We start from the raw sequence: 72089 nt of genomic DNA, 5'->3' as shown, positions 1-72089 counted from the left end.
GGCTGACTTGGCATGATAGGAGTGTGATTGCTAACAGCAACCACAGCAAGCACAGTCCCATCATGCCTAGGTACCAGCATTTACTGGTTGCCTGGGTATGATAGGAGTGTGATTGCAGTGTGGACGCCAGGGCTGGCTTTGGGGTATGCAACCTGTGATCCATGCGTGTAATTTAGGGGGTTTTAAAAATACCTTTTAATGACGTGTTTTTTTGTGAATTCCAATTGATCTATACCTGCAAAGCTGGGGTTGTGTGTTATTCTGTAGATCCATATCTGCTATGCTATGTTTCCATACATTATTTATGTATACCTGCAAATACAGGGTTAATATGTCTTATTCAGTTGATTAATACCTGCAATGCTGTTTCCATGTATTTATTTGATCTATACCTGCAATGCTACGTTTCATATACTATTGTATACCTGCAAATACAGGATTTGTATGTCTGATTCTGTTTATTTGAGATCACAAGTGAATTTCAGTTGATCTATACATGCAAAGCTTGGTTTGTGTGTTAATCTGTTGATCTATACCTGCTATCGGCAACTGGGGCTAATGTTAATATATATGGGCAGCAGGGGCATCAATACACAAGGGGCAAAAACACTAAGGGGGGTATAAACGACAATGTAGTGTGGAAAATCCATCCTGATGTAGACGTCTGTGACGTAGATTGTGTCCTGCTGTTTGTGTGTTTTTGGTTATCAGTGTAGCAGAGCCTGTCCTCGGTGTGTGTGTATAGGTGTTGGTGTGGCAGAGCCTGTCCTGGTGTGTATTCGGTTTTCAGTGTGTCAGAGCCTGTCCTGGTGTGTGTGTGTTTGGATGTGGGTGTGGCAGAGCCTGTCCTGATGTGTGTGGGTGTCTGTGTGGCAGAGCCTGTCCTGGTGTGTGTGTGTTTGGTTGTTGGTGTGGCAGAGCCTGTTCTGGTCTGGGTGTCGGTGTGACAGAGCCTGTCCTGGTGTGTGTGTCTGGGTGTCTGTGTGACAGAGCCTGTCCTGGTGTGTGTGTCTGGGTGTCTGTGTGACAGAGCCTGTCCTGGTGTGTGTGTCTGGGTGTCGGTGTGGCAGAGCCTGTCCTGGTGTGTGTGTTTGGTTGTCGGTGTGGCAGAGCCTGTCCTGGTGTGTGTGTCTGGGTGTCGGTGTGACAGAGCCTGTGTTGGTGTGTGTGTTTGGTCATCTGTTTCCTGGCACTTAACTTACAGTAGGAATTATTTCATTTATATTTATCCAGAGATAAAATGCCCTCCTGAAGTTGTAGTGACTTCAGGGGACAAAACGTTCAAGGCCCTGAAATCATTTAGTTATTTATTGTGTTATAATATTTATTTCAGGGATTAGTCGCACTCAATTGTGGCTTCAGGCTTCCGATGTTGAATGATCAAGTATTATTTTAGCCCAATAACAAAAGTATAATTCCATAGCACATTACTTTTGGAAATTATTAATGCCCCCCCAGTTTGACTGTGGTATCTTGTGTGCCCCCCCCATATATTGTTTCTAGAGTCGCCACTGGTGAGAGATAGTAAGAAAATTGAGAAATAAAGAAAAAGATGTAGAGGGAGATACTGAGGAGAAAGAAAGAGGAGAGATGGTGAGAAGGGGGGGTAATGAGGAAGAAGAGAGATGGGAAGAAAAGGAGAGAAAACAAGAAACACAATGAATAAAGTGAGCCATAATGAGCCATAATGAGAAGGAAGAGAGATGTGGACAAAAGGCACCGATAAAGTAACAGGAGATAGAAGAGAAGAAGAAAGGAAAAATACAGTAAATAGAAAAAGGAGATATGAGATAATGACAGATGGGGAGAAGGGATTAATGAGAAAAAGTGAGATAAAGAGAGATGGGAGGAAAGATAAAAAGACACGGGAGAGATCAGATAAAGAAAAAGAGGAGCACTAATGAGAAAGGTAAATGTGTCAGCAAGGGTGTGTAGGAAGCACAGTTGGGTACTGGTGGGAGATGTGTTATGGTGTTGCAGCACCTAGTAAAATATATATTTAAAAACTGTATTAGCAATCCTCCGGTTTATCTCTCTTGTTTTAGATTGCTAACCTTAGACCTCTCTACAATAATGATCCATGAGGTACTTAGATGGCACCTTTAGACTTGAGCACCCTTGTAGTTATGTTTACATATTTTGGTGTGTAATTCTGACTTTTTATTTTTGAAACTTCCAGTTTACCCGCAAACTTCTGTTTTAGTAACTCAAACACAAAGAGTTAAAATGTTCTTCTATGAATACCTTAGAAGTATTGGAATATTTAAAACACAATTAGAAACGTATTTTTCAACATATTTAATAATAACTAAAGCTTTAAAATTGTTTTGTGCTTACTTTGCTATCGCGATAAATCAGTCTGATAAAGGTCTATGTGGGGCCTAAAACATTGGTGATATTCCTTTTTTCTTATTTATTGATGCCTCTAAGCAAGCATGCACAGGCCTTGAGTAAATTGTCTAAAAACAGCTTTCTACAGATTAACCAAGTTACCTGTACTTAGCCTGTTGTATGCTGCCACCTCCAGGATAGAAAGTAGAACTTTTTTGTCACTCCATTGGACAAAAAGGGAGGAGTTTATCTGCAGTTATGTCCATGGCTACTTAATGTTGCAACTGTTTAGTGTGTGCTACGTTCTTCTACACACATTAACATATTGCATCCTAATTAAAAGGTTAAAAAAATCTTTATGTTATCTTTTGAGGCACTATGCGCTTGAAGCCCTGCAATTATTTAATAATGGAAGCTATGTAGGTGGAAGCACTAGAAGGCAGCTACAGACTTTGTGAAGGACATTTGTGTAAGTAATCACTAAGTACCAATGACTTGCACAAATCTTTACAAATACGCTGATGATCAAGGTCCCTGATAATTTGCATACCTCAGAACCATTCAATTGTGGGGCAATACTAATTTTTAGATCATAGTGCACATAGCCACAGGACCTGAACCGGCAACCTTCTGCTTGCAAGATCCTCCACCAGGTTGAATGGCTCTTGGTCTTCTTTTGACAACTTGGCTAGGCTCCATCTTACCTCTGGCCAATTAGAAGTTAGGAACATGTCATGATTGACATTGTTTTATGCTCCTGGATTATCCTTTGTTTTTGTGTTTTGGATTGGATTGATTCTTGGCTGACCTAATATGTTATGTTTGGCTGGTTGTAGTTTTTCTCTCAGCCTTGGTGTTTTTGATTGATGTACGGCTTGATTGTTCCTGACCCACGATCCTGTCTGCTCTGACATCCTCAAGTTCTACCCAAGACTTACACATACCACATGTTGACACTCACACTAACACCCACACACACACACGCTAACATCGAATGCTAACACACACTAATGCTAACACCATACAGTAACATATGTACCCACATGTGAACACACTAATGCTAACACCATATTCGCTCACAGCATACCTAGTGTGGAAAGTGTCTTCACTTCTATGCGAGCTGCTGCCGCCCTTCTACTGCAGGGTTACATAATAGGGAATGATTTCGAACAGATAGGACCCTGTGCCAACCCAGTTAAGGGATTTTGATTGCATTTTTAAAAATACACGTTGGCACCCTTGCCGTCCTCAGAATCAGCTTTAGGGGTCTATTTACTAAAGAGGGAGTTTTCAATAGAGTTGATCATTTTAACTCACTGATATCACTATGCATTATGAGGGCTAACCATAGTGAGCATCTCTTGCAAAAAGGGCTGAGTGACGGCCCATAAAGATATTGGAGCTCTGGTACAACTACTTGTTTTACCCTGTTCATAAATTCCCCAGCTTTACAGGCTCACTGTTGGGAGGTGTTGGTAACAACTCTTCGTGTTCGTCTTAGTGGGGGGAAACATCTTCATGTTCCACGAATATTCGCCTGTTCCTGTGTTCGGTTTGGGCAAATATTAGTGTACATCCTTTGTGCTTGTTTGTTTTCTTTGGTTTTTGTAGAAGGGGTTAATACGGGGTTAACGTGGTATGCACTATGCAGCAGCTTTGGCGCCAGGGTTTTAAATGTCCGTACGAGCAACTCTATTGGCCGCCGGCAGGGGCCTCCTCTGCCATCAACCAATGAAGTACACCTACATGTATTCCTGTTTATTAGGTAAAATACTGTTTTACCATTCCACTAATGTGTATTTTTTCTTTAAAAATAAATTTTTCTTTAAAAATAGCACCAAACTTTTAGGGTGCAGCCTATATTCAAGCAATACGGTATTTTCCAAAATGGAAAAGCCAAAATAAGTACACTTATAATTAGGGCTGCAACAACTAATCGATAAAATCGATAATAATCGATAATGAAAATCGTTGCCAACGAATTTCATTATCGATTAGTTTTATCAATTTTTATTGATTATAAAATGAGGGTTTTTTCAGAGCAAACGCTCTGAAAAATCCCCCTCATTATATAATCCGTTTTAGTGACTCACAGCAGCAGCTCCTACTTACCAGCCCCTCCCTGTAATCACTGTGACAACTGGCCCCGCCCCCTTCCTTCTCCCAGAAGGCCAGAACCACATGGCTGTGACTCATCTAACTAAGTATAAAATTAATATTTGGGCTTCTGAAAGTTAGGGGAGGTGGGGGTTAATTTAGGGGAAGTTATGGTTAATGGGGTGTTTAGGGGCAGCTATGGTTAATGGGGTGTTTAGGGGCAGCTATGGTTAATAGGGTGTTTAGGGTTAATATAGGAGCAGCTGTGGTTAATGGGGTGTTTGGGGTTAATTTGAGGCAGTTGTGGTTAATAGGGTGTTTAGGGTTAATTTAGGGGCTGTTGTGGTTGATGGTGGTCTTTAGGGTTAATTTAGGGGATGCTGTGGTTAATGGGGTGTTTAGGGTTAATTTAGGGTAGTTGTGTTTGATGGGGTATTTAGAGTTAATTTAGGGGTAGTTATGGTTAATGGGGTGTTTAGTGTTAATTTAATGATGAGGACTGAGGGTTAATTTAATAAAGTTAACTTAAGGCGCAGTTAGAGGTAAAGGGGGGCAGACTAAGGGGAATCTAAATCCTGGGGGCAGTGAAGATTAACCCAGTACTTATTTATAAAAGTACGGTGTCTGTGTGCTGTGAACAGGTCTGTGACGCTGAGGGGACTATGAGATATCTGGGGGTATACGGCATATCTGGGGAGGATGGAGAGACATATCTGGGGGTATAAGGCATATACAGTATATAAGGCATATGTGGGGAGGGCAGCGTGGCATGTCTGGGGAGGATGGAGTGGTGTATCAGGGGGTATAAGGCGTATCAGGCACAGTGGCATATGTGAGGGTAGAGTGGAGTGGAATATGTGGGAGGCAGCGTGGAGTGGCATATGTGGGAGGCAGCGTGGAGTGGCAAATGTGGGAGGCAGCGTGGAGTGGCAAATGTGGGAGGCAGCGTGGAGTGGCAAATGTGGGAGGCAGCGTGGAGTGGCAAATGTGGGAGGCAGCGTGGAGTGGCAAATGTGGGAGGCAGCGTGGAGTGGCAAATGTGGGAGGCAGCGTGGAGTGGCAAATGTGGGAGGCAGCGTGGAGTGGCATATGTGGGAGGCAGCGTGGAGTGGCATATGTGGGAGGCAGCGTGGAGTGGCATATGTGGGAGGCAGCGTGGAGTGGCATATGTGGGAGGCAGCGTGGAGTGGCATATGTGGGAGGCAGCGTGGCATATGTGGGAGGCAGCGTGGCATATGTGGGAGGCAGCGTGGCATGTCTGGGAGGCAGCGTGGCATGTCTGGGAGGCAGCGTGGCATGTCTGGGAGGCAGCGTGGCATGTCTGGGAGGCAGCGTGGCATGTCTGGGAGGCAGCGTGGCATGTCTGGGAGGCAGCGTGGCATGTCTGGGAGGCAGCGTGGCAAGCCTGTGCTCAAATGTGCATAAATTGGGGGGGCTGGTTGGGAAATAAAGACAAGAAATGCATTTTATCAGTTTTTTTTTATTCTGCGTTTGTATTTAACATCATTTGTTTATTAAATTATTTTACAGAAATGAAAAATGTACATTCATTTTTTTATCCGATTAATCGAAAAAATAATCGGACAACTAATCGATTATGAAAATAATCGTTAGTTGCAGCCCTACTTATAATTCAATCCACCTTTAGCACCTTTATATTTGCTTGAATATAAGACAAAGTTTTTTTCAGAGCTCTGAAAAATACTCCTTGTCTTATATTTGAGGTCATCATATAATCAGACCTCAAATCGAGGTCTTACTATAAGACTAAGATCCAGATCCCCCGCAGCGCTGCAGGGGACCTGGTTCCTCCTCTCTGGCAGCCAGTGAACGTCTATGTGATGCGCGCAGACAACCTCCGCTGCTATAGGCACTTCTGCCTGGGCTTCTATGGTGGGAGTGTTGGGTATCAGCAGAGGTTGTCGTCTATGTAAAATCATAGAATTCATACTTTCTTTTTCACACAATTGTATACGCATGCCTGGGAATTCTCTCTGGATTTCAGTAGACCTCTTTCCCAGGGTATGTGCAAGTACAGAAACAACTCTTATATAATTTATATTAAGCAACACCCTCCAAGTATTGCAATACCCCACATGTGTGGGAATGTCATGTTTTACGGACATTACAGGACCAAAGTTGGAATTTTTAAATTGAGCACAGGGAATCTGATTTGGGGCTTATTAGCATGCAACTGATTCCACACCTGCAACTTACAAAGTTGGACTACCATACATAGGTGTAGACTTATGCATAGCTGAGGAACACATACGTAACAAACGCAAAGGGTTCTTATCACAAAAAATTTTACTACCAAAAGGTCTTAGCGGTGATTTTAAATTACATAATTTCTTCTAATAAAGTCCTGACTACAAGACTAAGATCCAGATCCCCCGCAGTGCTGGCAGTGGAAGTGCTGGCAGCAGCGGAGATTGTCTGTGCGCATCGCACAGACCGTCACCGGCTGCCACCTGTACACACCAAGGAGTCTGAAGCAAGGGAGAAGTCTACGGAAGCACTGGTAACTCGGGGGAGGGTAAGAGTGGCATATAGGGGGTATAAGGGCTTTCTGGAGGCAGAGTGGCAAATAGTGGGTTAAAAAGAATATCAGGGAGGCAGAGTGGCATATAGGGAGTTAAAATGAATATCAGGGAGGCAGAGTGGCATATAGTGGGTATAAGGCATATCAGGGAGGCAGAGTGGCATATAGGGGGTATAAGGTATTTCTGGGGGCAAAGTGACATATAGGTGGTATAAGGCATTTCTGGGGGTTCAGAGTGGCATATAAAGGGGTATAAGGCATAACTGGGGGCAGGTTGGCAAATATAAGGAAATAAAAACAAAAAATGAATTTTTCATAGTGTTTATTAAATATGAAAAATAGTTTACACGTGAATTAATATTTAGTAGTAAAACTTTTTTCTTATAGGGTAGTCTTACATTTAGGCGTTTTCTTTTTTCCATAAATTAATATTCAAATTTTGGGGGGTCATCTTATAATCGGACCCCTCTGTGGACTCAGAACCTCTGTGTAAGATCAGTTATTTTATTGTTTTATTGCTTACGTTAAAGCTATACATTGTATCCATTATCTCGCTTCTGTTCTTCTCTATCTACACAGAAAGGAATAGCTGCCTATATCACTGGAGTATCCGAAGTTCTCACATTCAGCCACCAGAGGGTGTGTTTGAGCCTATTTTACAGAGCAGGGCCTGCTCTGCAAAGTGTAAGAACCTCTCCTATAGTGACTTGCATTGTTTAGCTTATACTTACTAAAGATGCGCATGGCGAGCAAAATCACTTTGGACAAAATGTTCGTTTAGTTTTTGCCACGTTCATTTTCGTCTAAATGAATTTAGTTTCCCAGCCTTTCATGCTTCCGCCGTGAGCGTGCTGTGTCGACGCGCACGTCCCTCTGTGTAAGTCTCGCATGCACGGTACACTGAGAGGACGTGTGTGCGTCACTGCGCGAGCACCGCCCGCCAGTGGCTGACCGGCGAGGGACCGCGGCAGACACGGTAGGTATCACAGTAGCATAAATGGGCAACTGTCTTCATCAACTAAACTCTACTCAGTAACAGGGAACAAAATGTCTGCTGCAGTCCCTGAAATACACTACAGTAATCACTATAGCTTGTTCAATTCACCCAACAGTAAATTAATAAACTAGATTAATTAACTTGCATTATGATAGGTGAGTAATGAGCATCAATCTCATTTTCACACTCCAACTCCCATCACACTGACAAATTTAAATGGCATCAGGACACTTATCATATATATCTACTGCTTGTCCCCTCCTCTTGTAAATGCTGATTGGCCAGAGTGAAAAAAGTAAGGAAAAAACTCCCACAGCGTATTGGATTTATCAGTCACAGCCATAAAAATCAGTGAGACCACTTCCATTTTTTCGGCTACTTCTACCTATTAGTTATTGATATATACCCTCCAACACACAGTCCCTCCCACTTTACCTCTTCAAGAAGTGCCAAAAGGCTTATAATGGTGCCAAAATGCCTTGTAGAGCCCTGCGCGGAACTGCTTTTTCAATCCCGCTCCCGCTGATTTTTTGCCCAATCCCGCCTGCTCCCGCAATGTGGGTGTTCTGCTCCCACCCACTTCCGCCACATTTGTGGCCAATCCCGCCCGCTCCCGACACATTTGTGGCCAATCAAGCCCACCTCCTTACCTGAACTGTAGATTTCCCACGCAGTCCCGAAAGGCTGCCCTCGAGTTGCTCCCTCACAGGGTCTCTTCTCTTGCTCCACCCAGGAACAAGGCGGAGTCACGGGAAGTGACGTCACATCACGTGACTCCGTTTTGTTCCTGGGCAGAGCAAGAGAAGAGACCCTGTGAGGGAGCAACTCGAGGGCAGCCTTGCGGGACTGCGCAGGATTACCGGGACCCGCAGGTACTGTGCCTGACTGTCTGCTCCCGCCCACAACCCCAGCAAGACTGCCCGCGTCTGCAAATTTTTTGGCGGGTCCTGCGGGACCCACCTCCCGATGCAGTCCTCCAATGCCTTGTAATAGCGGCTACACGTGGCACTTTTGCAATTTGTTTTCATTAGTTTTGTTGCACCACACAGGAAATTTCCGTTAAAAATAAGGTTTTACAAAAACGAATGCACAGGTCTAATACTACGCTATGTATTGTTTCTATTTGTATTTTCTTTCTTCGAGGAATATGTATTTGAACATCTGAATATTTTAAAGGGAGGTATTTATATCTTTTCCCTTTTTTATACAAACAATGTATTCTCTAAAAGCACATTGCCCGACAACCTAAAAAACACCTCACTTTCTAGGTCAGGGGCGTCCAACATGCGGCCTGCGGGCCAAATGCGGCCCGCAGGACCTCGAGATGCGGCCCGCGTGAGATCGGCAGCCAGGATCACAAGAGCCCTGCTGCTTACTTGTGGGAGGGTCTATTGTCCTGCACAGAGGAAGCGGGAGGCCATGCCAAGTCAGCCAGTACATGCTGAAACCTGGCTAGCTGCCCCCCTTGTGTATTGATGCTGCCAGCAGTATGGGGTCTGCACTTACAGCCACCCTTTACCAGCATGTACTGGCTGACTTGGGATGATAGGAGTGTGATTGCTAACAGCTAACAGCAGTCACAGTTCCATCATGCCTAGGTTCCAGCATTTACTGGTTGCCTGGGTATAAAAAGACTGTGTTTGCTGTTAGCAATCACACTCCTATCATGCCAAGTCATATTGTTGATTTTTTTTTGTCCAATTGTGGTGTGTTAACGCACTAAAATTGGACAAAAAATACAATAACTATTAATTTATATATAATTGTTGACAGCACTCCTATCATGCCCAGCCAACCAGTACATGCTGGAATCTGGGTATTGCTGTTAACAATCATAATATATAATTTTTTTGTACAATTTTGGTGTGTAACTTACTTTTATTAAAAGTGTGGGATTTTGTTAATTATTTTTAAAGGTGAGGGGGGGGGGGTCATTTTCGGTTTCGTTTAAGTGAACCCTGAATTTTCGGTTTTGGTCCAGAATGTTCATTTTAGTGCTGTCACATACCTGGCTGCCGGTGCCTCTGGGTCCTCGGACCGGCAGCCGCCACGGAGAAGAGGGAGACCCCCCGCCTTGGCACAGCAGCCTCAGCCGCCACGGAGAAGGGGGACACCTCCCGCCAGCCGGTACTACCGCTCCTTTTAGAAATTTACGTTCTCGCCAATCCCAAGATGGCCGTGGACCGGAAGTGACGTAACGGCACTTTGAATTTTTGGCGGGAAAACGTTAATTGGTGCCTAAACTTCCTCTGCCTATTTAAGAGCCTCAGAAACCTTCCAGCCTTGCCTTCTGATGGTCGTACCTATCTTGTATAGTGTCTACTCCTCAGTAAGCGTTCCTGTGTGATTTCCTGTTACCGACTTGGCTTGTTCCTGTTCCTGTTTTCCTGGCGTTTGACTATGGCTTCCCTCACGACGATTCTGACTTCTGGCTTCCTGACCTCGGCTTATCCTGCAACGATCCTGACTTCCGGCTTCCTGACCTTGGCTTGCTCATCGGCTATTCTGTACTGGACTCTTGTGATCTGTCTATTGGACTTGCACACGCTGTTCTACCTGACTACAGGTCCTATTATACGCTGTGCGTGACAAGTGCATCCCTAAAATAAATAGAACTATTTCATTTTTATTTATCCAGAATCCTGAATTTGTAGTCACAAAACTTTCTAGGCCCAGAAATCAGTGAGAGGAAAAGTAAAGATTTTGTGTCATTTACTTTATTTTAATCTGCATATCTTATTAAATGCCATATTTTCTCACAGTGAAAAATTAGTGCGGCCCTCACACGTATACAATTCTGATTAAGTGGCCCACTGCAGAAAAAAACTTGGACACCCCTGTTCTAGGTGGACCACCGCAACCACTAATGCAACAGGAACACAGGATATTGAGGTTTTTTTTCTTCCTCCCTTTCACATTTTTATTTTCATGGAAATTAATGCGAATCATTGCAGTCTTTCCTTTTTTGCTTCATACATAGCATGATTTTTGCCAAAGTTCCTTCCCTGGGTTTGGGTCAATTTTGTTTTTGTTTCAAGTTAGTGAATATATCTAGAGGTTAGGGGATATCTTAAGGGGGTAGGGTTGGGTGGCTAGTGTGAGGTACAATTAGATGTTAGGGTTCAATTACAGTTTATGTAGCGTGTTAGTAATATGGATGGACAGATTAGGTCACTGGCAATTGATCGGTGAAATCAATGAAAAGGGTCACTAATCTGTGATAGCATAGTATTTTATTAGTTTAAGCTTTAATGAAATTCAATATTGTAAAATTTGTTAAAAATTAGATCACTTCTGCATGAAAAGTTGAGGCCTTTGACAGACTCTGAGTCTGAACAATAATCAGTGACCAATTAGTAATAGCTAAAGAAAATGCATTAAAAATAAAATATTTATTAATAATTTGTGTGTTTATGTGCTTTTTTTTTCCCCATATGACCTTGGATGACCCCCTTTCTATGTCTCTCCCTCTGGCATATGTTACCATTGGTCAGGAGTCATCTGATCATCTCAGAACAGCTCACTCCTGATTGGCTCTGCAAGAGTACCTGGAGGCATGTTTGACTTTCTCGTACATGCTGTTTTAAGAATTTCTTTGTATATTATTATACTTATTAACTCTTCTATGGAGCACCAACATTGATTGTGACTTGGTGGGGACTAAAGATGCAATACCTGATCCATGAGAACCTGATCTTTCTCATGGAGCGATCATGCAGCAGGGAAGGTTGGTCCACCTGTTGTGTGGGGACTGAAGATTTTATTGTTAAGGTCCTTAAAGCTGTCAACGGCAGCAGGGATGTGATTGCTGGTATACTGGTGATAGTTAATTAATAGCAGTAAGGATTCATGTCATGATTATTGTAACTTTATAGACAAAACAAACTGTGAAGAAATAGAGAAGGGAATGATCCAGGAACGTTGCAATTGGGTGATCTATGTACCGTAAGTAAATATAAGGTTACAGGACCCAAGGTTCCCTTGTCCTTGTGGCGGATCTGTATATTATTGAGAGTGGGATGCAGTGTTCCCTCTAAGCTGTGCGCTTGTGCGCGCGCACATAGCTTTTTTAGAGAGCGCACACATCCAAAACTTGTGTGCACAACAGTTTTTCCCCAAAAAAAGAAAAAAAAAAATAATTTTTTGAACGTTTATGCGGCGCGGATATTGTGCGCACAAAATTTTTGCTCTGTGAAACTTTTTGCACAAGAGAAATTTTCTGCGCACGCCAACTAAGAAAAATTAGATGGAACATTGGTGGGATGTATCAATGATGTTCTGGGAACACAGCTAACTTAACTTTGTATTGCCGTGCGACATGTATAAATGTATATCTATCGTAGTTGAGTACATTAACATTATGTAGAGTTTGGAAAGTGACTCTCTAAGTTTTTTGCCAGTGTGTGGATAAGCCTATCAGTAACCAGGGGTGTGGCTATGCCTTCCAATAATGCTACAGCGTGACCTGTTTAAATCTGCCCCACAGGTCTCTGCACTTCAAGTATATTCCCCAGAGGAGACTGTAGGGATGGCTATGGGGAAACACGTCTGGTATATTTTAATTCTTTATTTAGGAGGATTCTGCAGGATTCTTTAGTTCAGCTTTTTTTTTCAGCTGCAAGGGAGTACTGATTGACGCAGCGGAGAGAGGGGGCGCCAAGTGGTCGCTCAAGAATAAGTTTTAAGCAACCGATCGGCGACCCTCACTCTCCTTTGTGAGGCCTCTGTCTTGGTGCCGGCGTTTCACGCAGAGGCCTTGCACTCCCACTACAAAGGGGGGGGGGTAGATAGAGAGAAGGGGGGGGTAGATAATGAGAAGGGGAGAGGGGGTAGATAGTGAGAAAAGGGGGGAGAGGGTAGATTGAAATTAAGATATTGAAATAAAGAGTGAGAATGAGTGAGAGAATGAATGAATTCATGTGTGGATGAATTGTTTTAATGATTTGTGATTAATTAATATGTGTAAATGATTTGTGTGACAAAGTTGACTAATGCTGGGCTATTTGGGGACAAAGGGGGCACTATGTGTGTAATTTGGGTGCTGGTCAGGTTCTATGTTGACAATGTGGACCCAAGGGCTGGCTTTGGGTTGTGCAACCTGTGATATATGTCTGTAATTTAGGGGGTTTTATCTATACCTTTAATGCTGAGTTCACATGTGATTTTTAATTGATCTATACATGCAAAGCTGGGTTTGTGTGTTGATCTGCTATGCTATGTTTCCATACATTATTTATGTATACCTGCAAATACAGGGTTTTTATTCAGTTGATCTATACATGCACGTTCTGTTTACATGTGTTGTTTAGTTGAGCTATACCTGGACTACAGGGAGTAAATAAAAGAGGTGTGGCTTAGTGAATGAAGGGACAAAAGGGCCCCTGGGGTGGATTTTGGGGGAGAGGACCTCTGAGGGTCATGGTAGGGAAATATTTTTTTTGGTGCAGGAACGGAGGGAGTTATTCCATGCTAGGGAGCTTGGAGGGGGCCCAAGAAAGTGCTTGCATAGGGTCCAATCTTTTCAGTATAAAATATATTGGCAGCAGGGTCTAATATTTATATATACTGTTACCATGGTCTGAGATATATATATTATATATATTGTCACCAGGGTCTAATAATATATATTGGCAGCAGGGTATAATAATAAAGAATGAAAAATAACTGTCAGTTCAGCTGTTATTTTGAAATCATATTTCAATTACTTCAAAGAGATAAGTACATATTATGTAGTTAAAAATGCATGTCTAATGTATATATACAGTGGACATAAAAGTCGACACACCCCTGGTAAAATACCGGGGTTTTGTGATGTTAAAGAATGAGAAAGATAAATCATGTCAGAACTATTTCCACCTTTAATGTGACCTATAATGTGAACAATTCAATTGCAAAACACACTGAAATCTTTGAGGGGGAACCCCCCCCCAAAAAAAAAAACTTACATAAGTGCGCACACCCTTAAACTAATACTTTGTTGAAGCACCTTTTGATTTTATTACAGCAATCAGTCTATTTGTGTAGGAGTCTGTAACGGAGCTGGCTAGTCCGACCGACTACCTCCGCTTACTTTTGCTCCCTTAGCCTGGGACAACACACTTTCCCTGGTCCCCCAGTCACTAGCCGAGACTCGGAGTATGGTAAAACTAAACGATATAGCCAATATATCCAGCAAAATGCACGTTTACATAAAACACGATATTGGGATACAAACCGCCCCCTTAATCTGCCTCCCAGAGACAACAGGGGCAGTAACGGGATTAACAATACAACAGGGGGGGAGAGACTGATTTATACAACATAATAATGCACCATGGGGTGGAGGGGGTCTGATATTAAATTAAAACAATGGCGGTCACTCCCTGCTTGCAGATCCTGACTGTCTGACAGAGATAATCCCCTCAACCAGCGATGACATGATATACTGCTGGGGGTAGCCACAGAAGTCTTTACAAACCCAGGGCCCATAGTCAGTAGGGAGGAGGCTGGCAGTCAGGCCTCGCCAGTGGTCCCAGTGATGGAGGGTTCCGTCACAATTCTCCCCCTTCCGAATGGGACTGACCCAGGAGGACACCCCAAAACGGGTTGACTCCGTAATCAGTCAGTTCATTTGGCCCATCAATGCCCTCCCAAAATTGGTGCTCCTGCTGCTGGGGAGATGGGCCGACTGCGTCATCTCCCCGTTACCACTGGGGAATGATGCCGCCTGCATTCCCTCCCTGGTGCTCCTGCTGCCGTTGCGGCCCTCCTCAGCTGTGCTGCGTACCACCACAAAGCCCGATAGCCATCGTCCAACCTCACCTCTTTCTGAACCAGCACCTCCAGCTCAGACACCCACTCCTCTTTGGGCTGCTTCCCCAAAAACTGCATCAACATCCTCCGCTGGAGCCAGAACCTTTCCTCAAAAGTTAGGCGGTTCTTACCCTGGTAGTCCTGTTCCCATTGAACAGCCTCCAACCAGAGATGCTGACCAATACAATCCCTCCACAGCAGCTCATCCTCTGCCGATACAGGTCCACCGAGTTTTGTACATGCCTCCTGCACACGCCATCTGAACTCCTCTTCCAGAGCTGAGAATCCTGGCATCGCTCCTTCTCTTCCCGCAGAGTGATCAATCCCGGTGGTGGTTTGGATGTCCCGCTTACAAGGACGCATCCCGCCGCTTGCCCCCAATGTCACGGAGCCGGCTAGTCTGACCGACTACCTCCGCTTACTTGTGCTCCCTTAGCCTGGGACAACACACTTTCCCCGGTCTCCAAGTCACTAGCCGAGACTCAGTGTAGGGTAAAACCACACACACAGGGCTGGATATATCCAGCAAAACACACATTTCCATAAAACAAGATATTGGGATACAAACCGCCCCCTTAATCTGCCTCCCAGAGACAACAGGGACAGTAACGGAATTAACAATACAAAGGGGGGGGGGGGGAGACTGATTTATACAACATAATAATGCACCATGGGGTGGAGGGGTCTGATATTAAATTAAAACAATGGCGGAGATAATCTCCTCAGCCAGTGATGACATGATATACTGCTGAAGCTAGCCACAGAAGTCTTTACAAACCCAGGGCCCATAGTCAGTAGGGAGGAGGCTGGCAGTCAGGCCTCTCCAGTGATCCCAGCGATGGAGGGTTCTGTCACAGAGTCTATTAGCATGGTATTTCTTGACGTGGCAATATTTGCCCACTCTTCTTTGCAAAAGCGCTACTAATCTGTCAGATCTCCTGTGCACAGCCCTCTTCAAATCACCCCACAGATGTTCAATTGGATTCAGGTCTGGGATCTGGCTGGGTCATTCCAAAATCTTCTTCTGTTAAAGCCGTGCTTTTGTGGATTTGGATGTGTGCTTTGGGTCGTTGAAAGGTAAACTTCCTCTTCATCTTCCTAAATGGACCCCTGAAGGTTTTGTGCCAAAATTGCCTGATATTTGGAACTGTTCATAATTCCCTCAAAACTAAGGCCCCGGTTTCAGCTGAAAAAAAAACAGCCCCGAAGCATGATGCTGCCACCACGCTTCACTGTGGGTATGGTGTTCTTTGGGTGCTGTGCAGTGTTTTTGCACCAAACATACCTTTTGGAATTATGGCCAAAAAGTTCAACCTCGGTTTCATCAGAACATAACACATGGTTCCCCAAGTGCATTTGGGGAAATTGATGTTTGTTTTTGCAATCTTCAGCCGGGCTTGGATGTTTTTCTTTGTAAGAAAAGGCTTCCATCTTGCCACCCTACCCCATAGCCCATTCATATGAAGAATACAGGAGATTGTTGTCACATGTAGCACACAGCCAGTACGTGCCAGAAATTCCTGCAGTTCCTTTAATGTTGTAATCCTCCAGTCCAGTAAAACCATTTTTTTTTTCTCGTCTTTTCAATTTTGGAGGGATTTACAATTCTTGGTAATGTCTCTGTTGTGCGATATTTTCTCGACTTGATGACTGTCTTCACTGTGTTCCATGCTATATCTAATGCTTTGGAAATTCTTTTGTACCCTTCTCCTCACTGATATCTTTCAACAATAAGATCCCTCTGATGCTTTGGAAGCTCTACTAGAACAGCTGAACTTTATTTGTGATTAATCAGAGTCACTTTAAATGATGGCAGGTGTGTAATGACTTCTATTTAACATGAGTGTAAGGACTTACCTGCCTCTCCGGTCCCGCTCCATGGCTGATCCTGCGACGCTTCCTCCTCAGGCGGCTTCCTGGGCAGCGAGTACCACCGCTACCTGGTCGGCATCTTCACCGCATGGCCGACCACGTGGCAAACGAGGTTGAATTGTTCACGTTATAGGTCACATTAAATGTGGAAAAAGTTCTGGCATTATTTACAAAGAACCTGGCATTTTAACAGGGGTGTGTAGACTTCTTATATGAATCAATAAATCATATTAATATTTGGTGGATAAGGCATGACTTCAGCACCATGTCTGTGCATTTCATACAGACTAAGATCTCAATGTAACCAAATGGGAGAGGTAGCAGTTCAGCATGAAATAAAAATTTCAATTATTAAAAAATAGTGATGACTCATAGTTAACTTGATCCCAGAAAGTCATAAAATATGATGAAGTAAAGCTAATGAATAATTAAAAAATAATAGTTTATAGCATTTTGATTGACAAAAACATTCATGTTACTATGAAATCAAACTTTCTTAACACAGGGAGGTTACATTTGGCTGGCTGTATAATACCTACATCCTAAATTACACAGCTGAAATTTACCAGGAAAACACTTTATGCAATACTAACTGACTCAGCGCCAATTTACTGTACTATGGTCAAACAGTTTGCACTCAGAATGTTTGATTATGGGAAGCAGTATTACATCACCCAGGAATTTAAAGGGCTGAGTAACTCGGTCACTGTAAACCTCCCATGCATTTTTAAACAGACAACATAGCCTAAAAAGTAATTTCTTTAATTTAACCTTCTCACTGCTGCATACATTTTATAACACTTTATTCAAAAGAGGATGTTGCACACAGAAATTACAAAACACAAATAGAGATAACGGCAAACCAAATCAGAGCATACAGAAACAATAAGTATGCAAAATTAACATATGAGTCCTGAGATGTACATACCGATAATCAGGATGGCAGAAGAAACAGAAATAATAAGAAAAAACCATGTGAGAGGAGTCAAAATAAAAGGCACGGAATATCAGTAGTCCTTATGACTGCAAGTGAGCAGAAGTTAGAATCGCAGCACGCCACCACTGACTCTCACACAACCGACGCGCGAATACAAGGAAACCCTGGAATCGGAGAGGACCCCTTTAGCGTTTGAAGGCAGAACCAACTGGTGGAGCGAAATGTGTTATGCAGGGACATTTTAATAGAGTCATCCATAACCGCAATAAAGGAAGACCATTTCTGGAAGAAAGACAGCCTTGACCTCTCTATGCAGAGCGGCTTCCAGCCAGTCTAATCGGAAAATGCAATGCAGGCGGCCTACAGCCATGTCAAGAAGTGGCGGGGAAGGTAATATCCATTGGGCCAGTATGTCTCTTACTAACAGCTGACATAGTGATAAGAATGGTCCTGTCCCTAGCCGAAAAAGGTCTAGCGTCGGAAGGCGGCAAGATACAAAAAAGGGCCCATTCCGCTGTCAAATGAAAAGTAATTTTTAAAACGGTAACTATATATTTATGAATGTCATTCCAGAAAGTCACAATGTGAGGGCAGGTCCAAAGGTTATGATAAAGATCAGCATCAGGTGCCGCACATTTAAAACAGTTAGAGCTATCACCCAACCGGGCCATTACATAAAGCTTCGGGGTCATATATGCTCGGTGGAGAAGTTAATTAATTAAGAACCCGGAAGCCCGATGAAACAAAGCAAAAAGGTCCATTAGATGGGGAATAGACTGCTTGGGGTCAGAAAGAAATAAAAGTAGGTCATCAGCAAAGGCTACAACTCTCGCCTCAGATTCACCCACTGGGATACCCTTCAACTGAGGTGAGCTAAGAATCAAACGGATCAACGGTTCAATAGCTAGGTTAAATAACAACGGAGAAAGGGGACAGCCCTGATGGGTGCCACGACCTAACGGAAAGCGAGGGGAATTAAGTCCGTTGATAAGTTGGGTAAGGGGAGAATTGTAAAGAGACTGAAATAAGTGGGTAAAGCGCATGCCGAAATGATGGAATTTGAAAAAAGATGTCAAATAATGCCATGAAATACGATCAAACGCCTTATCCGCGTCACAACTAAGAACAATAGCAGACTTGTTTTTCAACAACTTTGTGGATACAATAGCCGAAATCAAACTTCGAACATTTTGGGTAGAGTGTCTCCCACGAATGAAACCAGTCTGAGAGGGTCCTATCAATCTAGCGAGAATGGGTTGAAGGCGAGAAGCCATGATAGCAGTTAGGATTTTAAAATCCTGGTTAAGGAGAGAAATTGGGCGGTAGAAAGACAGTAATTCCGGGTCACGATTAGGTTTAACAATAAGAACGGTTTTAGAAAGATTAAAGTCTCTCGGAGGAAGTTCCCCTGCCAGGAGACGATTATATAACTCCTGGAGGTGAGGCAACAGGTGGGGCGTCAAAATCTTATAGTATTCTGCACTGAAGCCATCAGGCCCCGGCGTTTTATGAGTCAGTAAAGATTTTATTACAGTTCTAATCTCGTGCAGAGAAACAGGCGCCTCCAAGAGATCCCTATCTTGTTGGGAGAGTTTAGGAATCTGAGCCCGACGGAAAGTTTCAAGTACTGCATCAAGAGCCATAGGTTCCGCAGTATAAAAATCACGGAAATAGTCGACAAAGAGCTGGGTTATTTTGTCAGGGGAAGATATACGAGTCTGATTGCGATCCCTCAAGTGGGTAATAAACTGCCTCTTATGCTTAGAGCGAGTGACCAAATTGGCTAAAAGTTTCCCAGCTCTATTGCCCCAGCGAAAATAGCTATTGCGCACATAAGCACAAGAAACCTGGGACTGTTCCGTGGCCCAAGCGTCATACAACGCCTTAGCCTCCTTATAGACTCTCGCAGATTCAACAGAGCGGGACAGTAGATGTTTAGAGTAAGCTTGAGATAAATCATGGCCTAAACGCAAAAGTTTCTCAGTAGGACTTCCTCCTACGACCCGCTACGTAGCTAATAATGTGCCCGCGCAACACAGGCTTAGACGCCTCCCAGAACAGGTTCACATCATCAATATGAGCGATATTATCGTCAACATAATTGAGCCATTCCCGTTCCAAAAAGGACCGAAAATTGTCGGAGCGGTAGAGATTGGAGGGGAATCTCCAATTATTGGAGAATGAGCGAGGGGAAGCAAGTGTAAGATCCAACCCTATTGGAGCGTGGTCAGAGATAGCTATAGGAAAAATGTGGACATCTTTAATCCTATGCAGCAGAGGTTCAGGGAGAAAAAAATAATCCAATCTAGAAAATGAGTCGTGGGGATGTGAGTAAAATGTAAATTGTCTATCTACTGGGTGACAATGCCGCCAGGTATCCACAAGATGGAAGTGATCCAACAGGGGTACCGAAAGGAGTCTTGTAGAGCGGGAGTCCGAACGCGACGTGTCCAGGACAGGGTCAGCGGTAAGATTAAAGTCACCCCCTAGAATGATATTAGTAGCTGACAATTCCGATAAAACAGAATATATTTGAGCAAGGAATGAGAATTGGCCCGAGTTTGGGGCATATACATTGACTAGCGTGAAAAGATTAGGGGACGACTCTAATTTCAGGATAGTATATCTCCCCTCAGAATCATACCTTTCCGCCTCCACAGAAAATTGCTACCGTGTCGTGAGGATAATGGAAGTGCCCCTGGATTTTTTACAATAGAATGAAGAGTAGCAATCAGCGATCCAAAGGGGCCGCAAGTTTATTAGTGCCCGGATCATTCCAATGGGTTTCTTGTAAATAAATTATATCAGGACGTAGTTGATTAAGGCGAGTGAGAATTTTTTTACGTTTAAACAGGGGTATTAAGCCCCTCTACGTTCCAGGAAGTTAGGCGAAATGAATTGACGGTAAGTACCTTGTCCGTGGAAGCGTGTAAGGCAGGAGGATCAGAAGCCATCTGCCCAGACCCACACTGGGGAACAGAACTCGAGAAAAATAAACAGTAAGCAGTTGCCCCAGGGAGTCCCAGCGAGCTCCCAACAAGACATACGTAGTAAGGCACGAACAAATGCAACAGACAGTTCGCCCATAAAGTGAACAAGACCTCTTAAGTTTTTTCCATAGTTTAACCCAACCCATGATGCGAGAACATACGCACCAAAAAACCCAAATAAAACAAAAAACAGTTAGATAACAGAACAAAAAACATGGCGGTTTCCAAGAAATAAGCGAGATGTAGCAGGCGTTACTTGGAAGTAACTGAAACAGAAGGAGGGGGAGCAGGGAGAGGTAGGAGCAGAAGGGAGAGACCCGGCGCCCCCCTGGGAAGGTCGTATGGTAGGCGACAGGCCCAGATCATTAGCCAAGAAACGCCTAGCATCCTCCGGGGATTCGAAGAAGAAGGACGTACCAGTATGATGCACTCTCAACTTTGCCAGATATAATAAAGCAAACTTTATCCTCTTGGCATACAACTCTGTGCAGACTTGGGAAAACTGTCGTCGCTTAGCCGCAACCGCAGCAGAGAAGTCTTGGAAGAGCAACAGTCGATGCCCCTGATAGCGAAGGTCCCGAATCTTACGGTATGCGTCAAACAGCCTGGTTTTGCCCTGGTAATTCAGAACACGAAAAATGAGCGCGCGAGGCCGTCCCAACAGCCCAACGTTGTTGCGTCGGCTACGGTTCTCCAAATCCTCTAGACGGTCCTGCAACAGAAGAATAACGGCCGCTTGATCCTGTACAGTAGTTGTTAAAGACGTGCGGTCATCCTCCAGATCGGAGACCCGCGACTGCAATTCGCCAATTCTCTGACTCTGTGAAGTAAGTTCAGCCAACGTACGTCTATTGAAATTGCCAGTTTGTCGAGCTTCGCATCCAAAAGAGGAGAGATCAAATTAACGATATCCTGCGCCGTAAGTGGAGGATGCGGCGTACAGTCAGCAATGGAGTCGGTGAGAAGAGTCTGTTTCGGAGAAAGAGGAGCAGGTTTGGAGACTCCGTGCGACTTATCTCTGGCTTTACCCTGTCGAGTAGAGGATCCATGTATTTTTCCATGAGATCCGGAAGGCACCGGGCACTCCACGTCAGAAAAGAAGGGGGAGAGGAAAAAAAGAGGAGGGGAGGAAGATAAAGTAAAGAAGACAAGGCCCCAAAGGGTTAAAAGGGGCTAGCCACGTAAGATATCTGCCAGAGGTACAGGGAAACAGCTGCAAATCGACTGAAAGTAAACACAGAGCAGTATGTGTAATAAAAAGTAAGGTGTACACAACGTGACCAATAATACACTGTGTAATGCAGGCAATATATGGTGAGCCACAAAGATATGCAAAGAGTACTGCGAGCTTCCAGTAGGATATAAGGAAGTTCAGATCAATGGCAATTAAAAGGAACTGTAAACGGCGCAATGTGTCACAAGAAAAATATGCAGCGAGGTCCACTAAAATAAAACACAGCAATTAAAAATGAAAAAGTCCCAGACCCCAAACCCACCACCCAACCTTACTAGAGCCCACCCTAAACCCCTGCTAACTAATGTCACCAGATATAAACAAAAGTAAAAGCGGGTTGCCACGGGGGATCCAAGGCCTACCCCACCGCACGAGCCTAATGTCCAGGCGCAGATGCAGATATGAAGTGCAGGGCTAAGAGAAGCAGGACAGTGTCCCCCACGTGGCTGCCGGCGAATCTCATGAGGACCGCACCGCAGGAAAGCAGCTGACGTCGACCCCCGTCCCAACACCGGGTAGGAACGGAGCTGTGTGAGAAGGGCAAGCAGCGTATGCAGCTGCACGGCCGAAAGCGGATTAACGCCTTGCTCCCCCGGCCGCCACCAGGTCGACAGAATGTGGGAGTCCCGCGGCGTCGGGCCCGAAGCCCTAGATGAGGCCCTGACTTCCGGGCTGCAACCACGTTGCGGTAGAAAATGGCTCCAATCAGCCAGAAAAAAAAAGAAAATAACAGCCGATCAATTTGGTGGGCGACTTATCGGTCGCTCAGGAGAAATCAGCAGCCCCAGCAGGGGTATCAGATCAGCAGATGGATGTAGATTTAGGCTGAGGTAACGGAGCACAGCTAAAAAGCGGCCATCTGTAAGGCCCGCCTCCCGGAAGTCACACTTTTTTTTTTTTTTTTTTTTTTTATTGGCAAGCGTCTGGCTTAATAGAGGATGTTAGAGGAAATAATACAAGACAGTTGAACAGAATCTCTTTTTACTCATTTATTATTATCTTATATATAAATACAGTACTCACAAATTGGGACTGCCCTACAAAAACCCACACATATTTGAAAAGGTATAATATTTGAAAAAGATCTATAGCAAAACAACATCATAAACTCCAAACTTTCCTAGAGATATTATTAATTAATTTGGACTGTCAATGCCTTTCTAATCTAAATAGGCCTAAGCGAGAGAACAGAAAAAGTACCGTAATTGCAATTACAATATAATTTATAATGACGGTAATTTATCTCTAAAGCAATAAACTTTAGCAGATATACCATTATACGGTACTTCCTCTTGTGGTTTAATCATATGTGAACACAGAAAGTATTTGAAAGCCTTTTTACAGTTTTTAAGGCAATGACCTGATCAGTACTTGCTTTTGTGCCTCGTCAGTTAAAGGTTCCTTAAATGACAAACAATTTTTTCACAATGAGACGTTTACTGCTGGGAGGGTTGGGATTTAACAGTGTAAGGAAATATGTTTCCAATGCTGTATTTGGTTATAAAAGTGTAAAATTCACCAGAGTAGGTAGAGCTCCTTTAGTATATTTTCAAAGACTAAAGGCAAAAGATTGTTCAGGAACTGAGATGGGCAGTACAGGAAACAGAAGAACAAAAAAATAATATTTGGATCTTGTAAATTCAAAGTAACAGATACTAGCATTAATAAAGGCATTCTTTGTGTGTACCCCAATACTACTGAGAAAGTTGTTCTTGCTGAATTGATAGCATACCTGGATAAAGTCCTGGTTTTTGTGGAACACTGTGTTGCCAGTGTCCTGCTTTTGTGGGCAGTGGGTCATGGGCAAGGCCCTCTTAACAACATTGTAGGCCCTGGGCAAAGCAATGCACTGGGGCCCTTACTTCCCACCTAAACAACAAAACCTGATGTAAGGCGAGAATTAAACAGAAGTATAGGGCTGCAACTAACGATTATGTTAATAATCGATTAGTTGGCCGATTATTTTTTCGATTAATCGGATAAAAAAAAACCAATATGCATATTTTTCGTTTATTTAAAATAATGTAATGAACTGGATGTTAAAAAACAACTTAAAATTTACATTAACATTCTTATTTTGTTATGATGTAATAAAAAACAATATTTTCAAAGTACAAGAACCCAAACACAATATTTATGAAACAAAATAACCCCAAACATTCTGAAAAGAGGTGGACTATTACTGTTCAAGAAACTTTGCCCCAGCCCTGGCACTTTGCACCCAGCACTTTGCACTGTGCCCCTGCACCCAGTCTCCAACTCTGCCCTGCACCCAGCCCTGCCCCCACATTCTGCCCTGCCCCCACACCCTGCATCCCCACCCCCACTCTGCCCTGCACCCAGTCTCCTGCCCTGCCCCCCCAACCCCACTCTGCCCCCCCAACCCCACTCTGCCCCCCCAACCCCCCACCCCCACTCTGCCCTGCACCCACACTCACACCCTGCATCCCCTGAAACCCCACCCCGCCGTGGACCCCCACAAATCGCTCTGTGCGAATGGAGCCACTCTCACAGAGCGAACCGCCTGCAAGAGAGTTGCCTGCACGGACCTTTAAAATCCTGGTGCCAAAGCTGCTGCGTACCGTTACCGCGTTAACAGAGCCGGCCTTAAGTGTTCTGGCGCCCTGTGCAGACTACTCCTCTGGCGCCCCCCCATCCCAAAGAAAAGGGAAAGGAAAAAAATCTGCCCCTTCTCACTATCTACCACCTCTGCCCCTTCTCACTGCCTTCCCCCCCTTATCACTATCTACCCCCTCTCCCTATCCTTACTTACCTTGTTGCCGGAGTCCTGCGGTGGGAGTGGGAGGCGTCCGTCCACCAAACATTTTGTTTCCATTGTGAAAACCCTTGTAGCACGAGGGCCATAAACGTCACAGTTAGGGGTCTTAAGCACAGTCCTCTAGGGCAATCAGAGTCAGGAACACCAGTCTGTAGCAAAACAGTGCTTTATTTTTAAACCCCAATACCAAATTATAAAAAGAAAACCTAGCTCCCAATTGGAGCCCTCTCTAACTAAACTATGCTGGTCCAGACTGACCAGCCTAATCACCCACTAACTTGACGTCCCAACCAGACCCAGCTACGCCAGGCTCTGGAAAACCTCCCCCTGACAGCACACAAAATATCCAGGCAGGTATTGCCTCACTTGGCTCAGGGATGGTCCTCTTGTTCAGGGCCTCTCCTTGCCCTGGGAGCTCAGGGAAAATTCCTCTTCCCCCAACAGTCTCTCTGAATATCAGGCTCCAGGGGTTTTTAATGCCCAGCACCTGTGCCTGACGCCGGCCCCATAGGAATCCCGGACCGGATCCTGCGGACTTCTTGCCTCCTGGGAAACCCGGCATGGAATTTCCACAAAATGGGGAAACTGAGCATTGGCCCACCCTGCTCTCCAATTGCTCCACCCCAGGGACCCATATTTATGATCTGGATAGCACCTGTACCCAAATGCCACACTAAGCATCTCCCTGGGGTTTACACTGTAACATATCCTCCGCACCAGCTCAGAACCATGGGGCTGAGCGACCATGGGACTAAGCAGCTCTGCTGATGACGTCCCTCTTAGGTGGGCATCAGGAGGCTTTCCTTTCCACATACCATAAACGTGTCCCGGGATTGGAGACGTTCTCCTTGTATCCGTCTGCCCTTCCGGGTTTCTGCAGCCATCAGTGAATGGGAAACACACTGCACAGCCACGTCTCTTCTCTGTACAAATGGACACCATTGTAGCTTGCTCATCCACAGGTTTTACCCTGCGTGGTCTACGCGATACAGCCAAGTGCACACCATCTTCCAGCTGTTTCCCAGTAGCTTGTTCACCATCACTCCTTTTAATACCAAGCCCATTTTTATGTCCTTTTACCCTAGATGCATGTAAAGGATGGACCTTACTGTCACCTGTAGAAGGTTCCTCCTTTGAAGTATGGCTTCTGCTGGACCTGGGACCAGCTGCTCCCTGGAGTAGCTTACTGCCACATTAATATTCTAGTTGGCCAGTACTCCTAGCACCATGCATGGACCCTCCTTCACTTAACCCATAAAGCTTACATTTAATGGCATTCTTAATCACAGTCTTTTTCTACAGACATCTTGTATTGTACTGTGCCTGCTTACCTGCTGCTTGTACAATATTTAACATTTCAGATACAGTGTCCTCTCTTCCTCCTGGACCTTAATTTGTTGCTGCAGAGCTAGCTTGGCCTCCCTCTCTTCAGCTAGCTGTAGACCCAGTTCATCTAACTGGAGTTGTAGTCTGTGTTTTCCTACTGTAGTAACCCATTGTTCCTCAAGGGTTGCTTTCACCTCTCTCAGCTCTAAGGTTGATAGTTCCAGTTGATGCCTGAGGGATTTATTTATCCAGTTCAACCCCAACTTGTTGAAGCTTTACATTCGAAGTCTAGGCATTCTCCAGACTCTCTGCCATTATGTCTCTCTCAGCCTGGATATCAGCAACCTGCCTCAATAACGTTTGCTTGTCCCGCTCTGTGTTAGTATTGCTTCCAGGTTACATTGCACTATATCGCTTTCCCTTAAAGCCTGATCTCTGGAGCGGATAGCCAATGCTAACTCCTCCTCTTCTAGAAGCATAACTGCCTCCATTTGCTTTAGCTGGGCTTCTGTGGCTTGTAGCTGATCCTTGCAAGATTCCAGTTCAGCCTTTTCTTGGGAATACATGTCTTTTAGGGTTGAATTGGCCTTAAGAAGTTCAGCATTCTCTTTACTGGTTTTAAACAAGACTTGGATTTCATCTTGTAGTTGTTTTATAGTCTCCTGTAGCTTTACCTTTTCTAGACGCTCAACTGCAAGTGTTAAATTCACACTGCTATTCTCAGAAAGGAGCCTGAATACACGCTCTGCGTCCTCTTTACCTTTCTGGGACACCTCCGCTAGACGTTTTTCAACCACCAGCTTTTGTTCCTGCAACTGTTGCATCTCTTGAAGTTTTGCTGACAGGTCAACACAATGTTTTTTCTCTAGAAGCAGCCACTTCATTTTGCAAAGTGAGATTTTCTCCCTCAAGCTGGCCAATAGTTCGGTGCAATTCCTCCTGTAATTGTGCTGCTTGGTTTTTAACCTTTATTAATTCATGTTCTTTTAGCATACACTCATCAGTCAGCTTTTTGTTCTTGCAGATCTGTTTCCCAACATACTCTGACTGCTCAATCACATACTGATTCAGCTCATCTCTGGGCATAGCTTCCACTTTCCTGAGCTTGGGAGTCCATGCCACATTGTTACATTCACCACAACTCAGTTTGTCATAGCAAACATTTAACTCTGTCAGTCTCTTAATTTCATAGGCCCTCTGTTTGATAGCATCATCGTACTTTTGTTTGTTGTAGACAAGCTCTTTCTGTATTTTGTGTTTCTCCTCCTGAAGTTGAAGAACCACCCGTGAAAGACTTCCTCTAGCTCTTGTAAAGTCTCTTTTGTCCCCACGTGCAGCACAATTGCAAGACATAGGTAGCATTCCCACTTTCGTTTCTGCAGCTTTAGTTTATGTGTAACTGCTTTCAGCTGCAAGTTCAAATCAGAGCCTTCACCCTGGTGCAGCCACTTTAAGGATTAAATTTCCTCTTTTAACTCGTGTGCCTCAATACAGGACCCTGCACACTTTATATATGCCTCTTGTGCCAGTTTCAGTGGTTCCACAAATCCACTGCAGGTTGGCTGGCAAGTGAAACATAGAAAGGACATTTTATTTCTGCTTTGCTGTCCTTTTCCCATCTTGCATTAGACTAGCAGTCACTGCAATACACAAATCCAAGAGATTGTACTCCAGGTCTTTAAATCGCTCCCTCTGCAGTATGCAATCAAGTAATTACCAGCAGGCCATAGCGACAAAATGCTTTTCTTTTGCAGGTTTCACAGATATGCAATACTTTTATCCAGCAAAAAAAAACCCTTCACGTCTGGATTATCAATAAGTCGTCACAAACATCAAGGCCATCCTCCATAAGCATATGTGTTTCAGCCAGCAATACACAAGGGCACATAACATGCAACAGTCTTTGCAGAGCGTCCACTCAATCCTCTGCGTTCAGCTGTAATAACTTCTGGCACATCCACTGCAGCTTGGAGCTTCAGGCCACACAACACTGTCTCACGTTTTGGGGTTCCTGGATCCGGTGTACCACTCGTCACTAGCATCCACTCAGTTGTTCACTTGGTTCCTGCTTTCTGCCCACAGACCATAGCAGTGCTTTGCCCGCATTCTCCACCATATGCAACAACCCCTGTAGCATGAGGGCCATAAACGTCACAGTTAGGGGTCTTAAGCACAGTCCTCTAGGGCAATCAGAGTTAGGAACACCAGTTTGTAGCAAAACAGTGCTTTATTTTTAATCGCTCAAACCCCAAAACCAAATCATAAAAAGAAAACCTAGCTCCCAATTGGAGCCCTAACTAAACTATGCTGGTCCAGACTGACCAGCCTAATAACCCACTAACTTGACCTCCCAACCAGACCCAGCTACGCCAGGCTCTGGAAAACCTCCCCCTGACAGCACAAAAAATATCCAGGCAGGTATTGCCTCACTTGGCTCAGGGATGGTCCTCTTGTTCAGGGCCTCTCCTTGCCCTGGGAGCTCAGGGAAAATTCCTCTTCCCCCAACAGTCTCTCTGAATATCAGGCTCCAGGGGTTTTTAATGCCCAGCACCTGTGCCTGACGCCAGCCCCATAGGAATCCCGGACCGGATCCTGCGGACTTCTTGCCTCCTGGGAAATCTGGCATGGAATTTCCACAAAATGGGGAAACTGAGCATTGGCCCACCCTGCTCTCCAATTGCTCCACCCCAGGGACCCATATGATCTGGATAGCACCTGTACCCAAATGCCACACTAAGCATCTCCCTGGGGTTTACACTGTCACACCATGTATTATTAATACTAAATGTTGGACTAAAATGGTATAAAAAAATCTCTGTCCTTGACAAAACAACATACAAATTGTATGGGTGCACAAAAAATGAAAAAAGGAGAATCATGGTTAAGGAAACATAGTTGAATAATTTTGAAAAGCTCTCAGGTTTTTAGGCACAAAATATTCTCTTTGAAGGATCCTGTTCTACATTTTGGAATCTGTGATCTTTTTTATTAAACCTTTAAATTCTTTGGAGTACATTAATTTAGGTTGTACATCCACTAATAAATAGCAGAGTGAGTGTTTAACTAGAGGCAGGATGAACGACCAATAGGTCTTATGCATTGTATATGTTGCTATTATCTGTGTTGCTATTATTGGAAGTACTTGTAGGCTTGTGATTTTTCTTTTTGGTAACCCTATTCAACAGACTAGGGCAGTGCCCAACTTGAACGGCACAAACTGTTCTGGCAGCAGGGAACATAAGTCTGGTGTCAGTAACTTGTAACTATTTCATGGAAACCAAAATTTAGACTTGATGCCCGCTGCCAACTTACAAGGTTGTGTATGGAACACCCATTTCAATTCTGGATACAAGCGGCTTTAATAAGGAAACATAACCCCCAAAGTTTCGGGTGTCTAAAGTGGGACACCTGTGTTGGGGGGTATGGGAGAGCTGGTACCAGAAGACATGGCACCCTGACAAAAGAGTAACCTTGTGGAGCGCACCTTCAAAACGTTGCAAGACATGAATTTGGGAGCTCAGTTGCAGCATTGACCACCATTGATTTTACAGGTCCCTTAGAATCCGGTACTCTTGGCTGGTATTTGCAAAAAGCAGGTAATTAAATAACCCACATTCAGTGGCGCTGATATTATTTATGGGTATACTTAATTGAATAAGTTGGTCGGGAACAATTTTTATAATGCGGATTATAGTACGTCATTATAGTACGTCATCGCCACAATCACTGCAAACAGGGGTACACCATTGTTCTTGGCTGTTTCATGACCCAGACAGTTGGCGTAAAGCCTGTCCTCCACATTTCTGAGCACTTGATCACTTCTACAGCAAATCACATGCGTGGATATTTCAGTGCGCGTTTGTCACTCTCATTGTGAGTTGGAGAGCAATAAAGAACTGTGGGTAAACCAGTGGCGTCGCAACCCGGGTGCAACACCTTACAGGAAGTGACACCACACCAGGCAGGGAACTCTACAATGGTGTAATCGGCCTGGGATCACCCTACCATAGGGCATCCACGTACTCTAGTACTTGACTCCAATGGGTTATTTTTCTAAAGCTTTTTAATTAGTTTAAGTTTGTGGGAAATCTGGTATATGGTGCTAAGTAGAGGTTTAGAAAACTAAGAAAAATTACTATTGAAGAAATACATAAGCAAAAACACGGAAATAGTCCTGGTTAAACGAACCCTTGAGGGAAGAAAAAAAACAAAAACATTTTTGGCCTAGGGTTCTCCCGTTTAACCCCTTCAATCCCCTATAGACGTACCGGGACGTCCAAAAAACGCCTATTAAGAAACCCCTATGGACGTCCCGCTACGTCCAGCCCTTCTTGCAGCGCCAGGGACACATCCCTGCCGCTGCACGGGAGATCAGGCTGTCGTTTGACCTGACTCCCCACTGACAGCAGAAGCCGGCATCGCCGGCTTTCTGCTGTCCGATCTGCTGTAACAGCTTCCGGCATGAAAGCCGGAAAGCTGTTACATTTCAAACTGCTGACGTAACCCGGAAGGTCATCGGAGGACAGGATATCCCCTGCAGAGGATATCCTGTCCTCCGATGAGGCACAGACGCTGCAATCTCTATGCACGTCTGTGAGGACCTGCATAGAGATCACAGTGTGATCGGTGCAGGGGGATCGCGGGGAGGGGAGTGAGAAACCATGTCTCTCACTCCCCCTCCCGTCCTGAAACAGTGAAGGGAAAAAAAAGCTGTTAATTCATTTAAAAAAAAAATCATTAAAATAATAATATAAATAATAAAAAAATAATAATAATGTGAGCTATGATGTCATTGTGACATCACTGGCATGTTCAGGAGGTCCCTAAGAGGACCTCTAACCATTTTTGTGTAAAAAACATATAAAAATGCAAAAAAAAATAAAATATAAAAAAATTAAAAAATATACAAAATAAAAAAAATTATAAAACCTTACATCCCATTGCCCTAGCATAACATCTAGCCAGTATAACCCTCCTGCCCCCGTTCACAACCCCCTAACCCGTTAAACAATAAGCATAAAAATTCTACAAAAAATGTACACGTTATAGTATGCTCCCTGGTGCTGGGAAAGTATGGAAAATCTATATAAATTAGGTATTTCTGAAATCAGGGCACCTGAATTGATAAACTTGGAGGGGATTTTCCATCACTTTACCTAATTTTCTGAGGATTCAGAGGGAAAATGTAAAAAGAAATCTGTTTTTTTTTTCTAATTTTCTCTAGTTTTTACTAAATTTCTCATTCAAAATGTTCAGCTAATCATCCAACTATGGTATCAAAAGAAAGCTCTATCTCTCCTTGAAAAAACAATATATAGTTTACATGGGTACACTATTTACAGGAAAAGAGAATAATCTCTGAACCGACATAGCGCAAAAATGGCAAAATTGCTCCGGGGCTTTGAGGTACCCAAAAACCCCTGGGATTGAAGGGGTTAAAGGTTGCTCCCATACTCTTAGGCCCAAATAAATCTAGCTACAGTAACTACTGAGTCCCCCTCAGACGGTATTGAATGTCCTACGTGCGTGTGGCCACTTTAAGACTGTGAGTTGCCCTTTTAAGATCGGCAGTTGGTGCCGAATTCGAGGCTGTGATGTCATCGTGGAAGTGATTCGGCGGCGGAACGTTTTGTTAAAGATCTTGCTTCATCGTCCTGAGACGAGACCGGATTGGGGTGGATTGGTGATTTATTACCGCCTATAGAAAACTAAATTAGACGGTCCTTTAAAGCAGCGGGAACTCGCCCTTCTTCTCGGTGGGACCTTGGATGTCAGAAGCTTAAGGGGCCCTCCCCTCTAGCTCCTTTAAAGGGCCCCCACGTCTCTTCCTTCTAGAAACCTAAACCGGGAGGTACCATCCCACGTCCCCGGAACCGAACATTCTGGGGCCCCTACAAGTTCTACATGTAAAGAGTCGCTGACAGGTTGTTTCCACCACTGCACTTTTCTGTCGGTAACCCCAATTGAAAGTCTGAGTCCATTGGAAGATTTTTTTCGGATATTGTAGCCGAGATGATGAACCCCGGGATTTCCTTCCTTAACCCCCCGCCGCAACAGCAACAACAACAACCTCAACAACATAAATTTAATTTGCCCATTAAAAAGAATGCCATCACCGACGACTACAAGGTGACCAATCAAGTGCTGGGACTGGGCATCAATGGAAAAGTCCTCGAGATCTTCAGCAAAAAGACTGGGGACAAGTTTGCTCTGAAGGTAGGTAGGAGAACGAACCTGTGACTGGGGGTGGGGAGAAGTCTTCTTACACTAGAGGAGGACAGATGGCTTATGGTGTCAGCTAAGGGTTAATACACAGCTTGCTTTCTTTGTTTTGAGACTTTGCCCTCCCTTTCCCTTTTTGTTTAGAGACTTGATCATCTTCGATCCACCATATGGATGTATATTTATAGGTTTGAACATCACAGCTGCTGGGTTTAAGTAGTTAAAAAAAGGTGATAGGATATACATTCTCCACCCCCCCCCCAATAACCTTGTGCAAGCCTGTTCAGTGTCGAACCGGATAAGGTCACTGAAACAAACCCCAAAACCTAACAATATCCGTGCCAAAAGGGGAAGCCAGGAATTTCCTGCCATCAGCAGTAGACTAAGCTTTATGTTTGAGTATTGGCATTCATTTTGATAATGTTAATATATCTAAATCTACTAGAACGCGTCGGTTAAAGATGCTTGGGTTTATACTCGGTTGTGATTGACATGTTCACGTTTTATGGCATTAGCTGTATTTAAACACCATTTTGGTGTGCGTCTTCTCCTTTCATAATTAATCCAGTAAAATGGAACTTTTCATCTTGGCGCAATTCACTGTTTAGTGAATCGTTCCCCCGCAATTCTTACTTGGACTGTGTAGGTGATAGATTCGAAGTGGATTCAAAGCTAGAGTCCAGTAAGATAATACTGGAAACAATTCTAATATTATATGTTCTTGATCCATTGATGGACTTTTTGACTTGGACAACTATTTAGGCCTCAATTCATGGTAGGCCTACGGTCCATGATAGACGTGTGTCTGTAAACACCTTGTGATTCCCTAAATCCTGGGTTCTCTGGACGCTACATATGTGTATTGCCAATGAAAGTTTACCCGGAGATCTTTAAATGCCCTTGGCCATTGCCAGCATTCGTTGACAGATACAGAATATGGTTGACAGCTGTCTGAGCCAATCGTCATATGTGCTCTTGGAGGAAGTGCCTGTGACACCTGTCATAGATAATATGAGCAGGTGATGCTGGCATTCAACACTACGGATTAAAATGGAACAGTGTCTCTGGGTTTTTGAAGACAACATGCCTTGCTTGTTACATGTACAGTGTTAAAAGTACACCTGTCACATACCCAAATATGGCATTCTACAGCGTAGCATGTGTGACAATCTTGTGAAATACATTAAAATAACATATATCGGGTTTATACCTTCACTCCCTGACTCAATTCTAATTGAGTCAGGCAGCAAAGGTATTTCTAATGTGGCTGAGTCAAACCCAGCAGTTCCAAGTTCATGCTGTTGGCACCCTAGGCTGATCAAAGAAAACAAACAGGGTGCTGGGTTGTATAGCTAGAGCAGGGCTTGACAAATTTGTTGTGAATCTAGGCGCCAGGTAAAAAATTAGGAGCCAGGATTTTTTTAAACTAACAGTTGGTCAGGAGTGATCTGATCATCATAGCCCACTTACTAAAATCACAGCGTTTGACCTGGAAGCACCCTGGACTTTCAGGTCAGTGCTGTTTTGTTTTTTTAACACTTTCAATGCTGATGTTCCATTGGAGCACAGCATTGACTGATATTTAGTCCCCACAAGCTTGTGGGGACAAATGTTAACCCCTGGGATGCCACGAATGTGTCATACACAATTGTGGCATTGAAGGGGTTAACGCTGCACTGTCGCTCTCATGGAGCGATCAGGCAGCAGGGGGGTGTTGGGGCTGGTCTCCACACTCATGGGGAGACCAAAGAACCCTCTCCCCTGTCCCTGAAGCTGCCTCTGGCAGCTGAGACTCAATTGCTGGTCTATAGACCAGCCATTGCAGGGGGGAGTCTCTTTGATGATGACTGTAGGCTTCCATGCCTACAGGAATCATCAAAGGGCTTGTGGGGGGCTCGTTTTTGCTGTTGCTGGTCTGCCTGGGCTTCGAGGCAGACCACCAGCAGCAGAGTCCCGTACAAAACGGGAATTAACCCCTAAATGCCCCGATCGTGGCATTGAAGGGGTTAACGCTGCACTGTCGCTCTCATGGAGCGATCAGGCAGCAGGGGGGTGTTGGGTCAGGTCCCCACACTTGGGTGGGGGCCCAATCAACACACAACCCCCTCCGTGGGAGTGACCTCAGGCTCGGGGGCGGGCTCTGTGTGGCTGTGCTGTCTGCCCAGACTCCTGGGCAGACAGCAGCAGCGCCCCCGTGTGGTGACTCAGCCTCTTACATCCACAATTTTTTCTGGATGTAAGAGGCTGACAAAACCTAGGCCTGGGATTTGTCGAGCCCTGAGCTAGAGGCATTAGTAGCAGAAAGAAAGAGATACTTTACATATCTCGTCACGCCTCATCTAGAGTATTAGCTACAGTTCTGAAGACCCCAATCTCGGACAGGGTATCAGTGTATTTTAAAGAGTTCAGTGGACAGCTACCAAAATGGTAAATTCTTTATAGGATAACGGTTATTAGAGCCAAAATGTTAGAACATGAGACCATAGTCTAAAACTGGAGAGTTGGAGGTTCAGATATAATGTAAGGAAGTTTTAGTTTACCAGGAGGGTGGTAGATAAACGGAACAACCATGAATCAGGTTGAAGAGACTAATGCAGTGAGGAAATGCAGACTTGCATGAGATAGGGATAAAGCTATCCTGATTCTAAGATTGTGGTCTGAGTATTTACATCAGGAAAAATGGGCAGACTGGACGGTCCAAATGGTTGTCATGTTCAATGTACCAGTCAATAAAAAAATAAACCCCTATAAAGGATGGAATAGACTCTGATTTGGATATTCAAGGTTGCATGTCACTTGAGTGTGTGCAACTAAAGATGTTAACCATTTTGTACATGATGGGTGCTTAAATATAATACAAGGTTTTTTTTTTTTCTTCAGAGCATTTGCTCTTATAATCCGACCTCAAATAGAGATCTAACTATAAGACTAAGATTCAGATCCCCTGCAGCGCTGCGGGGAACCTAGATCTTCCTCTCAGGCAGCAGGTGAACGTCTGCGTGATGCGTGCAGACAACCTCTGCTGCTGCCCAGCACTTCCGCTAGGGCTTCTAGCATGACTTTCCGGTGCTCGGTCATAGAAGCCCTAGCGGAAGTGCTGGGCAGCAGCAGAGGTTGTCTGCGTACATCGCGCAGATGTTATCTGGCTGCCCCCACTAGATATCAGGGAGTGCGAAGCACGTGGGACAAGTCTAGGGATGCATTGGTAAGTCTGGGGGGGGGGGCAGAGTGGCAAATTGGGGGTATAAGGCATATCTGGGTCAGAGTGGTATATAGGGAGGTATAAGGATAAGGCATATCTGGGGGGCAGAGTGGCATATAGGGGGTATAAATCCAAAATAAAAAATCAGAGGCTCAGCACTGAAATGGTAAGGTGAGTTTATTTCGCACTGGCGACGTTTCGACACACAGGTCTTTCTCAAGCCTTTCTCACCTTACTATTTGAGTGGTGAGCCTCTGCTTCTTTATTTTGGATTTATTGAAGGACTTGGTGGTACCCTGGCTCGTGCACCATCTCACTATATGTATAGGTGTATAGGGGGTATAAGGCATATCTGGGGGGCACATGTGCCTAACTGGGGGCAGGTTGGCAAGTAAAAACAAGAAATGCATTTTTCTCAATCGTAGTTTTTATGAAATATGAAAAGATAGTTTACATGTACATTACCTTATGTGCTCGATAAGATGACCCCCCAAAATTTTGAATATTAACTTAGGAAAAAAGCCTGAATATGACTACCCTATAAGAAAAAAGTTTTACTAGTAAATATGAATTCACATGTTTTTTCATATTTAATGAAAACTATGATTGAGAAAAATGCATTTTTGGTTTTTATTTCCTAACTTGCCCCAAGTTATGCACATCTGCCCCCCCAGATATACCTTTATACCCCCTTATATGCCACGCTGCCCTCCAGAAATGACTTATACCCCCTATATGCCACTCTGTCCCCCCCGATATGACTTATACAACCCTATATGCCACTCTGCCTCACTGATATTCTTTTTAACCGCCCATATGCCACTCTTACCCTCCCCCAACTTACCAGCGCTTTCCTAGACTTGTCCCCCGTGCTTCAGACGCCTTGGTGTCTAGTGGGGCAGCCAGTGGAGGTCTGCCCGGTACACGCAGACAACCGCCGCTGCCAGCACTTCTGCCAGGGCTGATATGAATGAGCACCGGAAGGTGCTGCCGGAGATGCTGGTGCGCTGCCATAGAAGCCCCGGCAGCAGCAGAGGTTGTCTGCGCGCATTTCACAGACCTCCACCGGCTGCCGGAGAGGAGGATCCAGGTTCCCTGCAGCGCTGCAGGGGATGTGGGTCTTAGTCTTGTAGTCAGACCTCCTATTTGAGGTCTGATTAGAAAACGACCTGCAATATAAGACAGTGGTTATATTTACTAGTAAAACTTTTTTTCCAATAGGGTAATCATATATTCAGGCTTTTTCTTTTTTTCCTAAATTAATATTCACATTTTTGGTGGTCTTATATTCAAGCAAATACGCTAATACAAATAATATATGTAATCTACATTTATATATGTCCAATCTGCTTGGCAAAGAACATGTAAACAATACACGATGGTCAGTTATAATTTAACCGATTGGCACGATGTGGAGCCCTTCATCAAGTAAAAAACTTTTTGCCAGTAGGATCAATGGATTCATGGGCGTCCAATTCCCATGGCTATGGTGGTATAATTCTTCATTATACATGTCATCACTCCCACAGTCTAGTTTGATTCTTTCAACTTCCTTAATGTAGGAAAGCGTGGGGAGGCTTTCTTATCATGCAGATTCTTCATGCTGTAAGAAATATCCAGTCAAATGCCCCACCAAAAAAAACCCTGATCATGCTAAGATTCTACAGGCGCAAACAAAAATGACCATATTTAAGAGTCCCTGACTCTGCATTCTGCTTTACATTCGACACCGAGCATGCAAATTAGACATAATGGCATGGGGATTTTGGTTTTAAAAATAGATTTAAAGGAAAGTACACTTATTGTTGTTATAGGCAATTTGATACTTTCACATCTCCATATGTAAAAGTGTAACATACACTCAGCCACACCAGACTAAGGATATATTTTTCTTTGCCACTCTGACAAACATACTACTCCTCGGCCAAGCATAAACTTGGTATTCTCAAATGAGTCAAATGCAATAAAACATACACATTCCACATCAAAGCCACACATATTACTTGTGAACCACACACACACACACACACACACACACAACTCTTTAACCACCTCAGACACACGAGCAGGGTTCCTCAATCGGCTTACCTAAGCACCTAGTCTCCCATGCAGAGCCAGCATCTATGTGTCTAGCATGTGAATGTGTGATATGTTACGTGACCCTGCTGAACACTGGTTGACCTGGGTGCTAATAGGAGTGTGATCCTGGTCTGTAGAGCCCTCTGGCATGAATAATAATAAGTTACAAATGACGCACCCCTTGGCACTGCACACACGTTGGTCTTGACTTTATTCTGTGTGTGGTATTGGAACTGTAATTGTGAAGTATGCTTCAGTTTTAGGCCCTGAATAGGGTGTCTTGAGGGGTTTAGTGCCTAAAGAAACGGAACAAGCCATATAAAAAGCTTTTACTTTAAGAAATATTCTGTAATGATGAGTTTATTACAAGCGACTTGCTTAGCCTATCTAATGCTGTAAGTTTACCAAGATCATCTGAGCAAAAATGTTTATCATATGGTATTATCCTGTGAACTATGATGTCCATGTGGAGAAGTGTCCACATATTTTAATATAACCAAATTTTATTAGGGCTACTTATTGCTCGTATTTGTTTTCCATCTCTATAAGTAAACTGTCGAATTTTTCAACTAAAGCTACCTAAAGCTTGTGCTTTCTGTTAAGTAATTATAGTTGGTTTAGCCATGACAGCTGAGGTCTATGTCTCAAACTGTCGTGACCAGTATCTAAGCCATTTCCTGTCGTGAGTTTCTCTTACTTCTACCCGCTCGCCCTTGTGTAGGCTGCCTTAAGTAATATTTTTGCTGATGCTAAGACGTTGAGATGGCTTCTCCTGTGTTATACATGTAAATTGAGTTTCTGGTCTATGTTTATATGAACCTAAAGTCCTTCTAGGTAACTCCATAATTGGATACTTATTATAATACTGTGTGTGTAATATGAATACACAACTGGAAAGTTATAGTAATTTTCTTGTCTGTGATGAGTAAGAATGTCAAGACAAGTATTATTAGTCATCCCCCCCCCCCCCCCCCATTTTTTCTCACCTTATTACAGTCGTTTTATTTCTATTTGTATAAGATATATTCATAATTTTACACATAGATGTAAACCATATAACGTTTCCATTTCCAGCCTGATCTAGGTAGATCTGAGCCAGTTGAAGAAAGCGGAATAGAAATTGCTCATTACATAATCTGCACAAGTCTCCTTGACCTACTTCAGCCTCTGATTTGGCTGTTTGAAAGTATTACATGGTCAGAGGTTAACTGAAATCTCTTAATGTGTCATTGCTTAAGTATTAACAGGTAGAGATGTTGGATCAGTGCCTTAATAGAGCCCCTGTGGTCTCCAGACAGTATTGGGTAGTATGCATTAGTTTTGTTCCAGGAACATGCTTTGGAGATTAAAGGGGTCACGTGGTTTATTAAATCTATCGGCCTTTCTTAAAGGGAAACTCCTACCATACTCTAGTTGTTATGGTTATATTGGTGCAAAAAGACCTCATAAATAGTAACTTTATATGTATCATGCAAGTAAACGCCTAACCACGGTCAACTTGAATTAATACATCTAGTCGGAGGTCTGAACCATAGTACCAACTGCATCATGCGTGACACTGTGTGCAATGTAACTGTGCACGTCATTCTTTCCCAAGGCACGTGTGTATTTATTTAAAACAATACGTCGGCGTCTTGTGTAGTGCGTCTGAAGTCAAAGAGACACGTATGCAAAAAAACTGCACATAAAATTTTGATCTGCTTCAAGTAACAATCCTTCTTGGCACTTATTTCTAGGTAACTAAACCCTACAGGAAAAAAAACTCCACACAGTTCGATTTTCTCTATAAGTGCCTAACCGTAATATACCTTTTACAGATGAGACTTACTAGGTACATAGTTTTCTGCCTTCTGCGTGGGATGTGGATCCCGACGTGCACAAGAAACTTTACTGTGAAAATGCCTGACCCCTGTGTAAGATCTGAGGAGCTTAATCAGGAACCATGCTGAGATCAATCAAGGAGTCGGTTTAGGACTCTGTACAGGGATTTATCCAGCCTGGCCTATAATTTACCATTAGATGGGATTTGTATCATTGTTTGTCTAAAAGAGAGCCTTCCTAAACGTTCTGTGTAAAATGGGTTAATCTTGTCGCCTAGAACTCATGATTAGCACCCGCCTTTTTTATGACATCTTCAGACTGTTATGAATGAACTTTTCAAGGCGATGTTGGTTCAGATTTTAGAAAACATGCATTTTACTGATTCAGAAGCAAGGCAGAGAGTCCATTGTTGCTCATTTACACTAACACTAATACTTAATTTTGGTGTTTTAGTATGTTTGTATATCTGATGGATTTTTTTTGTTTTGTTTTAGACTGTTATTTTATGGCTTGTAAAAACTCAGGGTGGATTTGGAGCTTTCTGTATATACTACAGCTAGCATTTTTTGGTTCTTTTATGTTGTAGCCACAGACCTCTGTCAAGATGTCCAATCCCTTGCTAGCATCTGAAAAAAGAGGGGTTCAGCCACCCAAATGATAGAATTGTTGCTGATCTACTTACTTTGGTTAACTTAACTGAATATGGCCTTAGAAACCTTATTCCTGATGCTATTCAATGATCATACCCATCTCAGAAATATATATATATTTTTTTATGTATAGTTTATTACAGGGCTTGACAAATTTCTTGTGAATCTAGGCGCCAGCTAAAAAGGTTAGGAGCCAGGATTTTTTTTTTACACTAACAGTTGGTTAGGAGTGATCTGATCATTATCAGCCCACTTACTAAACTCGGAGCATTTGACCTGGAAGCACCCTGGACTTTCAGGTCAGTGCTGTTTTTTTTTTGTTTTTTTTTTTGTTTTTTGTTTTTTTAACGCTTTCAATGCTGATGTTCCATTGGAGCACAGCATTGACTGATATTTGTCCCCACAAGCTTGTGGGGACTTAATGTTAACCCCTGCAATGCCACGAATGTGTCATACACAATTGTGGCATTGAAGGGGTTAACGCTGCACTGTCGCTCTCATTGAGCAATCAGGCAGCAGGGGGGTGTTGGGAGACCAAAGAACCCTCTCCCCCTGTCCCTGAAGCTGCCTCTGGCAGCTGGGACGCAATTGCTCGTCTATAGACCAGCCATTGCAGGGGGGAGTCTCTGATGACTGCTGTAGGCTTCCATGCCTACAGGAATCATCAAAGGGCTTGTGGGTGCTCATTTTTGCTTTTGCTGGTCTGCCTGGGCTTCCAGGCAGACCACCAGCAGAGCCCCTTACAAAACGGGAATTAACCCCTAAAATGCCACGATCGTGGCATTGAAGGGGTTAACGCTGCACTTTCGCTCTCCTGGAGCGATCAGGCAGCAGGGGGTGTTGGGTCAGGTCCCCACACTTGTGTGAGGACCCAATCAACACTCAACCCCTTTTCCTGAGGCTGCCTGTGGCAGCTGAAAATGCGATTGCTGGTTTTCCAGCAACCGCGTTTTCAGCCTACAGAATCACTCCGTGGGAGTGATCTCAGGCTCGGGGGCGGGCTCTGAGTGGCTGTGCTGTCTGCTCAGACTCCTGGGCAGACAGCAGCAGCGCCCCCCGCGATCACAGGCTGACAAACACCTAGGCGCCAGGACAAAATTCTGAGTCGCCATGGCGACCTGGCGCCTGGGATTTGTCGAGCCCTGGTTTATTATCCAAAATTGTTGCCCCCCCCATCTCTAAAGATTATAAACACTTTCTTACTCACTCCTTCCCAACCTATAACAAATTTAATGCCACAAGATCCCCAAATCTCTTCTATAAAAGAACTGTTACTTTTCTTTTTGTACCAAATCTCCCAGTCCTCAGTAAGTCATGTTGAAATGTACATTTTAAGAAATACATTTTTTTTTTTTTTTTTTTTTATTTGTTTTGATGGGAGCAATTGTCATGAAACTGTGAAAGCAAGGATGATAGGTTGTTGCCATAGAAATAGGAAAAGCTTACTTTTCATGTGATTAAACCTTCAGAGGAAAGAATAAATTGATGGATCTGCGAAGGGTTGTTTGTTTTTAACTTAGCAGAGTGTGAAATTTAAGTGTTTTATCTAAAAAAAATTGCTATTTTTTTTTTAGTCTAGGGAAATTCATAGCAGAAGTGTTCAATTCAGATTTTTCAGTATTCACCATATAGTATTTTCATATTTTCTTAGTTCCAATTACCTGTGTGTGGCTAAAGAAATAAAATGTAAGTTTTATCCGCAATTGTTGCATGCAAGCAATACATTGTATTTCCTTGGCTACATGATGTGTCAGAAATGAAACAACTTACCCGATCATTGTAGTCTTTAAGGAAAGAGGAAGCACCACCGTGATAAGATCATGCTGTAGGTTTTAGCTTAGAGGAAGTATAAATGCCACATGGCCAGTTAGAAAGAAGAAAAGCATTCTTGAAGACTGCCATTTTTATTGTAACTGCTAATGCAAACTTTTTCTTCCTCCACGGTTTCACATAGAAAAGCAGCAGGTACATAAATCGACTGCGAATTAACACGGCAGTATCTATGGGAAAACTTCATTTGTCACTTTAAAATAGTTATTAGTTAAGGATTATATTTTAGTTAATTCCAATGGGGCAATACCAGCTGCTCTCTGATGATCTGTTAGATGACATCTTGCTCTTTGCATAGATCAATTATCTCAGACTTAAAGGAGATGTTCACCTAAAGCAATGACGAGCTCTTTACAGTTGGAACAATTGATATAGAATTTACTACCTACGGACAGTGTTCAGATTCAATAGATGCATTTAAAGACGAGCTAGATATTTTTTCCTTTAACAAAGAAGAATATACAGGGAAATAGTTAGTTAGTTGTACGGACAAAATTAGTTTAGTTTGTTGATCCAGTGAGAAATCCGATTAGTCGTCAGCATGCATTTACGCTTACCTTCTAAGTAACTGTGTGGTTCTCACGGTGTGTGTGTCTTTAACCTATTAGTTGCTTTAGATCTATCCAGTAAATGTTATGAACGTACATCATCATGGGATTGAGAGGGGTAAAAGAGGTTCCGTGTGACAAACATTAATTTTCATACTAGTTGTGTATGCTGGGTGACTCTGGGTCAGGTAACAGCACTGCTGCCAACTCTGTGTGCGTCTATGTGACATCAGCAGCTTACAGCTCTGCTGGCTACAAGGTTGTTGTTGCCTGGACACACCATGTTATACATTCCTTATCAGTCACTAGCTTCCATTTAATTTGGTGAAATTCTGTGAATGTGAGAGTGTTCTTACTTGACTGCCCCCCTGTTTTTCTGCTAAACTTACCATAGCTTGTTCCTCCTGTGAATTCCAGCCCCCTCTTCTGCTTCTGGTTTTGTTAATTGAGAAACTGTTGCGAAGAGAGACAAATGATGAATGAATGGCTCTCTACAGCTTGCTGTCACACACAGGAACTTTTTTCTTTTTTTCATCTGTCTGAATTAATTGAGGAAGAACTTTTTTTTTTATTATTTCAGTTCTTGTTACTGTCATGTGCTCCAATTTCTCTTTAAAGTTTTAGTGTTTTTTTTACTGGATATTTTAACTTTTTAAGCCAGGGCTGGGCAGATTTGTGTGGACAGTAAGTGCCAGGTAGACTGGGATACAGCTGGATATTTATTTTAACAAGCCAGATGTACTCCCATAAAGAAATCAATATAAAATGTCATGAAAGGAGCCATGGCTAATTATGGTACCTGCTTCAGTAATATGTCCCCTGAGAGAATCAACTTTGTGAAATGCATAGTCATGTGGAAATGAAATGTAATGTGGAAGCCAATTATTTTTTTTATTTTTTTTTTAATGGGAAAATTCAAGAAAATTCAACATTGTCAACATGGAAAATTCCACATTTTATTGAAAGGCTAAGGCGTTCATAAGGTAGCTGAAGTCTACAACAGGGTGAGGGATGTCAACATGCCTATTTAAAGGAGCCGTAGCATAACATACCCAGATTTTTTTTTAAAATATGTTCCCTCCATAAAGGCATCAAGAAGGTTAAAAATGTTTTCCATTTCTAATCGTACAAGATGATGCAGACTGGCTACTACACTGTAATCTTGTGCTTAAAGGAACAGTTAAATGGCCGAAGAAGCCTCACCAATAGAAAAAGCACTGATAATTTCAGTACTTAAATATTTGCATAATTTACTGAGGAGTCTACCGATTTTGTTACTCCTAGTTGCTTCTACTTCGCAATAATAGCACTTGCAGATCTATCAGGGCAAAAAATTTCACAAATGCACTTGTGGCTAAGTTTGTATTCTATGACAGTGCCACATTTAAAGTCACTGACCTCTTCAATACAACCCATACGGTGCAATTAGCCTGTTCTGGTATACCTGTTAGCAATGGATGTACCTAAAACACTTGATTTCCATATTTAGTAGTGGTGTCTACGTACTGTTGCTCATATAGTGTGCGTGCCCAAACCTACCTCCTGTAAACTATGGACCCAGAGTCTGAGCAAATAATACAAATACACAGGGGGACGATTCTGCTGAATCCCTCTAAAAATAATTAAAAGGGTATACCCTATCTCTATATAAAACAAAGCTTCATCTGCCTTTTTGTTGTCTCCATCGCTAAGAGAGGGATTATGGATGAGGCGCTATTCAGTTGATGACATACTTTTAGAAGCTTTAGGATTATTTCTTTGCAGCACAGACTAAATTGAGGATGGAAGAAATGCGTAAAAAGAAAATTACTTGACTCAGCCTGCTGTAAAACATGAAGTTATAAATAAGTGTAAAGCATTAATTTGCTGAAGAGGGATAGACTCCTTTTTGAGTTAATTGGATTGCCCTGTCTGGGAAGTTACCATAAAGCGACGACCTTCCCCCTCTAAATTGTCTACAATATATACTTAGGCTGCACTAGTTGTATAGTTTTAAAAGCTTAAGTTCTCACTTCCCACAGTTGCTTGGTCTTTCTAGCTGCCCAACTTGGTGCCATCTCACCCGAGATATGCTGCCACTCTGCCCCCCCCCCCGCCTTACCAGAGCAGACTCCCGGGTGTCTTGCGGGGCCAGCGGGGGACATCTACGCAATACGCGTATACAACTTCCGGTGCCGGGACTCAGCGGATGTGCTGGCACCGGAAGTTGTATACACGTATTGCGTAGATGTCCCCCGCCGGCCCCGCAAGACACCCGGGAGTCTGCTCTGGTAAGTCTTGGGGGCAGAGGTAAAACGCATCGTGCGGACGGTCACCAGGTGCGGCGATGCGGGTAAACAACCTCCGCAGCCGGTGACCATCCGCACGATGCGCTTAGACAACCTCCCGTGCCGGGAACCCCCCCCCGTGGAAAGTGCTGGCAGGGGAGGCTGTCTAAGCGTATCGGGGAATAGGATGCAGGTACCCTGCACCGCTGCGGGGGATCTGTATCCTAACCCCGCTGCCTGCCCGGGACTGCACGTCCCGGGCGTCGGGCGCTAGACCCCGAATATAGGCCGCACCCCCACTTTAAAGACTTAAAGTGGGGGGAAAAAGTGCGGCCTATATTCGAGCCAATACGGTATGTATATATATCTATCTATCTATATCTCCCTCTTTGATATGGATCCCAGGTTTCAGAACACTACCCCAAAGTATGGAGACACTTGTTGGTTCTCATGCTTTCGCACCAGAGTTTAGGATGTTTTGACAGTGGTTACCCTCACCTTATGGGATTGACCTTCCCTTCAAGAACTTCTCTACTTACAGCCTGTACCTTATCTAAACCATTTTCCTGGGAGGCTAAATTTATAAAGTAAAGAGGACATTTGAAAAACAATATGATGAGGAATTTCTGCTTACACTTTTTTTTGGATATTTTATCAGCTCACACTAGGCTGCCTGATAAAGGCAATAGAAGAGGTTACTCGCTGGGGAGCTCTTGCAGCTTGAGTGGATGAAAATTTGATATTACCGCATATAGCTTTATCTCCAGCAAGACCTGTCTGTAAACTAAAAACCAGATGGTACTCTATGCCCTCTGTCACAAAATGTATCTGGCTATATCTGTTTTATGCTGCAGGTGTAAAACTGAAAGAGGCTCTCCGGTTTTGTTCTGGTAGTAGAAACAGAATTCAGAGTGCTTGCTTCATACAAATGTTTACTGCTTCACTTCTTTCAAAGTTAGTAATGCTATTAAAGCCTTGTTCCAGAATAAAAACACTCCAACCAGGCTATCAAAGTAAGTATAAGGGGCAAGAGAAATAGAGGTTTTTTTTTTTTTTTTTCCTCCTCAGGGCAATTTTGGGCAATACATTGAAATTTTACTATCTTGGGCCTCGTACATGAAGGACATGTGTAGCTTAAATACATTCGGTGGTCAAAGTGGAGAACCCACCTAAATGTTACATACTTCTACCGTTCCGACCCTCTTACTTCTTGCTCTTCTTTATACTTCTCTGCTCTGTTAATTTCACTTACCGTCTGTAAATAGGCTCTGTCTAGGCATCTGCTAGTCTAACCATCATCCCGATTCGTCTGTGTATAAATGTTAAACATAGAATTGATCTAAAAAAGCTGTTATGCAGTAAAAAAAAAAAAAAATAGTGCACATTTTTATAGACCCTTTGGAAACATTTTGTGCATACCACTATTTTCTTCCAGATTCTAACTACAGACAATGGGAGTTGTTCTTCCTGTCCCCTTTATTCCATCTAACCTGACACACCTTTTCCTGAGTTTACATGGGGAAAAAGGTAGATTTCTATTCAGCAACCAGGGCCACCATCGAAAATTTTCGGACCCCTTACAAAACAAATGGTCTGGGGGCCCCCTCCACACACACCAACCACCAGGACTTTCTCTTCTACTCATCTTTTTGGCACAGGCAAGCTGTTTCGGGTCCAAGGATGGCACAAAACTAATAGTTTTCAAAATGCACTCTACTTTAGCTGCCGCTTTTTTCACCACCTTGCTGCTGCTCACAGTTGCAGGATCTAGCTTGCTGACTTCATCTAATGTTCCACGAGACCTCTGCCAGTCAGGGCTCCTCTGGCCCCCTCTATTTGGTGGCCCAAACTGGCCCTCAGGACAGCCGGGCCCCTTACAGTTGTAAAGGCTGTACCCCCTGATGGCGGCCCTGTCAGCAACCATGGAAAAATGAAGCCACTTTATTCAGATGCTTTGCATCAGAGGGCTCAGAATACACTGGTTTAAACCTCTATTGTACAGCTCCACTTACGGTTAATGAGCACCAGGATATGGCTTACTATGAGGGAGCTGTAGTATAGTGATTTGACCCGGTGCAGGCTCGGGCCTTTCTCTTGCCATTCTCCATTTTGGGTAGGTCAGAGGGCAGTATCTGATCTCCTCAGCCAGCTCTATAGTGCTGCATGTCACCATGCACCTTCCTCGGAGCACCGTGATATCAACTGCAAGCTTCCTCTTCACTGAAATCACACACACCTAAAATATGCATCTGGTTATAAGCAACTACCTTGTTTCCTTAACCAGCTTTAGTTGATTATGAGAGCAGAAACAAATATTCCTTTAACTTTTATTGTATTCTTTGACAACTTTTATTTGTAGGAGTATTACCGTATTTCCCCAAGTATACGACGCTCCCTTGTATAAGACGCACCCCTATTTTTGGGAGCCAAAATTAAAAAAAAAAAATTTAAAAAATTACATAGTTATTGTACTGGCTGCCTGTGCATGATATGAGTGTGATTGATGTTGGCTGGTAGCAACTGTTAGCAATATCACTCCTATCATGCTCAGGCAGCCAGTACATGCACATCACTTTCAGCCTCCCTGTGCCCCCTACACACGGATCCATGCTAACATACATACACTCCCCAACCTTACCTGAACAGGAACAAGAACTGAGCGGAGTCATGTGATGCAACGTGCATTCACGTGACTCCACTGGGTTCCTGTGCAGCTGCGGCGGATGAAGGTAAGCAGCAGTTGGTTTAAAAAAATCAACCACCATTGTATAAGACGCACCCAATTTTTAGACCTCATGGGGAAGTACAGTATAAAGTTTACCTTTACGTGAGCTGAACTGGCTGTGGTAGGAAAGTCCCACTGGGTTAAATATACCAAAGGCAGCTGGCCAATTTTGATCAGTGGTTCCAGTGGGATCCCCTAAAAAGAGGAAACTGTCGAGGAGGAGTGCAATTAAAAGGTCTACATCTAGCCAGAGCTTTAAGGTGTAAAGTTCTTTAAATGCCATTAGGGAGAAAAAGCACTGTGTTAATAAGTAATTAATTTATTATTGGTTTTCTTCTGATATTGCGCTTAACACATCCGCATCTTGCTTCTAAATTCTCGGAGCTGGTGATATTTAAATGGGAAATATATATATTTTTCACACATTCTAATATAAATTATTTTTTCTTTGATCAGGGGTTCATCACTGTGTTGTACGTAAGCTCAATAGACCAATTGTAACCCATTTTGACTGCTGTAGTAGCTCTCCCTCGTGCTGTGCAACTTTGGGTCTGAATTCCGGGACATCACCCTACAGGGTTGTTTTGGTGGCAGCTCGGCTTTGCTGATCATTTGGTGATTTGTTAAATGCTTGCCCATGTATTTATTTTTTCTTTTACGCTTACATGCGTGTTAGCAATTTAAAATTTTTCATTTTCAGCTATCATACACAGTTACGTTTATGGTAGGTCCAATACCGGTAAGTATGAATTAGCTAAACAACCTAGGACCCTGCTCGTCTTTTTTGGTGTTTTATTGCATTGCCTGTTTGTTTTTAAAGCTCTTCGATTGTTCTCCCTATTATATAGTGGAGAACCGCGATATGAAAAAAATGTAAGGTTTGAATAGTGTGTTTAAACAATACATATTTAGTGGGGACTGTTCCTCTTCTGAAACGTAATGGATCAACTTCCAGTAGAGAGCTGTACTTGGGGCTGCTGTTCCGGAATGTTCCATATCTGATCGTGCTTGAATTTTCATTGGCTACAGTAATCTAAATATAGCCAAAGGACACTGTATTGCTCCGTCATCTTTAACCTTGCCAGATTTTTTTGTTTATTGCTGCTGACCATGAGAGGACCTAGACTGGATGAGTGTCTATACCTCATCTCCTACTGCTAAAAATCGGTATTTGTGGACATTAAACACTGCAGTGATTTAGCTCTGTACACTATTCAGGATAATGATGTAACAAGCGCCTGACTTATTTTTGGCTCTGAATCTGTTCCAATGCAATACTTGAAATTCTGGCTTCTAAGCTATTCTTCGTTGCCTCCATTGAGCAACGGTTTTTATCTGGTTCCTTTGTCATGCTATGATTCTAATCACCCCTATATCTAAAAGCTTTGTACATTTTCACTATCTGTCCCTTTACTGTCTTTTGGATTCTGTGTACTGCTTCATGACTACATACTTCCTCCTATCCTGCATTATTACCTGTCCCCTTTCCATGTGTCGCTCACAAAGTTGTTGTTTTTTTTGTTTTTTTTTAGTTTTCCACTACTTAATGTTTTTATAATCAAAGGTTATATTATTGAAATAAAAAAAAATCTTGAGAATTTGTTTATTAACTAGATTCCAAAAAAGTTAAAACTTTTGGCCTCTGCAATATCTTCTTATATGCAATTACATGGGTCAACAAGTTAACACTGAAAACCTACACAATTTAAAACCTCAAAAGAAAATAAGTTTGATTAGCAAGAATGTTATCTCGAGTGCTTTAGGGTATGTTCAACAATAAATTTGAAAAGGCCTATTTAGGTCCTGGAGATATGAGGTTGTTTTTTTGGCAAACATGTTCATAGTACTGCACAGCTTAGTCTACTTTGGCCCTGTTCTAAGAACTAAGGGAATGATGTGCAAACTCTGCTTTCTATGAGCACCCTCAAAAAGTCTTTATTTTGTCAACAGTCTCTCACAGGCAAAGAAAGTAGCATTGGCATTACCGCTTTGGTGCCGCTTTGGATGGCTGAACAGTAAAATTGTTCTGTCCGCTGGATAAATGTGGTACCTTAATTAAGATCATTCATAGTAGCTCCCTTAAAAGTTGGTGTTGAGTTCACTCAGTGGTTTTGTAGAAGGATTCAACATTTCATTGCTAAGCTCTCTTTGTTATTATTATATGATAATGCTTGTTAAAGTCTGAGCTGAAATGTATACATTTCTGAGAAAAGAAAGGTACATGCGCATTTCAGTTTTTTTTGTCTGGGACTTCTGGGTGTTCTGGGAAATAAAACAGAATTAAAGAAGGGGGTGTTAAACTGTTTAAAACAAATAAACTTAAGTGATCCCGGGAACTTCCCTATTTCAGAGGTTGTTTTGATGGGCTGGCGTTTTTTGGAATCTGGAGAATGTGCAGATTCATTTTTCAAAGATTTAAAACTGTACACCTACCCTTTCCCTAAGAGGTTTAACAGGTCACTTCACCTTTACTCAAACAGACTTTGTCCTGCCCCCTAACCCTGCACGATTACATCAGCAGTGAGGCAGTGAGATGCCGCATTCCTTCCACATGAACTCATACCCTTCAAAGATATGCAAGCAGCTGAGTTTTTATTTATTTATTTTTTGGACACTGGCAGGACTCCTTGTTTGTACAGACCAACCCATGTGTTGATGAGACCACGGGCAGGCTAAATTTCTGTTATTAATGATCCATTCCAATCTATTTTGAGTGCTGGTGTGTGCTCATCAGGCATGAATCCAAGATTGGGATGGTAGGCAAGGCTGCATGATATTCACTGTAATCTAAATAAAAAAAAATACCTTGTGCTTTACATACATACTGCTTTTGCGCGATTATAAGACCCCCCCAAATTTGAATATTTAGAAAAAAATGACTACCCTATAGAAAAAAAATACTAGTAAATATTAATTCACATGTAAACAATTTATTCATATTGGGTTTTTTTGCCTTCTTTTGGATCAACAGCAACAAATTAACAGATATAGGAAAGGCTGAACTTGATGGACGCGTGTCTTTTTTTTTTTTAGCCTATATAACTATGTAACTATATTAATTAAAACTATGATTGAGAAAAATGCATTTCTTGTTTTTATTTCCTTTTTATTTGCTAACCTGCCGCGCCCCCCCCCCCCAGTTATGCACATCTGCCCCATTGCTTGCTACTCTGCCCCTGCATCCCTAGACTTTCCACGTGCTCTAGACTCCCTGGTGTCTAGTGGGGGGCAGCCGGTGGTTCCTGGCAGAATTGTTGGGTAGCAGCGGAGTTTGTGTGCGCACATCGCACAGACGTACACTGGCTGCCAGAGAGGAGGATCCAGGTCCCCTGCAGTGCTGCAAGGAAACCTCCACTGCTGCTGCCAGTACTTCCGCCAGGGCTTCTATGGTGCAGCTCCGGCAGGTCATGTCTCGCTGGCGCTCCGTCATAGGGGCCTCGTCAGAAGTGCCGGCAGCATCGGAGATTGTCTGCACATGTTGCGCAGACGTTCACTGTCAGAGAGGAGGATCCAGGTTCCCTCCTGCGGGGGATTTGGTTCTTAGTCTTATAGTCAGACCTCTATTTCAGAGCATTTGCTCTGAAAAAACCTTGTCTTATATTCAAGCAAATACGGTATATCTCATTATGGCATGGTAGTGAATGTATAACTTGAAACTATTCAGTGCATTGCAACCACAAGGTGGCTGTCAGGAACCAATTTTTCACTGCCTGAACCATGGCTTTTTTATACCTGTGGCGTTTACATCTGCGACCACTAGTGGCCACCCTCCGCCCTCTGGAGCACTCGGAACTCAGGTGTGCCTTGTTACCTGGGTTGAGCCCTAGTCTACATCCAGCTGGGTCTTGTTACCTGGAGTACCCTGCCTTTATGAACCTGCCCTGCCCTTCAGTCAGGGCCTTTGTATTGAAGGCTATGGACCTTCCTGCTGTGGCTCTGCACCTGTACTGTTCCTGGTTCCCTGCTTTGTGTCCTGATCACGTGGATTCCCTGCTTTGTGTCCTGATCACGTGGACTCCCTGCTATTGTCCTTCCACGTGGACTCCCTGCTATTGTGTCCTTCCAAGTGGGCTGTGTGCCTTTCCGTGCCCTTCCAAGCAGGCTCCCTGTCAAAAGACTTATTACCGGTATTTATTTTGCCATACGTCCGGTTTCTTGCTTTGACTGTATTACCCTTATTTGCTGGTCCTGTTATATACATAAAATACACTGCATTACCTGGATTTCTGCTTGTGGTGTCTTTGTTTGCATAATCATGCACCGTGGGTTACATACTGAACCCCAAGTATCCCCTGCGCATGGGCTCCTACCCGACCTGATCACCCGAGTCCTGACAGTGGCTATGGAATGTTCTGGGATATCAAATCATTTTATGCAAATTAATATCTTGTATGTAATGCCATGCTGTAAAACCTTATCAGCTTGTGGTTTTCAAGAATGTTTAAGGAGACCAGCATGACCATATTTAACCTATTTCTTCTGTGTAAATTCTTTAGTGAGTATGCCGAGATTAACCAGGACAAGATAAGAAAGGGGCCTGCTAGACATAGCCTATCTACTGAACATTTTTTTTTTTTTTTTTTTTGTAAATCAAAAGTTTATTGGGTTTTAAAACATGTTATACACAAAGTGAGAAGGGGAAACAAAAACAGAATGGGGAAGGGAAGGAAGACAAAAACAAAATCAAAATCAAATATGGACAGCGCATGACCGCAGGAGCACAGCACTACACCCTGACGCAGCAGGGCTAAACACAGTGACATATCCCAAGCAGTAGAAACATGACAGAAAACAGAGACCCCAACAAAGGAATCCCAGGACCCCAGCCCAATTACGGCAGCAGAAGTTGGGTGGAGGGGTCCAGAAAGAACTGGGACCAGTAGAACCAGGTCCGTCCGTGGCGCTCACCCTGTCTATCAGAACGGGCCACCAGCTCCTCCAAAGCGCGCACCCTTTCCACCCGTAGAATCCATTCCCTAAACGAGGGTGGGGTGACAGAAGCCCAATGTAAGGGAATCAAGGCTTTAGCCTCGTCTAGCAAGTGTCGGAGCACGGACTTCTTATACACCGTAACAGGCGTGGTGGTATGATGGAGCAAGTAACTGGCAGGATGAAAAGGGGGCGGAGAGTCAGTGAAACGCGGGAGGACATCCTCGATAGCTTTCCAGAAAGGAACAATAAGGGGGCACTCCCACCAGATATGAAGGATCGACCCCACTGACAAGCCACACCTCCAGCACAACTCCGAGTGGTCAGGGAACATGCTATGCAGGCGAGAGGGCGTACGGTACCAGCGCGTAAGTAACTTATAGGAGAGCTCCTGAGACCTGGTACTAAGGGAGCAACCATGCGTTAAGGAGAAAATCTTCCCCCACTGCGCCGCTGAGAGGGACACCTCGAGATCCGATTCCCATTTCCCCACATAGGCCGGCAAATCCCCATCCCCCACGCTCAAGAGTAGCCGATAAAGTAGGGAGATCCCATGAGGAGGAAGAGCATCCCTCAAGTGCAGTGATTCAAAAGGCGTGGGGTCCCTAATAAGGTTGGGTTTCTGAGGGATAGACATAACATAAGCCCTGAGTTGCAAATATTGCAGAGTCTGCAGCGCAGTCGGGGCAGCGCCCCCAACAATGGCAGACAGGGAACGGAGTCGCGTCCCTTCCATATAGGACCCCAATGTCGGCGCAGCGCCCGGAGCCGATACCAGAAACGAGCCTCCCAACACACCCGGGGGAAAATCAGGATTATAGTGCAACGGCGTCTGTGGCGACGGATAGGTAAGTAACCGGGATTTACGGGAAACAGAATGGAGAACCGCCAGAGTAGCCAAAAGGAAGGGGTGACCCCCCGTCTGCCTCCTAGCCACAGACGGCTCAAGCCACAAAAGCACCTGTATCGGCACTGAAGCAGCGTCGGCCTCCAGAGCCACCCACAACTTATGGGCAGGGCGGTAGGTCCACTCCAGGGAACGCAACAGATGGCAAGCAAAGTAATAATTGCGAACACAGGGAAGGCCCAGACCTCCCGCGGCCTTAGGCTTCTGCAACAAGGCCAGAGCCAACCTCGGAGCCCGCCCCGCCCAGAGAAAGGAGAGGAACATCGCCCGCAAGGAGGAAAAGAAAGCACGCGGCAAAGCAATCGGTAAGGCTTGGAGCAAATACAGCACCCTGGGGAGGATGTTCATTTTAAGAGCGTTCACCCTACCCACCCAGGAAACAAACAGAGAACCCCAAGACCGAAGATCCTTCCGGATCGCATCAAGCAGAGGGGGAAAGTTAAATTTATATAAGAGGGAGACATCATCCGCTAACCAGACCCCTAAGTGCCGCAATTTACCCACACACCACCGAAAAGGGAAGGAGGAAGCCAACGCCTCCACTTCAGTCGCAGGAAGGGAGATATTCAAAATTTCAGATTTGGACAAGTTAATTTTCAAATTAGAAAGACAGCCGTACTTCTTGAACTCATCCATCAGCACAGGTAAGGACACACGCGGGTTCACAAGGGTGAACAACATATCATCCGCAAAAGCCACCACCTTATGATGCACGCCCCCACCCACCACAGCGGTAACGTCCGGATTAACTCGAACAGCCTCCAAAAGAGGCTCCAGAGAGAGGACAAAGAGCATAGGGGACAACGGGCAGCCCTGCCTAGTGCCATTAGATATAGGGAACTGGTCCGAGAGGGCCCCATTAATACGCAGCCTAGCCGACGGGCAAGTATACAGCGCGGAAACCCAGCCCAGCATATGCGGGCCAAGGCCCACCGCCCCCAACACCTCAAGCATAAAAGTCCAATCAAGCCGATCGAAGGCCTTCTCGGCATCCGTAGATAATAAAATAGCCTTGGTGTCCGACCGCTTAATCAAGTTGATCAAGTTCACCGCCCGCAAGGTCCCGTCCCTACACTCCCTGCCAGGCACAAACCCCGACTGGTCAGGATGTATCAAACCAGGGAGGAAGCGCCCAAGACGCATAGCGAGAACCTTGGAGAACAGCTTCAGATCCACATTGAGAAGGGAAATAGGCCTATAACTCCCACAAAGCTCCGGGTCCCGCTACTGAACATTTTACCATTCATGAGCCCTCACAAATTACCGTGTTTACTCGATTATAAGACAAGGGTTTTTTTACCCCTCGTCTTATATTCAAGGTCAAGTTTTGGCACTTTAATGTTGGGCGATACACTGTTGTGTCAACACCACCATGTTGCAGTGGGCAAGACTAGAGACCAAATCCTTGTGGCCTAGCTTGAAATTTGTTTATTCACTTATATTGGGATCCCAGCAGTCATATATCCATGAGATCATTGCAAAATAGTATTACAATCCAAGTGCTCATCAGATGCCTAGGACAGTGGGGAATATGTTGACCCATTTAAAATGAATGATGTTATGTGATTCAAGATCTGGTAGGGCACCATGTAACATCAATTTGTAGGTCAGCTGCTCGGAGTAATGATGCAATAGGGGACTTTAATGGGATTGTTTGCGCTTCAAGTTTGCATGTGTTTTGTTTGTGTTTTTGTTTATCCAAAATGGTTTGCAGGGTAAAGGAAGGATCTTAATATGGATAACCTGGTGGAGGGAAGAGCAATGCCATTAGAAACCAGTAAATACATAAATTGGTTTGACAAGAGCGTCTATTTAAGAGAATGGGAAAATGTCAGGACATATTCTAAATCTAGAAGGCAAGAGGCGCAAGGTGGTGCAGAAGTGGTAGCGGTTAATACAGTGAGAGGAAATTTAACATTGGATAGGCATGGCTATCCTCTTTATAGGACAATATACTGGTATAGCACCTAATAACGTCTTCACAGCAGAAAAAAGGTTAAACGAGATCTTGGCTGTTTTATGCATACAATATATGCAAGTTTTATTTATATATATATATATATATATATATATATATATATATATATATATATATATATATATATATATATATAAAAAAAAATAGGGCCATGAAGAAGGCAGTGAGCAGGAACGTTTTCTTTTCTTCAGCAAAAGATTGTCTGGCTCTAGTTAAAGTTCCTTCCCTATAACAAAGGTTTTTGAGCCCACACATACCCGATCAACCATATTGGCTAACAAAGCTGGTGCCTTATTTTTTTTTTATTATTTTTTTTTTTTTTTTTGCATGCAACAGATTTCAAGTTTGTTCCCGTTCAGTGCCTATTAATAGGCTTTTTTTTTCTTTCTTTCTTTCTTTCTTTCTTAGATGTTGCAAGACTGTCCGAAGGCCCGCAGAGAAGTAGAGTTGCATTGGAGGGCTTCTCAGTGCCCGCATATTGTTAAGATTATTGATGTCTATGAGAATCTTTACCAGTCCCGGAAGTGCCTTCTCATTATCATGGAATGGTGAGTATTGTTGTTTTGGGTTTAGGAGGAGACATTGTTGGGGAAAGTTAAGTAAATTTAGTATTGTAGGGTACAAAACGCCAGTCCTCAATGATGCCCCATCTGTGACACAAATGCCTGCAAAACCGTGGGGCACCTTCCACAGTGTTATCTAGTCTAAATGACATAATACCAAGTTATAAGTGGATGAATATTCCTTTTAAGTAGTGACAGAACGTGGCTCACTTTACAATTTACAATATTTAAAAATCTAACTTTTTTCCAGAACAAAGTACAATAACAGCTGGTGAAAGACCACACCAAGGGCGTTTTAAGAAATGGTCGGCTCTCTGGCCCGCTGCATCCATGTTTATTCACTGAACATAGGTTTACTCTTATTTTTTTTTTTACTTAAGCCCTTGCGGGTTGCCAGCAGGAAGTGTCACTGACGTTGTTGGGCCGTGCCTCTGATTTTAACACCCTGACTTAATTGTTTATGATAAAGGGCAAACAATGGCAGTTTTTTTTTAGCATGAAGGGTTATTCTGGCCATGCATAATTTAGAATTGGATTTGTAAGGAGACTTCGTAGAAATCTTGTTGATATCGTTATACTCTATCCAGGACCAGCTGTGATAGTCTGCTGGGTATTCTTTTAGTCAAAAAATAATTTTGTCTCCACTTCCCATTTCCCACTCAATAATAAATGTGTTGCTGTGTTTCAGTCTGGATGGTGGTGAGCTCTTCAGTCGCATCCAGGACCGAGGAGACCAAGCCTTCACAGAGAGAGGTAGGTGTTTAGTGGGGCTAGACATCTGCTAGAGGCAGGTAGCTGTAACTTATAGATTTGTGTTTTCACTTATACTGTGTTGAGCTTGATGTATTTATTACTTTTAATCAAAAAACAATCTGTCTCCTACATATTTATATTGTAGTATCCTTTCCTTGCAATAAGTTACTTTAATTGGGGATTTGAAATTGTGGTAAAAATGTGAGATTTCTGACTTCAGTTATTTAAGAAACAAAAACAAAACTCACTTCTTACCCATAACCCTGGAGTTAAAACCATTGGTCTTTCCACTAAAAAGTAAGGCTCCTGCTGACTGTATTGTTTGATGCTATGGTGATAACACCATTGCTTGAAGTTTTCACACTAATTGCCTTTTATGCTAAGGGTGCTCAACTATAGCCCTCAAGGACCACAAATGAGTCATAATTTTTGGATATCCCAGCTATAGCACTGACGCCTCAATCAAAACGTAATTCTGTATATTTGTTATGCTAAAAGGATTCAACAAATTGCTGGCCTGTATTGCAGCCCGAGCTGGAGCATTACTGTCCCATGTGTTGCCTCTGTGCGAATCGGTCACAGAGCAGGCGCAAAGTGTCTTTTATGATGTATTACTATTACTACTGTTAATCGTTTAACCCCTTCAGGACCAGGGTTTTTTTTTTTTTACCATGTTTGCGCTAAAAGACCAGAGCCGTTTTTGTGTTTTTGCTATGTCTTTCTTCAACTGTAATTTCTCTCAATAAGTGCACCCACACAAATCATATATTGTTTTTTTTCAGCACAGGGTAGGGATTTCTTTTGAAATAATACCGTATTTATATATTATAAGACGACCCCCCAAAATCTGAAAATCTGAAAAAGAAAAGGCCTGAATATAAGACGACCCTATAGGAAAAAAGTTTTACTAGTTTACTAGAATTCATGTAAACTTTTTTTCATACTTAATAAAAGCTATGATTGAGAAAAATATTTTGGTTTTATTTCCTTTTATTTGCCCACCTGCCACTCAGCCTCCCTGATATGCCTTATATCCTCCTATATGCCACTGTGCCTCCCTGAAATGCCTTTTAACCCCCTATATGCCACTCTGCCTCCAGAAATGCCTTTTAACCCCCTAAAACTATAGATTTCCAAGCTCAGGGAATCTAATTAGGGGCATATTGGCCTGCCCCATGCAGCTGATTCCACACCGGCGCCTTCCAAAGTTAGTCTAACAAAACAATAAAACTTTTTTTCACATCCACTTTGCAGGAATGCATTGTGCCTACTGTAAAGTTTGATGGAGGATAGATACAGGTCTGAGTTTGTTGTGGAGGAACTCAAGTGGCCTGCACATACCTGACCCACTGAACACCTTTGGGAAGAATTGAAATGAAAATTGCCAGGCCTTCTTGTCCAACATTAGTGCCTAACCTCAAAAATGCTTGTTTTGGCTGAATGGGCAAAAATCCCCACAGACACACTCCTTCCAAAATCTTGTGGAAAGCCTTCCCGGAAAAGAGTGGAAGCTGTTAGTGCATCCCCTCCCCTGCGTAAATTGTTGGCGCTATATAAATACAAGCTAATAATAATAATGGATTTTAATTAAAAAAACAAACATGTAAACACCCTTATGTTATTTTCTTTTCTAATATTTTAAGGGAATCTTTTGCTTGATAGATTCTATTCGTAGTTTTCGTCTTGATTCAACTAAAAATGTGAGGCTTGCAGCCCCTATTCAAAATATGAAATGCATAACATATATGCATACACAAAAAAGCTATGTATATGCCTTACTGATCAAAAAGGAATTGAGGTATAATTTATTATGTATTATTAAGTAATGTTTTTTTTTTTTGTTTTTTTTTTAACCCCCTAACAGAGGCATCAGATATAATGAAAAGCATTGGAGAAGCTATCCAGTATTTACACTCTATCAATATAGCCCACAGAGATGTGAAGGTATAGTCTACTCTGCCCATAAAATCTGCTTACAAATTGGACACCGTTTTGTTTACTGTTCAGCCCAACACTAAGATGCCTAATAACACACACACACTTGATGTTTGATGATTAAACAAGCAATTTTTTTCCTGAAAAATACATTCTTTATTTTTGGGAGCAATGCTGAAATGTGCTGCTTATTATGGCTATATGTATTAAAGGTGACTCTAGTGCAAAGTTTTAAAGTGGTTTTATCATAGTAGCCAATTAAATGTTCTAATATACAGACACACATCATTGGCTGCCATGCGAAGACCGCTTTTCAAACGTTGCACTTTTCATCCTTAACACTATTGAATCTCTTCAGTGTTTCAAAATAGTATATTGGTGGAGGTGTACTAAAAGAAGCAGGAAGGGACAGTTATCATATACACACCAGGGTAGGTGGCCCCAAGCTCTCCCTCTTCTGGTGAGTGACTTCATGGTGTGAGCAGGGCTAGCCTCCAAGTGCACAGAAAGTAGAATGGTAAGTGGGAATGGCCAAACACCAGTCCCCATCCTGGAGAAAGTTGCAAAAGACTCTGGGAAGCAGAGCTTCACCTGGAGACTTTGTGAAAACCAGAGGATTTCATAGGTATGCTCATATGTCAATATATATAGTAGTAATTAAACTACACTCTAGGGCTGCAACTAACGATTATTTCAATAATCGATTTAGTTGGCCGATTATTTTTTCGATTAATCGGATAAAAAATGAATTTTTGTAATAAACATACAATTTACACTTTCATCTCTTTATCACAATGGCCTCTCTCTATTCACCTTCTTATTTTACTGACATAATAATAAAAGCTACAAGAACCCAAACAGTGTTTCTCAAACTAGGTTTTAATACAAAGTTATTAGTAAATATTAATTCATATGTTAACTATTTTTCATATTTAATAAAAACTATGAGAAAAAAGCCTTGTTTATATTTTTTTTATTTACCAAACTGCCCCCGGTTATGCACATCTGACCCCCAGCTTGCCACTCTGCCCCCATATATGCCTTATACCTCTTATATGCCAGTGATATGCAACTGAGCCCCCTGATATACCTTTTACCCCCAGATACGTTTTATGCCCCCCTGAAATGCCTAATATCGATATGCCTTAGACCCCCTATATGCCCTGAAATAATACCCCCCCATACACCACTATAACTCACCCATACACCACTCTGGCTCCTCCCCCTCCCATACACCACTCTGGCTCTTCCCCCCTCCCATACACCACTCTGGCTCCCCCCATACATCACTTTGGCTCCTCCCCCCATACATCACTGCCTCCTCCCCCCTCCCATACTCCACTGTATGGGAGGGTGGCTCCCATACACCCCTCTGACTCCTCCCCCCTCCCATACACCCATCTGCCTCTCTACCCGGCTCCGTTACTGACAGGCACTTTCACTGCAGCTTCGTAGAAGCCTCAGCGTAAGTGAAGGCGAGTAACGGAGGCTGTCTGTGCGATGCAGACCCCCACCGGCTGACAGAGAGGATGATCCTCTGTCAGCCGGTGGGGGTCTAAACGATGCGCACAGACAGCCTCCGTTACTGCCCTTCACTTACGCTGAGGCTTCTATGAAGTCAGTAATGGAGCCGGGTAGAGAGGCACAGTGATGTATGGGAGGGGGGGAGGAGTCAGAGGGGTGTATGGGAGGGGGGAGAGAGACGGAAGTGAGAGACCGGCCGACAGTGAGGGGAATCCAGGTCCCCTGCAGCGTTGCGGGGGATCTGGATTCTAGTGTTATAATCCGATCTCTGTTTGAGGTCGGATTATAATATTTATAATCGATAAAAATCGATTCGATTAATCGATTATGAAAATCGTTGACAACGATTTTTATTATCGATTAGTTGTTTCAGCCCTACTACACTCAGTCTGTACCAGAGTTTTTTTGGTAAAAGTATGGTGCCTGTTCTAGTGAAAATTCACAAGCCCACTAACATGCTCTTGGCTGGTATATGTGAAAGTCCGTAAACCTAGTTACAGAGGCGTGCTGCAACTATGCAGCGAGGTGAATGTGGGTTGATTAAATTAGGGAGACCGCTTTATTAACATGTTCCCAAACAGACAATAGAAGTTATTTTCTAATCCCTACGTTGATTTTTGCCTTCAGTCCATTCTTAAGATGTATCCCTTTTGAATATGAAAACATGTCTAATAGTATTTTCCACAATGCAGCCAGAAAACCTTCTGTACACCTCAAAAAGACCAAATGCTGTGCTAAAGCTCACTGACTTTGGATTTGCTAAGGAAACTACATCTCACAACTCGTTGGCAACGCCGTGTTACACGCCTTATTATGTTGGTAAGAGCTGTGTGTTTACTTTTGGGAGGTGGGTGAGAATCCTAACCTGGACAGAATCTCAAGACATTTTAATTTTTTTTCTTCTTATATAAAAAACTATTTTGTGTACATTGCCTGAGTTCATTAAACTTGATCAGTTTAATGAAAATGTTTTCTACTTGTACTATGTTTGTGCAGGCATGTCTGCTGGTGTAAACTCTACCTTCTATTTAAGTATTTGTAACCCTTTTGCAGCACCCGAGGTTCTGGGCCCAGAGAAATATGACAAATCATGTGACATGTGGTCACTTGGAGTCATCATGTATATTTTGTAAGTATCCATTACACTTTTGCTTTTTGTGTAATAAAATCACAATAAATTGAGAACTGATACGTTTTTTCACTGTGTTGTCTTATTTTTATATAGACTCTGCGGTTATCCTCCTTTTTACTCTAATCATGGCCTTGCCATTTCCCCTGGAATGAAGAAGCGTATTCGCATGGGACAGTATGAATTCCCAAACCCAGAGTGGTCAGAGGTTTCAGATGAAGGTAGGCATAGGAAGTCCAGTAACATCTGATTTGTGTTTGCTGAGCGTGCATAATGCTAACTGTTCTCCTCAGGGCTGTGCCTTTTTTTCCCAGAAAAATATATTTAAACTACCTATTTCTGCAAAAAATAAAACACATAGGTAGTTTCAATAAATGAACCTAATGATTCTAAAAGCTGTTCCCACTGAAGCAGTAAACAGTGTGAGCATAGAAAAGGTTAACACTTGCTAAATAGATGGTCTCTGTGTAATCTATATACATCTTGGTCTGCATTTTTAACTTTCTCTCTTCGATAGGGCTGTTAACACACATAAACAAACCTTTTATGTGAATGCAGTACCATATCCAGGGGCATACCTAGATTGTGTTTGTGGCACCCCACCCCCACTTTAAAACTGCATAACTGCTATCATTATACACTGAGGCAGACATTGATGGAGGTACAGCATAACTGACTAATTGGTTCCCTTCCATGAGTCTATACATCCCGCATACTGCAGGGCAGCACTTTACCTGTGCTTGTCATCAATATGAAAACATGGCTAATGTGGTCACCCTGAGACACTGATGGCGGTATATAGTGATGGTTATGCTGTACCACCGTCAACTAGATTGTAAGCTCGCAAGAGCAGGGCCCTCTTCCCCTTTTTTGTTGGTTTGTTATGCCATTTTTAATTTTGTTGACTGAATGTAACCGCGCTTCATACATTCATATAATGTAATGCCTGGTTCAGTATAAAGTGATTTGAGTTATAATCTACTTTGGAGCATAACTCCCATCACTACATACTGAGGCAGGCACTGATGGTAGTACAGCATAACTCCCACCACTGAACAAGTACAGTGTTAGTCCCATCGCTCTCACACACTTACTAATGCTTTCTCACTCACTCACTTACTCTCCCTCTCTGAATTTCTTCCTACCTTTCCTCTGTCACTTTTGCTCCTCTTCGTTCTTCCTCTTGGCTCTTCTTATTCTCTGTCCTTCCGGTGGGTGGGCATGGAAGGTGGTGGACGCAGCTTCAGTGTTGTGCACCGGAATATGACAAGAAATCCCAAAGCATGACATCCGTTGCGGCATGCGTCGCAAGGGAGCAAGGTAGGTACGCTACTGACCATATCATTATTCTTTCACAGTGAAACAGCTGATCAGAAATCTCCTCAAGACAGATCCAACTCAGAGAATGACCATCACAGAATTTATGAACCATCCTTGGATAATGGTATGTTAACAAATCATTGAGCATTGATTCCGTTCTAAGCTGTGCATGTTCAGGCTGCCACAAATCTAAGTCTATAGATATGTGTCAGACATATGAATCTTATCCACTTTAAAAAACAAACAAAGACAGTCTGGTGTTTTTGCATTCTAAATAAATGTGTATGTTCTATGGTTTAGTAGCCATCCTGACGAGTTTTAAAGCTCTACGCTTGGTTAAATGCTCCAACCGCCAAATGTAAGCGCATGTTTGACGTTTTTCAAACACCTGCCCAATAGATCAGTTTGTCTAGCTTATTGATGTTTTATATTGCAGAAATAAATACATATAAACTTTGTGTGTAAATACGATATTTTGTTCCTTGCATGGTTGTCCCTTTGGGTGGCATCCAACTCTGGTAAAATGGGGTTTGGTCATGCTAAATAGACAATAGTGATCGATCTGGGACAGTTCAAAATTCTCTAAAAACTTTAGTTTTCCGGCTTCTGGGATTGAGCCATTAACTGGTTCAGACCTCATTTTCTTTGGATGGGAACTTCTGGATGTGTGATAAGACCTCAAAAAGTGTTAATTCACTTAAGGGACAGTTGACAGGAGAACTGTGGTTTCAACTCTTTGCTCAGGCCTTTGGCCTTTGAAAAAGACCCTTGCCACTGTTGGCCCTTCACAATGCTGTGATCAAAAGTTTGCATACCCTTGGAGAATTGGTAATATATATACCATTTTTTAAGAAAACATGAGTGAGCAGGCAAAACAAACTGTAGGTTATAACAGAATGGCACAATCCTAAAACCAAACACGTCAATAAAGGAAAAAAAATGAAATGACCCCTGTTCAGAAGTCTGCATACCCTTAGTTCTAAATAATGTGTGTTGCCCCCTTTAACATTAATGACAGCTTGCAGTCTTTTGTAATCATTGTTTGAGGCCCCACTTATAGCTGCCCTTTTGTCATGGCAAAATACCTCTAGGTCATGCAAAGTCTTTGGTCGTTTTGCATGAACCACGCATTTGAGATCTCCCCAGAGTGGCTTGGTGATTTAACCTGTGTGTCGCCTTGTGTGTCTGTAACAAGGCCAAACATTCAGGGGTATGTAAACTTTTGACCAGGGCCATTTGGGCGATAGTTGTTTGGCTCCTTTTTAAATCCTAATGATAACAGATACCACCCAAATGGCCCTGATCAAATGTTTGCATACCCTGGAAATTGTGAAATGTTGATTTTTAAAATATGACTGATCATGCAAAATACGTCTTTTATTTAAGTCTAGTCATCATATGAAGCCATTTATCATCAAATGTTTGGCTCCTTTTTAAATTGTAATGATAACAGTTATGTGATGGTAAATGGCTTCATATGATCACTATCTTTAAGATTTTTTTATTTTTTTTTGGTATGATCAGTCATATTTTCAAACTCAATGGTAACATTTCACAATCTCTGCCAGTGTATGGCAGAACAGTGTATGCCAGTGAGGAAGCTGAAAAAAATCCTCTGCTAACTCTCCTAGCAACCTTCATGAATAAACCCAAATTATGTTCTATGCAGCTAATTATAAAGTTTAGAATGTGTAGTTTATCAATGTATGTTGTCTGTTTAGACATTTGAAAAGTTTCAGAGATGTTTTCTCTCCCCCAAATTAGCAATCTATGCAGGTACCACCTACTCCTCTCCACACCAGTCGTGTTTTGAAGGAAGAAAAGGATTTATGGGAAGATGTAAAGGTAAGCAGATATTTTACTCTGTTCCATCTCCTTTAAAGGACAGTTTATCCTATTGGGTTTTTTTAATGGAAAAGGAAGACTAAAGAGATTTTGGTACATTTTCCATTACTGTAGAGAAATTCTATACAGTGGTTTATTCTGTGAAGCATGGAATATGACTTTCGGTTTAAACTTTAACTTAACTTTGGTTTAATGCACAGAGGGCTGTGTTTCTTGCAGGAGATACTTGTAAGTCTTGACCCTTCATAATACATTGTTAGGTAATATTCTGAAAATGTAAGGTGTAATCATGCACAGGGCAAATCATGCCTTTTATGTAGGAGAATCTCACTGGAGTAAGCCGCTCACAATGCGGAAGTAAAAAGTGAGTTAAAACTGCGTCTTATAAATTAAATAAGTAATAAGCCCCATAGTCTTTGTTTTTTGATACCAGAGATTTATATATATATATATATATTTTTATATGCGATGCAGAGAAAAATGTTTTACTTAAGCTGGCTTATTCATTGAAGCCTTGTGGATACTGTTTGTTTAGCAACATATTTTTCATTTCTTTTATATATGACCTTTCCTATTTAACCTTTTCATCTTTTGGTTAATTTGCAGGAAGAAATGACCAGTGCCCTCGCAACAATGAGGGTTGACTATGAGCAGATCAAGATAAAGAAAATTGAAGACTCCTCCAACCCTCTCCTCCAGAAGAGGCGGAAGAAGATCACCCCTAATGTTGCCACTCACTGAGAATGCTCTTTATTGTCGCCATTGGTGCCAATCATGCCAACTCAGTGTTAACTGTAAATGTGGCTTATGAATGTCACAGTATAAGAAGGCAGGGTTACAGATTTGATTGGTACCTATAATGGAACATTTTTTTTTTTGTGCTTATACTCTCCATTTTTAGTAGTTTTTAATTTTTTGTATTTTATTTTCTTAATTTTATGATTTTTTTTTTTCCTCCCAGTTCTAGAGAATATTCACAATATATTTTATATATAAATAATATAAAGTATTTTTAAATGTCACACACACCTGCAGGATATATGCATGTCCTAGTTACAGCAGATTCTAAGTCCTTCAGTCGGTTCACTTCATTTAGATGTTGGATTACAAATCTCACTATTTCAAGGCTGCTGTACATTGTGTATTTACCCTGTGCCTGCGTTCATCAAAATTGCCTTAAAATACTACCAAATATGACCTTGCGCTGTAATTTTTGTTTTATAGCTTATATTATGTTCCTGAGCTTTTTGGCCAAGGCTGTGGCACTCAAGGGGGTATTATCAGCCTACCCTCTAGTCAGGAAAAAGGGTTTATTCACTAAATAGGGAGTATGCAGGAGAGCTGTAGTTTCCCTGTGTTCACTATGCATTGTGCAAGGCTAGCCAAAGAGTTTCTTGTGAAATAGTTTTTTGGCCCTGATAATGCATAGCTACGGCAGTGAGCTCCTTGGTGAGAGATTCTATAGTAGTTTTTTGCCTACATTCAAATCATAATGTAGGCAAAAAACATGTTTGTTTTTATATTTTATTTTTTTTTTGTGTGTGGGGGGGTTGTACCTGTCCTTGCTTGAATCTGATCTACCGTATTTGCTCGATTATAAGACGAGGTTTTTTTCAGAGCAAATGCTCTGAAAAATACCCCTCGTCTTCTAATCGGGGTCGTCTTCTAATCAGACCTCAAATAGAGTCTGATTAGGAGACTAAGATCCAGATCCCCCGCACCGCTGCAGGGGACCTGGATCCTCCTGTCTCACCCCCCCCCCCCCATCATACACACTTACCGGTGCTTCCTGCTGTATTGCCGGGGCAGCGGGTTGACGTCTACGCGATCCGCGTAGACAACGTCCGCTGCAGCCGGAAGGAGGTGTGGCTAGCAGCGGGGGTTGTCTGCGTCCGTCGCGTAGACCTTCCCCGACTGTCAGAGATCTCTGATCTCTGACAGCCGGGGAAAGTATACGCGACGGACGCATACAAACCCCCGCTGCCAACTCCACCTCCTTCCGGCTGCAGCAGAAGGCGACGTCAACCCGCTGCCCCGGCTGGAAGCACCGGTAAGAGAGGGTAGAGAGGGGAGAGAGGAGAGGGGAGGGGAGGGGGGGGAGAGAGTGTGTGTGTGTGTGTTAGTTAAATGGGGGCATAGGGCATTTCTGGAGTGGCGTTAAGGGGGCATTTAATAGAGCACTCTGCCTCCTGAAATGCCTTATACCTCCCTATATGCCACTCTGCCCCATAATATGCCTTTTAACCCCCTAAATGCCAGAGTGGCATATAGGGGTATAAGGCATTTCTGGAGGCAGAGTGCTCTATACAATGCCTTTTAACTCCCTTAATGCCACTCTGCCTCCTGAAATGCCTTATACCTCCCTATATGCCACTCTGCCCCATAATATGCATTTTAACCCCCTAAATGCCAGAATGGGATATAGGGGTATAAGGCATTTCTGGAGGCAGAGTGGCATATAGGGGGTCAAAAGGCATACCATGGGGCACAGTGGCATATAGAGGGTTAAAAGGCATATCATGGGCCACAGTGCCATATTGGTGTGGCAAGCCTGGGGGCAGATGTGCGTAACTGGGGGACAGGCTGGAAAATACAAGAAATAAAAACAAAAAAAATATTTTTCTCAATCATAGCTTTTATTAAAAAAAAATAGTTTACATGAATTAACATTTACTGGTAAAACTTTTTTCCTTTAGGGTCGTCTTATATTCAGGCTTTTTCTTTTTTCCTAAGTTAATATTCAGATTTTGGGGGGTCGTCTTATAATCAGGGTCGTCTTATAATCGAGCAAATACGGTATTTGAGCTAAACCTGAAGCACTTGTGCCTTTAAAGTACAAAAATGTCTTTATTGAAGTTATTGGAAAATGCCAACTTCACTTGCATGTAAGCTTCTTGGAAGGTCTCCTCACCCGTTGAACTACTGCATTGTGCAGGGCCAGCTCATTCTTTCTTGCAGGAGAAATCTGTCGTGGCTGGTCCATCATAATGCACAAAGACATTGTAAAGTCCAAAAACGTAGCTCTGCTGCAAACCTGTAACTTTTGCTTTAGTTACTGCATGAATAGACCCCATAATAACATTTACATGTGTACAGAACAGTCAAAGCAATTATTCCTGTCTCCTGTATTGTCCAGTGTTGCTTATAGTTAAGTAGTATGCATGTTTTTGTGTTTTAAGAAATGGACATCTTTTGCATAATCATTTACTTTACAGGCAAAGTTCTGACTATTGTGTGTCGATTATCTTTCTAATTTTTTTTTTACTCTTTTTGTAGCAGCTTCTCCACACAATGCATAGTGTACATAGGTCCCTTAATGCACTTGTCTCCTTAATAAATGTGATGTACAAAATCTGAGGTAGCGCTTTCTAAGCAGGCTGATTAATACAGTGCATTAAAGGAACATTTTTCTATTTTATTAGCCAAGTTCCACTGTTTTAGTGGTTGAGACTTGGCGTACAAAGCAACCAGGAAAGTTCTATTTTTATATGTATTTGTTTTCATTACCCGGTTAAATTGACTTTATTTCTCTGATCAGTATGAGTTCAAATCTGCAAACAATATTTCTTTTAGAATTATTGTCAAATTATAATTTTGTATGATCAAATTGTTTCACTAAACGGTTTTAATATTTGGAAAAATCTTTTTCTTCTTGTTTCTATCAAATGCAAATACAATGAATGCATATTTGTGAGATCTCCAGCATATTCCATTGTGTGATGCGTGTCTGAACATATCTTGTGGTCAGCACAGTGAGTTCTAAGGTTGGAAAGAATTGCAGGAGAATGCAGCTGTAAATCACTGGATTTTTTTTTATTTTTTTTTACAATAATCCTACCACTAATGTTAGTCTAAGTGTGTGGGACAGTATAGCTCTTCAGAAAGCGTTCACTGTGCTGCTCTTTGTAAACGTAGTCTTATTTATTAGTGTATTTAATATGTCCCCCATAAAAGCACCGCTTTTAAAGGAATCATAAGATTTTCATTATTTTAAATATTTTTTCTTTTTGATGGGCACAGATAAGTTTTTGGCTCTTATTCTCTTCTTTGAATGCTTATTCAGCAATCATACTACACACAATGATGCTCTGAAAATCAATCCATTTGAAAATGCATAAACACTTGTACAAGTGTAATGTGTGAGTTGGTGAAAAGTTTGGTATCAAATGCACCACACATTTGTCTATAGTAAAATCTTGGGTGCGCCTGTGTAAAAACAAAAAAAAAAACAGGTATAGATTTACCCAAAATTTGTAGGGAAAAAGTACGTGTATAATACTCACATCTACAAAACTTGCTCACAGCTTACTTAACTTTTGTAGGCTCAAGAGGAGGCTGTTGGTCCAGCAACTGGTGAAATGTGTATTCAACTGCTCCTTTGAAGTCCTCACATGCCACCTGTGCCTGAGTGCCGGGAAATGACGCCGTGCTTTAAATGAGGGAACACCAATGGAGAGTGTGTTCATGTTGGCTGTGCTCACAACTGTTGCTCAACTCGTTTTATAGAGATTAGATGCAGGCAATGTAAGGCAAGTTTGTGTGGTGTTGTTTTTTTTGTTTTTTTAAAAGTACGCTCCCTTTTTTCTGCACTAAGTTATGCTTATTATACCCGAGATGTTAGGGTATTTATCTTTCATTATAACCGACACTACGAAATAGATAGATATAATATATATAAAATATCAATCTATCTATTTAGACTGTTTTATCTGTAACGGACACCGTGGATAAGCCTGCAAAGTAGCTTCTGCTAGCAATTCTCGTATTAATTTCTGTGCGTTTACGATTTATTAATTTCTTTCCTACCGCCCAATATCTGCTGCTGCCCAGCACTTCCGCTAGGGCTTCTATGACAGAGCGCTGGCCTGACATGACGTTCCGGTGGTCAGTCATAGAAGCCCCTGGCGGAAGTGCCGGGTAGCAGCAGAGGTTGTCTATGCGCATTGCACAGACGTTCACCGGGTGCCCCACCAGACACCAGGGGGGCTGAACAGTGGCGACTCTAGAAACAATATATAGGGGGGTACACAAGATACCACAGTCAAACTGGGGGGGCATTAATAATTTCCATCATTAAATCATACCACTGAAAAAAACATATATATATATATATATATATATATATATATATATATATATAATATATATAGCCAAAAGTAATGTGCTATGGAATGTAGGGCTGCAACTAACGATTATTTTAATAATCTATTAGTTGGCCGATTATTTTTTCGATTAATCGGATAAAAAAAAACAATATGCAAATTTTTTGTTTATTTAAAATTTAATGAACTGAATGTTAAAAAACAACTTAAAATTTACATTAACATTTTTATTTTGTTATGATGTAATAAAAAAACAATATGTTCAAAGTACAAAAACCCAAACACAATATTTATGAAACAAAATAACCCCAAACATTCTGAAAAGAGGTGGACTATTACTGTTCAAGAAACTTTGCCCCAGCCCTGGCACTTTGCACCCAGCACTTTGCACCCAGCACTTTGCACCCAGCACTTTGCACCCAGCACTTTGCCCCACCCCTGGCACTTTGCACCCAGCACTTTGCACCCAGCCCTGGCACTTTGCACCCAGCACTTTGCCCCAGCCCTGGCACTTTGCACCCAGAACTTTGCACCCAGCCCTGGCACTTTGCACCCAGCACTTTGCACCCAGCCCTGGCACTTTGCACCCAGCACTTTGCACCCAGCCCTGGCACTTTGCACCCAGCACTTTGCCCCAGCCCTGGCACTGTGCACCCAGAACTTTGCACCCTGGCACTTTGCACCCAGCCCTGGCACTTTGCACCCTGCACTTTGCCCCTGCACCCAGTCTCCAACTCTGCCCTGCACCCAGCCCTGCCCTGCCCCCACATTCTGCCCTGCACCCACACTCACACCCTGCACCCACTCTGCCCTGCACCCAGTCTCCAACTCTGCCCTGCACCCAGTCTCCAACTCTGCCCTGCACCCAGTCTCCTGCCCTGCCCCCACACGCACACCCTGCCCTGCATCCCCACCCCCACTCTGCCCTGCACTCAGTCTCCTACCCTGGCCTGCCCCCCCACCCCCACCCCCGCGAATCGCTCTGTGCGAATGGAGCCACTCGCACAGAGCGAACCGCTCTGTGCGAATGGAGCCACTCGCACAGAGCGAACTGCTCTGTGCGAACGGAGCCACACGCAACTAAAAAGGCGGAGAGTGCAGCGGAAGCGGGGAACGCTCGCGGAGGTAAGTAAAAGGAGCCGAGTGCTCCAACAACGAATCGATCACTCGATTAATCGATAACGGAAATCGTCGACAACGATTTCCGTTATCGATTATTATCGATTTTATCGATTCGTTGTTTCAGCCCTAATGGAATGATACTTTTTGTTATTGGACAATACAATACTTGATCATTCAACATTGGAAGCCTGAAGCCACAATTTAGTACGACTAATCCTTGAAATCCTTTAAACAACACAATACCTTAACTTTTGCACTAAATGATTTCAGGGCCTAATATTATATCCTGCTGCTGATAGGAGGTATAGATCAACACATTAACACACAAACCCACCTTTGCATGTATAGATCAATTGAAATTCACTTGTGATCTCAGCACTGAAGGTCTATATCAAATAAACAGAATCAGACATACAAATCCTGTATTTGCAGGTATACAATAATAATATATGAAACGTAGCATTGCAGGTATAGATCAAATAAATACATGGAAACAGCATTGCAGGTATTAATCAACTGAACAAGACATACAAACCCTGTATTTGCAGGTATACATAAATAATGTATGGAAACATAGCATAGCAGATATGGATCTACAGAATAACACAGAAACCCAGCTTTGCAGGTGTAGGTCAATTGGAATTCACATAAAAACACAGCATTAAAGGTATATTTTTAACCCCCTAAATTACAGGCATAGATCACAGGTTGCACACCCCAAAGTCAGCCCTGGCGTCCACACTGCCCACATAGAACCTGGCCAGCACCCAGACAACACACATAAGATTTGTGATCTTTGTCCCATATACACCCTGCCTGTGCCATCTTGGTCCCCAAGGCTCAAACATCCTGCTAGTGCCATCTTTGCCCTTCCACAATTATACATCTATGATACACACAAACATTAACTCATGCTCTCCCTCATTCAGACAATTCATCCATTTTAAGAAACTACGCCCCTTGGCGCTTCAAATGAGGGGCTACATGTATTTCTAGGACAAAAGTTGACCGCACAAATAATGATGGAATATGTCGCTTTGGCTAGAAAATATGTTTATTCTAACCATAGCGACATGTTCATTTGTGTCTTGCGCACTCCAGGTTTGTACTAGAAACACATACAGCCCCTCATTTGATGCACCAAGGGGTGTAGTTCTTGCAAATGTGTACTTTTTGTACCATAATTTAACTTCCTACGTGAGCAGTAATGCCACGTCAAGGCTTCAACCCTAATTACTTATCATTCACACGCCTTTCATATCTCCATTCACTCGCAGAAGCACACACCATACTTTCCATACATTCACTCACAGAAGCACACATCATTCTTTCCCCTTACAATCCCAAAGAAATGATGGTAAAGGGAGAAAAAAATCACTTTTACAGCAAAAATACGTTTTGCAGTAAAAATGCAAGGCGCTCCAGGGATAAGATGGTTACTCACGTACCACACAGGCTAAATGGCTGATTTTATTAATATTTGCAGTTCATCAGGATTTCAAAAATTGCCTCCCTCTACCGTTGGCTAAATTTAACCCCATGATCAAAGGGCCATTTTTAAAAAAGGAATGTGACTTTTTATAGCTATATGATCACTGTGGTAACATTGGCTACCACAGTGGATCATTTAGCTAGAATACTTAAACTTTTTTTTTTTTTTTTTTTTTTTTAAGTTAAACTACTTTGTTTAAATAATTTTTAAAACTTTTTTTAACTTTTTTTTTAACGTAATATTTTTTAC

General features: G+C 42.8%; 1 protein-coding gene across 1 annotated transcript; it reads left to right on the top strand.

Moving 5' to 3' along the window:
• The first annotated feature begins 31909 nt into the window (after positions 1 to 31909).
• On the top strand, positions 31910 to 64865 carry LOC149287942 (MAP kinase-activated protein kinase 2-like). Its single transcript, XM_089492331.1, has 10 exons — positions 31910 to 32113; positions 55464 to 55603; positions 56307 to 56371; positions 58236 to 58315; positions 60523 to 60649; positions 60884 to 60959; positions 61056 to 61180; positions 62318 to 62403; positions 64044 to 64124; positions 64731 to 64865. The coding sequence occupies exons 1-10, from the start codon at positions 31910 to 31912 to the stop codon at positions 64863 to 64865; spliced, it is 1119 nt and encodes a 372-aa protein (XP_089348457.1).
• The last annotated feature ends 7224 nt before the right edge of the window (positions 64866 to 72089 follow it).

Source organism: Sceloporus occidentalis, unplaced genomic scaffold, assembly GCF_023333645.1.
Source record: "Sceloporus occidentalis isolate IW3139 unplaced genomic scaffold, rSceOcc1.0.p SCAF_55, whole genome shotgun sequence".
NCBI lineage: Eukaryota > Metazoa > Chordata > Lepidosauria > Squamata > Phrynosomatidae > Sceloporus > Sceloporus occidentalis.
Note: the sequence above shows the minus strand (reverse complement) of the source record. Positions and strands in the feature narration are given on the sequence as shown.

Coding starts and splice junctions, on each gene's coding strand:
- LOC149287942 (XM_089492331.1), top strand. CDS start 31,910: ATGATGAACCCCGGGATTTCCTTCCTTAACCCCCCGCCGCAACAGCAA. Junction 61,181..62,317: donor GTCAGAGGTTTCAGATGAAG/GTAGGCATAGGA, acceptor ATTCTTTCACAG/TGAAACAGCTGATCAGAAAT. Junction 62,404..64,043: donor TGAACCATCCTTGGATAATG/GTATGTTAACAA, acceptor CCCCCAAATTAG/CAATCTATGCAGGTACCACC.